Below are 72089 nucleotides of genomic sequence, written 5' to 3'. Positions count from 1 at the left end.
TTATATAGTATCCTGTTTCTAACCGTTACTTTTTATATAGTATCCTGTTTCTAACCATTACTTTTATATAGTATCCTGTTTCTAACCGTTACTTTTATGTAGTATCCTGTTTCTAACCATTGCTTTTTATATAGTATCCTGTTTCTAACCTTTACTTTTATATAGTATCCTGTTTCTAACCGTTACTTTTATATAGTATCCTGTTTCTAACCGTTACTTTTATGTAGTATCCTGTTTCTAACCGTTACTTTTTTATATAGTATTCTGTGTCTAACCCTTACTTTTTTATATAGTATCCTGTTTCTAACCCTTACTTTTATATAGTATCCTGTTTCTAACCCTTACTTTTTTATATAGTATCCTGTTTCTAACCGTTACTTTTATATAGTATCCTGTTTCTAACCGTTACTTTTATATAGTATCCTGTTTCTAACCGTTACTTTTTATGTAGTATCCTGTTTCTAACCATTGCTTTTTATATAGTATCCTGTTTCTAACCGTTACTTTTTATATAGTATCCTGTTTCTAACCATTGCTTTTATATAGTATCCTGTTTCTAACCGTTACTTTTTATGTAGTATCCTGTTTCTAACCATTGCTTTTTATATAGTATCCTGTTTCTAACCTTTACTTTTATATAGTATCCTGTTTCTAACCGTTACTTTTATATAGTATCCTGTTTCTAACCGTTACTTTTTTATATAGTATCCTGTTTCTAACCGTTACTTTTTATGTAGTATCCTGTTTCTAACCGTTACTTTTTATGTAGTATCCTGTTTCTAACCATTGCTTTTTATATAGTATCCTGTTTCTAACCTTTACTTTTTATATAGTATCCTGTTTCTAACCGTTACTTTTATATAGTATCCTGTTTCTAACCGTTACTTTTATATAGTATCCTGTTTCTAACCGTTACTTTTTTATGTAGTATCCTGTTTCTAACCATTGCTTTTTATATAGTATCCTGTTTCTAACCTTTACTTTTTATATAGTATCCTGTTTCTAACCGTTACTTTTTTATATAGTATCCTGTTTCTAACCGTTGGTTTTTTATGTAGTATCCTGTTTCTAACCCTTACTTTTATATAGTATTCTGTGTCTAACCCTTACTTTTTATATAGTATCCTGTTTCTAACCCTTACTTTTTATATAGTATCCTGTTTCTAACCTTTACTTTTTATATAGTATCCTGTTTCTAACCGTTACTTTTTATATAGTATCCTGTTTCTAACCATTACTTTTTATATAGTATCCTGTTTCTAACCGTTACTTTTTATGTAGTATCCTGTTTCTAACCATTGCTTTTTATATAGTATCCTGTTTCTAACCGTTACTTTTTATATAGTATCCTGTTTCTAACCATTGCTTTTTATATAGTATCCTGTTTCTAACCGTTACTTTTTATGTAGTATCCTGTTTCTAACCATTGCTTTTTATATAGTATCCTGTTTCTAACCTTTACTTTTTATATAGTATCCTGTTTCTAACCGTTACTTTTTATATAGTATCCTGTTTCTAACCGTTACTTTTTATATAGTATCCTGTTTCTAACCGTTACTTTTTATGTAGTATCCTGTTTCTAACCGTTACTTTTTATGTAGTATCCTGTTTCTAACCATTGCTTTTTATATAGTATCCTGTTTCTAACCTTTACTTTTTATATAGTATCCTGTTTCTAACCGTTACTTTTTATATAGTATCCTGTTTCTAACCGTTACTTTTTATGTAGTATCCTGTTTCTAACCATTGCTTTTTATATAGTATCCTGTTTCTAACCGTTACTTTTTATATAGTATCCTGTTTCTAACCATTGCTTTTTACACCTTTGAATCTAATATTCTGTGATTTTGTTTATTTTTCATCATCAATATTAACTGCATATCAGTTCTTATCATATTTTTCTGTAGCATAAATTGCCACTGTATCATTTTCCTATATGCCTGTCTTTATTATCAGCTTCGTAAATGTGGTGTATACGTAGTTCTTCAACACTCATTTGCGAAAACATTCTGGCTAATCATAGCTTGTTAACTATGGTAGTATATATGTGAGGAGTTGGCGGGTTACACCTTTGACAATACTACTCTGACGTCATGGTCTCCTGTCATGGCGTCGCAGCAACTCTACATTCAGGTTATATAGTATAACCTTTTTCACTCAGTTTCTCAGTTTTCACTTTGCCATAAACAGATGTACTTATGAGACGTAACCTAATTCGTCGGGTATTAAAATATAACAACAAAGGGCGTCGCTCTAGCAGATCTGATGGCGCCCTGCGCGCATTTCGTTATAAGGAGCTTATCACCGTGTCGGGGGCGTTTGTACGCTGCCCTTATTAATACTTACTATAAGATGCTATTGCGTTATATAAAAGCTCCTGTTATCTCACTTTCGTGTATGCTTGGCCCTAGCCGTACATTGCTGTATTACTTAGGCGATTATTGAAGAGGGACAACTGAATATCTGTACACCGTATATAATCAAGTTTCAGTACACGTTATACACAGTGGGAGTATTTACGTAAAACTTTGTAGCAACACGTGTGTTAGAAACTAAACATTATTCAAAGAAATTGACTTGTTTCTTTCGTTTAACTTCCCGCTGCGTCCACCATGGGGAATTAAAACCAGGAGTTTACTATTGTAAGTCTCCTACAGGGGACAATGCGAACAAATAATTCAAGCATCCAAAATGGCATAATCTCTTTAAAAAGTGCTTCATTTGACTTGGATGATAAACTATAGTACATATAATACATTTCAGTTCGCAGTTTTCTAATTAGTTGCACAATTTTGAGCTACTAGTGTTACACTAATAAGCATTTCGGGAAATAATTAACAATGGTTAATTACATTCAACCAGTGTCTCCACAGTCGTTTATATTGATTGTTTTAATAGCGTGGGTTTGCTTAAACTTTCTATGTGTATCAATGACGTTCACACGTTTTCTTTTTCGACGTCATCGGTGACAAAGCTATTTCTTACGTAAAACAATAATGGTATGCATAAACAGTAAAATATTTGTTAAAATCAACTTAATGTATATCAATTTTTATAGGTTTTTATTGGTTTTAGCACCATTTGTTTTCGTTAAGTGGCTTCATCACTATTTATTTTGTGTTTAAATGGTTTTATCACTATTTGTTTTCTTGTCTAGTGGTTTCAGCAGTTTTCTTTGTTTAGTGGTTTCAACACCATTTGTTTTGTTTTAGTGGTTTCAACACCAATTGTTTTGTTTTAGTGGTTTCGTCACTATTTGTTTTGTTTTTTTTTGTATAGTGGTTTCAGCAGTTTTCTTTGTTTAGTGGTTTCAACACCAATTGTTTTGTTTTAGTGGTTTCGTCACTATTTGTTTTGTTTTTTTGTATAGTGGTTTCAGCACTATTTGTTATTTTTTGTGTGTAGTGGTTTCAACACCATCTGTTCTGTTTTAGTGGTTTCGTTACTATTTGTTTTTTGTGTAGTGGTTTCAGCACCATCTGACCTGTTTACTTTGACGGAACCCATAATTGTTGCACGTTTACATAACAATGACGTCACTTACCGAATGCTCTATCCAAACTGAAAATAAATAACATTTAAAATTAACTATCTTTACATTGAACATCATAGTTACAAGAATAACAAATAGAAAATCAATTCGATTTCTAACAAATTCAAAAACCTTCGTTCAGAAAAGGCTCTTCCACTAGACGCCGCCATTTTAATTGTAGTTCGGTAATTATCAGCAATATATTCAATTTTCATTCAAATGCAAAAAGAGTAAGCGATGTATATCCTTTTGATTTTCCCAGTGAACAAAGTGTTTTATTTTTATTGTAATAATTTTATATAAATTATATCTTAAAAAATAGAAAAGCAAAAACAGATCTGGTTCCTTAGTTATTCAGCGCATGCGTAATATACCAGAATGTTTTATCCAACTGTCGTCTGCGATTTTCAACTAAGGCGCCACCTATATCATATTAACAGCTATTTATTTAGTTTTGAGTGATTAAACTGGGTAATCCAATCTATCAGTCATGTGATAAAGAGAAATAGATAAAAGCATTAACTTATTTTAAGAACAGATTAGAATGATCAGACACTGACAATAATGGCCTCGAAATTTCCTTGACCTGCAGTTGACTGGAGCCAAGATACAATCGACACTTCGGTTTTTGTCGATAAAGGCCTCAAAACAGTTTGTTTTGAATTTCGTGCAAAGCCACTCGAGGGCTATCTGCACTAGTCGTCCCTAATTCAGCAGTGTAAGACTAGAGGGAAGGCAGCTAGTCATCACCACTCACCGCCAACTCTTGGGCTACTCTTTTACCAATGATTAGTGGGATTGACCGTCACATTATATCGCCCCCACGGCTGAAAGGGTGAGCATGTTTGGTGCGACCGGAATTCGAGCCCGCGACCCTCGGATTACGAGTCGAACGCCTTAACACGTTTGGCCATACCGGGCCCGCCTCAAAACAGAAATAAAGTTGTTGTCCACTTCCAGACTCAAAATAGTTGTCAACAAGGGAATATTCAACGTCAGCTTAACTGCGTTCTGCCTAATAGCGCCATTTTTCAGAAGGTTTTTACAGTTGATAATGATATGTTAAGTAAACAAAAAACAACAACAATTTGTAACTAGTTTTATGAACTCAAACAACACTATAAAGATTTGTTTAAAATTTAATCGCCTGTTGTTGTTGTTTGCATTTATTTTACTGTTTCTTTTGAGTTATAAAAATCCCACTGTGTGTGTTATCTGAAATCTCTAAAGGATCTTCATTTTTATTCATAATTCAATAATCAAGAAACGTTTAATGAAAGTAAATATTAATATGTGAAATTAATGTTAGTAAAAATGAAAGTAATAGTGAACATTTAGAAGGCAAAACTTCCATAAAAGAATAACAGTGACACGACTGCATCTTATTGGCCAAAATTAAGAGAAAGCATCCAACCAGGAATCACTTACAACATTCAACCTTCAACATGTGAACATCGATAAGGTCTCAAATATCTAGAAACATCAAATAGCAAATCTCTTAGTTTTCTACAATAATAATATTCATGTAAAATTCTCCCGTATGTCGGTCTGACGAAAATATTTAATTGGAGTCACAATGTAACCCAAAACTAACTTAAAAAAAAAAAAGGCTAGACTTTAAGTCGTTAAGAAGCGTCGACCTTACAGTCGTAAACGTTTGATGTTAGTAACTTTATCTACTCGCATAAATCGTAGTCTTAAGGGGATAAAAAAAATGATTGACAGCAACAGCCTAACACTGGTTTATGAAGATAACTAAGGTTTTGGTTTTGTTTGTTCTTGAATTTCGCGCAAAGCTACACCAGGGCTATCTGCGTTAGTTGTCCCTAATTTAGCAGTGTAAGACTAGAAGGAAGGCTTTGTTTGTTTGTTTTTGAATTTCGCACAAAGCTACTCGAGGGTTATCTGTGCTAGCCGTCCCTAATTTAGCAGTGTAAGACTAGAGGGAAGGCAGCTAGTCATTACCACCCACCGCCAACTCTTCGGCTACTCTTTTACCAACGAATAGTGGGATTGACCGTCACTTATAACGCCCCCACGGCTGGGAGGGCGAGCATGTTTGGCACGACGGGAATGCGAACCCGCGACCCTCAGATTACGAGTCGCACGCCTTAACACACTTGGCCATGCCGGGCCTGGAAGGAAGGCAACTAGTCATCACTGCCTACCTCCAACGCATGGGCTACTCTTTTAAAAACGTATAGTGGGATTGACCGTCACATTATAACGCCCCTACGGTTGAAAGAGCGAGCATGTTTGGTATGACGGGGCACCCTTCATAATAACCAGCGGAAATGTGTTTCCATGACGTAAAGATAATCCCACGTGTGTTTGTTTTACGTCAGAATTATTACACGATATTTCGATTCTTATTTCAGCTGCTGAACACTTTTTAAACTGATAATTTTATAAACAAACTTCGATATTTCTCAAGTTGTTCGTATGTTTGCTTATTTTTTTATACGTTTTAGCATGGTCTACGTCCAATAATATTCAAAATCATTTCCAACACATTTTCTACCTGTAAAAACATTAATACAATAAAAGATATAAAACACCACCTTTGAAACAGCGAAACGTAGGTTTTATGAAAATCAGTTTACCTTAAAATTAGCAAAGCCCGTATTTCATGATTAATATTGCGAATAATAATCAAAAGATGAATTAAATTATATAAATAATTCTTAATACAGATCCAGTTTCCAGTTTCCATAAAGTCTCAACTTTCCGGATTTGATTTAGAAACAGCACTGGTATTGAAACGTTGTATGTGGTCATATATATTGTGTTGCTTTACCTTTCCAATAAGGACCATATACAATATTGAAAACTAATATGAAACACATGTGTGTTTTTCTTATAGCAAAGCCAAATCGGGCTATCAGCTGTGTCCACCAAAGGGATTCGAAATCCTGATTTTAGCGGGTGAATCAAAACGTTTTATTGGTCATATACTTGTTTGTTGTAAATTGAAAAACTGGAGAAAGTTCCTTATAAAGTAAACGCCCTCTGAGACAACGGTAAGTTTTAGGATTTATAACGCTAAAATTGGGGGTTCGATTCTCCTCGGTGAACACATCAGACAGCCCATTGTGGCTTTGTTGTAATAAAACACACAACTCAGAAAGCAAACAGAGATTTTATAAATCTGATTTGAAATATTACTTCGATTTATTTAGAATTAACAAAAAAAATGTAAAATTAAATAGTGTTTATCCACACTTCAATGATTCAGTTAATATTAAAATGTTTTTTAACTGTGATTAAATACAGAGGTCAAGTCTTGTGGATAGTTTAGTGTTATAATAAGTAGAAAAGCGAGATCTAGAAACTTTGAATCGATGGACCCCTGACTTGTGATGAAGATGATGTCTTTATAAATAATTTTCTTAAACGTTGACTTTGTTACAGGTATAGTGACACATTAATGTGTCCACTCGAACATTAAATCTGGCTTTGCTACAGATGTAGTGACACATTAAGATCTCCAATCGCATATTGAATATGCCTTTGATATAAATATTATAGTGGTGCATTAATATCTCAACTCGGACATTGAAATGACTTTGCTACAGGTATTATAATGATACATTAAAGTCTCTATTCATACACTGAATCTGGCTTTGCTACAAATATTATAGTGGCACATTAAAGTCTCTCCTCGGACACTGAATCTGGCTTTGTTATAGGTATTATTGTGACACATTAAAGTCTCCACTCGGACATTGAATCTGGCTTTGCTATAGATATAACAGTGACACATTAAAGTCTCCACTCGGACACTAAATCTGGCTTTGCTACAGATATAGTGACACATTAAAGTCTCTATTCAGACATTGAATCTGGCTTTGCTACCGGTATTATAGTAACACATTAAATTATCCATTCAGACACTGAATCCGGCTTTGCTACAAATATTATAGGGACGCATTAAAGTCTTCCCTCGGACACTGAATCTGGCTTTGTTACAGGCATTATAGTGACATATTAAAGTCTGTACTGGAAAATTAAATCTACCCCCACATTGATTATTTTGTATCCGACAGATGTATTGAAATGTTTTCGACCTTAGAATTACCGGCACAGACCTTACCTGTCTTTTGAAGTACATTTATTTACTTTTTGTACGTGTACTAGATTGTTCTATGATTCTTTGTTGGTCACACAAAACGTTTAACAAAAACATTTAAAAATGTATAAATATAAAATAATTAAATAATCCTACTAATTACTGATGTTGTCATAAATATAAAATAATTAAATAATTCTACTAATTACTGATGTTGTCACTTTTGTATAAAACATTGAGGAAAGTAACTTTATACAAAGTTTGTCACTTATTTACACTGAGTTGTGCTTTAACAGGTGAAATCATAAAATGAAATTACTCAATATTGTGCATTGAAATAACAATCCCAGTGAAGAAAGGCATTATTTAAGAAGTAAGGTGCACATGCGCCGTACTAAGGTATACAACGAAGTGAAAGATGTTAACAGAAAACATAAACCTTTCCTAGAATATCTGAAGAAAAAAAAGAAAAAAAAAAAAGAGCACTTTGCAAATGTGATTTAAAAGTCTGTCAAAAGATGGCGATATAAGTTAAAATATTTTGTATATCGTTACACAGTTTTTGAAGACAGAGGCAGTGAATATGAAATAGCCACTTTTTGTTTGTTGGTGTATTGAAATAGGGCACGAGCCTCTGTTTCCAGTGTTGAATCCTTATATTCGAAAATAAGGGAAAGACAGTCGTAACAGAAACTCTTGCTGGCATACACATATCTCAAATGTGTTAATGTAAGACAGACATCCTTATGCGAAAGACCAAAAACAAAACAGAAGAAGTGGTATTTATCATGTAAATTTCCATCAAGTACCAGTAGGGCAAAATTCCAAGCAGAGAGCCCACATCAACTTACGGGTAGGAACAATTATAAAGAAAAGAGAAGTCGATTTGGCCACTTTTAGTATAAAGATATTGAGAATCAGAAAAACATTCGGAGTTGTTGAATAGTCTTAAAAAACTACAACTGAAGTACTACAGGACCAGCAAGAACTGAAATAATGAGTGAATGTGCCATTCAACCAAAATATGGAGCATAATTGTCCAAAGGGAAGACGTAGAAAGACAAGAACTCTTCTTGGTGGGTTCAAAATTCAAAGGTTATTGTTCAGAAGTTAATCAAAAAGAATTATCGTAGTAAACAAATAAATATATATATATACACAAGAGTGGTTAAATCATATATGTCAGCGAAAAGCCATAATGAAGAAATAGAAGAAACGTACAAAAGGTAATGGAAAATATATGACAGTGATGCGATAGTTTAATGCAGAGAATGATGTGTAGTGAAAAGGAAAGGAAACAGTCCCATGTAACATAAACCCTGAGACTCGAAACAACAAAGGAAAACGGCTGATTCAATTTGTCTTACAGAATATGTTTAGCATAGGTAAACTAAGAATCAAATAGACTTTATCTTCTGCAATCAAAGGGAACTTAGTAGTGGAGAATTGTGACGTCATCTTTAAAGAGATCACAAGTTTGTTAAACTGTAAATAAACAACAGCTTGTAAGAATCAAGATGATTTTAAAGAAAATGGTTTGAAATAGCATTAAAAGTCGATTCCAGGCTCTGGAAAGAGGAAATATTGAAGACGAGAGTTAGAAACTAAAAGCTATTGGGAGGAAAATAAAACCTTAGAAAACGAACTTTAGAGAAAAGTTAACAAAATCATGCCAGAAGTAAATAAAAGATAAATACCCAAAAATAACCCAAATAGAATATGTAGAGGTGGTGAAAGTAATTAGAAATAAATGAAGATAATTACATAGGAATAGAAATTAATTTACTTAATTAATTTACAAAAATGTTAGAAAAAGTGAGAGAACGGAAACATTTAGTTACCAGCTATGATAATGTACCTAGAAAACAGATGGACAACAGCTGACAGAATAGAGACCCTAGACATCTCTGTCGCTTTCTATTAAAATTCATATGCCACAGAAAAGATAGCGTCAGAAACAGAAGGTAACAAGAAATTTCAAAAATTCTACCACAAGAGGTAGAAAGTACTTTAGGGAACATGAAAACAACATGGTTTGAGGATTGGATGAAATCACGAGACACATAATGAGACAAGGGAGACAAAAATTCTTACCCAGTTTATGGCTATCTTTTCCAAAATATTGCAGAAAAGAAGCATACCATTTACAAAGACCTTAAAAGGCTGCACTAAGGAGAATAGGCATCGTAGAATGATATATTCATATCCTGGAGTTTATATATACAGATGCAGCGTAACAAATATGGATAACAAATTGTCTTAGGTATTCAAAATGGAATGAGAAGTTGGAGGAGGAGACTGACTGTCGTACCAGTCACGTCTTCATTGGTTCTAGTACCTAACTATGCTTTCTTTGCCTGTTATTTTAAGAAACAATTCAATCAATAAAACCTTGATGATCTTATCAAGCAGTTGCCATCTCTCATCTTGGAAAACGTCTTTGGACACAATGCGCTTTAAAGTGGTAGAGATACTGATGAAAATGGTCGATCTGTGAAGTGTTTGGTCTCAGATGACAACTTTTTCTTCAATAATAATGAATATACTTACTTCCATGCCTTGATGCAAACACTTATTGTGTATATCTATTTATCCGTATCTATCATTTATACTTCCACCATTATCTTGTAAGATGGTCAATGACTCATGAGGAAATAATCATGTTGCCATAAATCTGTAGAAAATTAGACACAAATGATGTCATATGACTTGCATACAATGATGGAGTCTGGAAAAGACCAACTAACTGTGTGGATCCAGTAACTGATCATTTGGTATTATAAGCAAAAAAATTACTTCAAAAAAGGTTTCGTGCCATCCTTGTCTAGGGTGGAAACAAAATATCACAGCGCTATTAAACAAACCTAGGACGTGAATATCACAGCACTACTAAACAAACCTGGGACGTGAATATCACAGCGCTACTAAACAAACCTAAGACGTGAATACCACAGCATTACTAAACAAACCTGGGACATGAATATCACAGCGCTATTAAACAAACCAAGGACGTGAATATCATAACGTTATTAAACAAACCTGGGACGTGAATATCATAGCGCTATTAAACAAACCTGGGACGTGAATATCATAGCGCTATTAAACAAACCTAGGACGTGAATACCACAGCGCTATTAAACAAGCCTGGGACGTGAATATCATAACGCTATTAAACAAACCTGGGAGGTGAATATCACAGCGCTATTAAACAAACCTGGGACGTAAATATCATAGCGCTATTAAACAAACCTGGGACGTGAATATCATACCGCTATTAAACAAACCTAGGACGTGAATATCACAGCGCTATTAAACAAACCTGGGACGTAAATATCATATGGCTATTAAACAAACCTAGTACGTGAATATCACAGCGCTATTAAACAAACCTAGGACGTGAATATCATAGCGCTATTAAACAAACCTGGGACGTGAATATCATACCGCTATTAAACAAACCTAGGACGTGAATATCATAGCGCTATTAAACAAACCTGGGACGTGAATATCATAGGGCTATTAAACAAACCTGGGACGTAAATATCATAGGGCTATTAAACAAACCTAGGACGTGAATATCACAGCGCTATTAAACAAACCTGGGACGTGAATATCACAGCGCTATTAAACAAACCTAGGACGTGAATATCACAGCGCTATTAAACAAACCTTGGACGTAAATATCATATGGCTATTAAACAAACCTAGTACGTGAATATCACAGCGCTATTAAACAAACCTAGGACATGAATATCATAGCGCTATTAAACAAACCTGGGACGTGAATATCATACCGCTATTAAACAAACCTGGGACGTGAATATCATAGCGCTATTAAACAAACCTGGGACGTGAATATCATAGGGCTATTAAACAAACCTGGGACGTGAATATCACAGCGCTATTAAACAAACCTGAAACGTAAATATCACAGCGCTATTAAACAAACCTGGGACGTGATATCATAGCGCTATTAAACAAACCTGGGACGTGAATATCATAGCGCTATTAAACAAACCTGGGACGTGAATATCACAGCGCTACTAAACAAACCTGGGACGTTTGTTATAGATCAGATATCTAAGCAAAGAGAATTCTAAAATTTAATTCACCTCCAGCAGCTCTTCTATTACCAGTTTGAAGGTCACTTGAAACGAGAATCTAAAATTGCATAAGAAGTATACAACCCATTATTTTGAATGTTTCAACCCAATAGGGAAAATCTTGTTGATTTATAAAATTTTACTAACACTCTCAGAGAGTGCACTCCTATTGTTCATGTATCTACTTTTGTCATCCTATCTTCTTGTTCTTCAAGGCATAAGCTAAAATAATCGTATCTTCTCTTTTAATACAATTGTCCTTTGGTTTTGGTGGAACTTAAATTTGTTTTACATTGATCCAGTGATTCATTGTGGGATTAGATGGTATTCATTATAAGATACTCTGTCATCTTTCTCCTGAATTTCTAGTTTTGATTCTCTTCAACCAGATTTCACTGAATAAGGAGATTTGAAATTTTTGGTGCTGGGCAATTATCCCTCTTTTTAACCCAAAGAGAGAAAACTCAATTTTTTTTAAATTATAAAGCTACTATTTTGACTAATTATCTGTGTAAAGACTTGGAGATGACAGTTAACCCTGATTTTGTTTAGTTCATAGAATCAACAACCTCTCTTCCAAAATCCAGTGTAGTTTCTACAGACATAAATCCATGTGGACAGCCTTAATTCACTTGGAGAGTCAGTGAGGAAAACCATCTTTTATAGATGAACAAATAAAGCTGAAATAGGCACCACTTGTTTAGTTCAGAGCGACACTTGAGGCAAAGTATTAAAAAAGTATCATAAAAGCCTCTTCCAAGAGTGAACATCTTGTTGCAATACTTTTTTAAATCTTTAAAAGTCTTATGACACTAAAAGGCGTTTTGCTATTTTTAAAGGACCTCCGTTATCTTTGGCTGAATGGCCATTTATCTATTTTCATCCATAGTGTTTTAATAGAGAGGTCATTAGTGATCCAATTAATATAAACATTATTTTGATCTTTCTTGTAAGAACACTAATTATCATTGAGATCAGTACCATAGCTCAAAACTTTCTTACTCCAACAGTTGTAAAATACAGATGATGTTTGATCAAACTTCCTGTCAGTCATCAATCATGAAGTATATTGAGTGGCAGCTTTAAACTGCCTTCAATAAGTTAAATGGTTGGATGAATGCAAACAGTTTCAAATGTTTATTGTTTAAAATCATTTGCATGTATTTTTGTCACCAATGTGGACTGCAACTTAATCCCAAACCCAATCAATCTAGAAGATGTGTAAACACCACTGTTATCATTTTCTTTAGTTTTGGTCAGTGCATTGGTCAAAAATGTTGAACTCTGTGCATAATCATGAGCTTTCTGCACTTCTACTGTTCGGATTTTGAGTAAAAAGTGCTATAAACCTTTAATTTATTGCAAATTTCTTTTCAGTATGGTGCAAAGCTTCAGACACCACCATGATATCCCACTGAACAATGTATCTTCATGTTTATCTTTGCACATGGATGGTTTCTTATCACAATATCAGGCTCTCATGTACAGACAAAGTTGACTGAGAAATGTCGGACATTGGTTGACCCTGTCGAAACTTACGATCAGTTAATTTATACAAGGTCTGTTGTTATTCTACACCATAGTTTTTCATTAAGTCCGCGAACATTCGTTTTCTTCATTGACAGATGACAGATGCCAACATTCAAAAGAAAGAGAACTGTACTTAATGAGAGTTTGCAATGTTAAAGCGTAAAAATGGTGAGAAATTGTTATGGACATTGTGTTATGTAAGCTAACTCATATTTTAGATTTCCAAACACATGCATTTTTATTAACAAACAAACTCTGAGCAACTTGTTACAGCAGATGATCAACAAATACTTGGCAAATACGAAAATGTTGTCAGAGTAAAAAAAACCTAGATATAAGACTCGGTATGGCCAGGTAGTTAAGGCACTTGACTCGTAATCTGAGGGTCTCGGGTTCGAATCCCCGTCACATCAAACATACTCGCCCTTTCAACCGTGGGGGCGTTATAATGTGACGGATAATCCTATTCTTTTGACCGTGGGTGATGGTGACTAGCTGACTTCCGTCTAGTCTTACATTGCTAAATTAGGGACGGCTAGCACAGATAGCTCTCGTGTAGCTTTGCGCGAAACTAAAAAACAAACCAAACCTAGATGTAAACATGACATCACTAATGTAATTGACAAGAAGTTGTCAGAGATCTTATTTTAATATTTGGTTATGTCTTCTCTGACCTTGATAACTGCTTGACATCGTCTTGGCATAGAGCACACGTGGGGCAGAATGCAGGCTGTGGTGGGTTCAACGATACCACATGTGGTTTAGGGCATCCTGTAATTTCAAAGTGCTTCTCAGTCTTTTCTCTTGTGCTTTGTCACCATTACTTTTCAGCAATTTTTGATATGGTAAAGATCTGAGCTGTTGTCTGGCCAGCGAAAAGTCTTGATCCTTTCTCTTTAATGAAATAAAAAAATGCCTTTCGAGGCACATAGATTGACATCTTATCTTTATTTCACGTTTACAGTAAAGAGCGAATGGATATTATCAGCATTTGTAGCCCTGTGATACGGAGCAGAGTCATTCTGAAATGTTCAGTGGTCAGCTCCAGGAACGTGATTCTGAACTGTTGGGTTTTATCGGGACTCGAACATCTCAATGTACTTGTCGCCATGACTTTCATAAAATATAAGTGTTCCACACCCTAGCCAAAGATGCATCTACGTGTCACCCTGGGGTACTTCAGAGTTGCATTGAAACACGCTGGATGAAGCTCTCCTTAAGAACAACATTATACATCCATCAGACCCATGCAGCACAGTCAACATTCTCTTCGGCCAAACCAAGCCTCATCTTCTTGGTAAGGAGGGGGGTTTCTTTTTAGCCATCTTGCTGGATGATCAGTTAAACATTCGAGAGATCCAACGGTACACACAGTAGCAATGGCTTCTGAGGTTTCTTTCCATGTTCTTTTGAAATCTGTGTATGACAGTTAACTGTTCTGCAGGTTCATATATACAATTATCTACCGAATGTTCCTTTTACCCCTGTGTTTCTGATGCTCCACACAGTTAGTCTTTCTGTATTTCTGTAACAAGTAGTTCACAGTAGACTTGATGACTTTAATTCTTCTGGCAATTTACGTCATCCAAAGTCCCTTTTTGCTCAAAGAATCTATGACTGTTTCTTTTTTCTGTAACTACATCTCACGACCTTTGGCCTTGAAAGCATCACATGCACGTTGTAGCATACAGCCTTCTAAAGCGACTTTCAATAAAAACCTCTGTTTGTAACGAAAACACGTCTCATACAATACTCAGACAGACTTTTAAATGGCTGATGTAATACTTATACAGTACTGATTATACAAGAAACACATTTGCACCTACACGTGCCTCTAAGTGGCACAGCGGCACTTCTGTGGACGTACAGTACAAGAAACCTAGTTTCGATACCCGTGGTGGGTAGGGCACAGATAGCCCATTGTGCAGCTGGTTCTTTAGTTCCAAATAAAGCACCTAAACGCATTATTTCGAAACGGACAATGATTTCGAAGTGAAGTGTGTAAACAATGGGACGCTGAGATAAATGTTTCCACCACTGTAAATATATACGTAAGTAAAAAGGTTAAACTTAACATATTTCTCCATAAGCTCATTCCCATGAAGCTTAAGATGAATGCAACTCAATGTACAGCCCAGCCAGTCAGCCAGAACATATCTTAATATAATGTTGATGTGTCATCAATATTCAGTATTGTATTCATTGTATTGTATTAATAAGTAGAAAAAACATTTTCACCTTCTTAAATCATCTTCAGGTTAACAAAGAGCTACTTACTAAAACACTTCCACCACCACCACATGATACTTACTAAAACACTCCTACCACCACCACACGCTACTTACTAAAACACTCCTACCACCACACGCTACTTACTAAAACACTCCTTCCACCACACACTACTTACTAAAACACTCCTGCCACCACACGCTACTTACTAAAACACTCCTTCCGCCGCACTCCTTCCATCTTCCGCCGCACTCCTTCCTCATACTTACACGCTACTTTACTTAAAACATCATTCCACCACACGCTACATCATTATACGTTTACTAAAACACTCCTATTCCGCCGCCGATATTGCGCCTAAGACACGCTACTTACTAAAATTCCGCCGCCGCACTCCTTCCACAGCTCATTACACGCTACTTACTAGGAAACTCCGCCGCCGCGCGGCACAGCGCTGGACATCTCTGCTGCGCCGCGGCTGTACTATGGGACAATCATAGCCGCCGCGCGTAGCGCTCAGACATCATAGCGCCGCGCGTGGCATCCTCGCCTCGCGTGGCGAATCAGGATATCATTCCGCCGCCGCGCGGATCAGCATCGGGCTGAAGACGTTCATCGCTGGAAAACATCGCCGCCGCGCGCGCTCAGGATATCATTCTGGACCGCCGTGGTACGCCTTTCTAGACAACCGCCGCCGCGCTATAGCTACTCAGGACCATCATTCCGCCGCGCGCTTTCAGGACGCGACACCATATCATTCCGCCGCCGCGTGGTTAGCCTTCATCCTCGCCGCTCGTATCAGGACATCATTCACTTCGCCGCGCACAGCAACTATCCGCTTTCGCGACGCTGGACATCATTCCGCCGTTCCGCGTGGGTTCAGCGCTCGAGACGAGGGCCGATCATTCCGCCGCCGTGGATCGCCCGCATCACTCGCCGCCAAGCCTTTCAGACATCATTCCGCCGCCGCGCGACAGCTTTCAGGACGGCTGTTCCGCCGCCGCGCGGTTCAGCGCTCAGGACATCATTCCGCCGCGCGTTATAGCCGCTCAGGAACAATCACTCTTGCCGCGCGTACAGCGCTGGGGACATCATTCCGCCGCGTACAGCGCTGGACATCATTCCGCCGCCCGTGGGTTGGCGCTCAGGACATCCTGCGCCGCCGCCGTCGCAGCTATTTCAGGACATCATCTTTCGCCGCGGCTGTACGCTCAGACATCATGTGCCGCGCGGCGACTGGCCTTCAGGCAATCATAGCCCGCGCGGCTAAGCGCTCAAGACATCATTCCGCCGCCGCGCGTTCAGCGCTCAGAACCATCATTCCGCCGCGTGGAACTTTCAGCTGGACATCCTCTGCCGCCGCGCTTACAGCTAAGACCATCATTCCGCCGCCGCACGGTTAGCCTCGGAACATCATTCCGCCGCCGCACGGTCAGCGCTTGGACATCATTTTCCGCCGCCACGTTAATAGCGCTCGAAGACATCCTGCCGCCGCGCGCTATGCTAAAGGGCATCATTCACGCCGCGGCTGCGCCTTTCAAGACAATCATTCCGCCGCCGCGGCGGCTCAACGCTGGGACATCATTCCGCCGCCGCGGTTCAGCTATGGACATCATTCCGCCGCCGCGTTAATGGCTAACGCTAAGACATATCCTCTCTGCGCCGCGTATACGCTGGCTTAAAGACATCATTCCGCCGCGCGTGGCGCTGGATAATCATTCGCCGCCGCGTTTCGGCGCTCGGACCATCATTCCGCCGCCGCGCGGTTCAACGCCTCAGGGCCATCATTCCGCCGCCGTTAGTGGCCGCTCAAGATATCCTCTGCCGCCGCGCATTTTACGCCCCGCTCGTTATCATGGATTCGCCCGTGGGTCAGCGCTCGGACAATCTGCCGCCGCCGCCGCGTACCCCGCTCAGGACCATCACTCTATCGCCGCGCGGCCAGCGCTCTGGACATCATGTCCGCCACCGCGACAGCCTTCAGGACATCATAGCGCCCGCTGGCACAGCGCTCAGGATATCATTCCGCCGCCGCGGATAAGCACAACTCAAAGATATCCTCGCCGCGCGCGTGCAGCCTCAGGGCGCATCATTTCCGCCGCGCATAGCCCCTTTCAGATATCATTCACCGCGCGCTGGCCGCAATATCAGGGACTATCATTCCGCCGCCGCGTGGTTAAGCGCTGGGGAACCATCTCATTCGCGCGTCTTGCGCTCAGGACGATCATTCCGCCGCCACGTGATTGGCCGCTCAGATATCCTCGCCGCCACGCATTTACGCCGCTGGACTTATCATTCCAGCGCCGCGCGCAGCGCGCTCAGAGATGGCTGTTCCGCCGCCGCGCGGTTAATACTGAGATATCATTCGCCGCCGCGTTATAGCCTTTACCAGACATCATAACCGCCGCTGCGGCTACTTCACTGGGCCATCATTCCGCCGCGTGGCAGCGCTGGACCATCCATTCCGCTCTGCGCATGGATCACGCTCAAGACATCTCGCCGCCGCCGCGCTACTGACTCAAGACTATCCTCTTACCGCCGCGCCCTCAGCTTCTAGACACATCGCCAGCCGCCGCGTCTGGCCAGCGCTCGGACCATCATAGGCCGCTAAACAGCAGCTGGACCATCATTCCGCCGCCGCGGATTGCGCTTAAGACATCATTCCGCCGCCGTGGGTTCAACGCTAAAGACTATCACTGCCGCCGCGCGCACTAGCGCTCAGGGCAACAAATTTCCGCCGCGCGCTCTTACGCACAAGACAATCATTCCGCCGCCGCGTGGATTTACGCTCAAGACATCATTCCCGCCACGCGTGGCCTACTGGGCCGATCATTCCGCCGCCGCGTGGATTAAGCCTTCGGACATCCTCGCCGCGCATTTCAGCCCTCGGGACATCGACTCGCCGCATTCGGTTAACTCAGACTGGCTGTTCCGCCGCGCGCGTTCAGCTGATTGAGACATCATTCCGCCGCCGCGTTATGGCTGCGCAGGAGACCATCCGCCGCCGCGCGCACTAACCCGCTCGAGATATCGCCGCGCCGCGTGGCCCTCAGGGTATCATTCCGCCGCCGCGCGGCTCAGGCTCTGGACCATCATTCCGCCGCGCGTGGATTCGCGCTAAGACATCATTCCGCCGCGCGTAGCTACTTTACAGCACGATCATTCCGCCGCCGCCGTAGCGCTTTCAAGACCTATCCACGCGCTAGCGCTCAGGACATCGCTCGCCGCGCAGTTAACTCAGAGACGGCTGTTCCGCCGCCGCGCGCTGGCGTTAAGACATCATTCCGCCGCCGCGTTATATTGCCGCTAGAGACATCCTGCCGCCGCGCTGTAGCGCTGGACATCACCGCCGCGCGGCATACCTTCAGCACGCTCGGAACATCGGCCGCCGCGCGCTTTACGCTGGATATCATTCCGCCGCCGCGTGGATTAGCGCTCAGGGCCATCATTCCGCGCGCGCTGGCCGCTGGGCGAAATCATTCCGCCGCCGCGTGGATTAGCCCTTCAAGAATATCCTGCTGCGCCGCGGCTTCAGCCGCTCGGACATCGACTTTTCGCCGCGCGCTGAGTTAACTAAGACAGGCTGTTCCGCCGCCGCGCTACTTATTAAACACATCATTCCGCCGCCACGTTATAGCCTTTACTAAAGACATCCTGCCACCACACACTTACTTACTAAAACACTCCTGCCGCCGCGGCACGCTACTTACTAAAACACTCCTTGTAACCGCGGCTGCTACTTACTAAAACACTCCTTCCACCACCACATGATACTTACTAAAACACTCCTTCCACCACACACGCTACTTACTAAAACACTCCTTCCACCACACGCTACTTACTAAAACACTCCTTCCACCACCACATGATACTTACTAAAACACTCCTTCTACCACCACACGCTACTTACTAAAACACTCCTTCCACCACCACACGCTACTTACTAAAACACTCCTTCCACCACCACACGCTACTTACTAAAACACTCCTTCCACCACCACTAGCTACCTACTAAAAGGTAGTCTTCATTAGAACGTCAAACTACTTATTAGCAAACGCTCTGTTCACCTTAATGCTGCTAAGAGATACTCCGTATGCCACCCCATACACAAGTATCCTTGTTACCATCGTTAAACAAATTACCACTACCACGAGTTATTTTTAATAAATAATTATTATAGTGACAAGCCAGTTGCTTCCCGTTATATATAGTTGTTGATGGTATCATAAGTAACCTATTAACAACCACTTCACGCTGATTATTAAGAAGCACTCTCTGTCACCACCACAAGCTGGTTACAAATTAGTCGTTTTTTGCTATACTCTCAAGTTGATTATACAATGATACCCCTTGCTAGCATCACATACTGCTTATTAACGCTCCTTATTATACAATGATACCCCTTGCTAGCATCACGTACTGCTTATTAACACTCCTTATTATACAATGATGCCCGTTGCTAGCATCACGTACTGCTTATTAACACTCCTTATTATGGAATGATACCTCTTGCTAGCATCACGTACTACTTATTAACACTCCTTATTATACAATGATAACCGTTTCTAGCATCACATACTGCTTATTAACACTCCTTATTATACAATGATGCCCGTTGCTAGCATCACGTACTACTTATTATCACTCCTTATTATGGAATGATACCTCTTGCTAGCATCACGTACTGCTTATTAATACTCCTTATTATACAATGATGCCCGTTGCTAGCATCACGTACTGCTTATTAACACTCCTTATTATACAATGATACCCCTTGCTAGCATCACGTACTGCTTATTAACACTCCTTATTATACAATGATACCCGTTTCTAGCATCACATACTGCTTATTAACACTCCTTATTATACAATGATACCCCTTGCTAGCATCACGTACTACTTATTAACACTCCTTATTATACAATGATACCCGTTGCTAGCATCACGTACTGCTTATTAACACTCCTTATTATACAATGATGCCCGTTGCTAGCATCACGTACTGCTTATTAACACTCCTTATTATACAATGATACCCCTTGCTAGCATCACGTACTGCTTATTAACACTCCTTATTATACAATGATACCCGTTTCTAGCATCACATACTGCTTATTAAAACTCCTTATTATACAATGATACCCCTTGCTAGCATCACGTACTACTTATTAACACTCCTTATTATACAATGATACCCGTTGCTAGCATCACGTACTGCTTATTAACACTCCTTATTATACAATGATGCCCGTTGCTAGCATCACGTACCGCTTATTAACACTCCTTGTTATACAATGATACCCCTTGCTAGCATCACGTACTGCTTATTAACACTCCTTATTATACAATGATACCCGTTTCTAGCATCACATACTGCTTATTAACACTCCTTATTATACAATGATACCCCTTTCTAGCATCACGTACTACTTATTATCACTCCTTATTATGGAATGATACCCCTTGCTAGCATCACGTACTACTTATTAACACTCCTTATTATACAATGATACCTCTTGCTAGCATCACGTACTGCTTATTAACACTCCTTATTATACAATGATACCCGTTGCTAGCATCACGTACTGCTTATTAACACTCCTTATTATACAATGATACCCCTTGCTAGCATCACGTACTGCTTATTAACACTCCTTATTATACAATGATACCCGTTGCTAGAATCACGTACTGCTTATTAACACTCCTTATTATGGAATGATACCTCTTGCTAGCATCACGTACTGCTTATTAACACTCCTTATTATACAATGATATTCCTTGCTAGCATCACGTACTGCTTATTAACACTCCTTATTATACAATGATACCCCTTGCTAGCATCACGTACTGCTTATTAACACTCCTTATTATACAATGATACCCGTTGCTAGCATCACGTACTGCTTATTAACACTCCTTATTATAGAATGATACCCCTTGCTAGCATCACGTACTGCTTATTAACACTCCTTATTATACAATGATACCCCTTGCTAGCATCACGTACTGCTTATTAACACTCCTTATTATACAATGATACCCCTTGCTAGCATCACATACTACTTATTAACACTCCTTATTATACAATGATACCCGTTGCTAGCATCACGTTCTGCTTATTAACACTCCTTATTATACAATGATGCCCGTTGCTAGCATCACGTACTGCTTATTAACACTCCTTATTATACAATGATACCTCTTGCTAGCATCACGTACTGCTTATTAACACTCCTTATTATACAACGATACCCCTTGCTAGCATCACGTACTGCTTATTAACACTCCTTATTATACAATGATACCCGTTGCTAGAATCACGTACTGCTTATTAACACTCCTTATTATACAATGATACCCCTTGCTAGCATCACGTACTGCTTATTAACACTCCTTATTATACAATGATACCCCTTGCTAGCATCACGTACTGCTTATTAACACTCCTTATTATAGAATGATACCTCTTGCTAGCATCACGTACTGCTTATTAACACTCCTTATTATACAATGATACCCCTTGCTAGCATCACGTACTGCTTATTAACACTCCTTATTATACAATGATACCCCTTGCTAGAATCACGTACTGCTTATTAACACTCCTTATTATACAATGATACCCGTTGCTAGCATCACGTACTACTTATTAACAGTTCTTATTATAGAATGATACCCGTTGCTAGCATCACGTGCTGCTTATTATCACTCCTTATTAGCATTATAAGTATTTATTTCTACTAAAACTAGTGCTTGATGCCATTTTCTTACTACGTTCACTGCTATCAACCATCACAATGCATATTAAATTGCTAATAAACATTCCTTGCTACTAATAAATACTTCTATAATCAGTAACAAACACTAAAACTGTTTGTTAAAAAATTACTATTGCTAATACATAAACTAGTTACTATTAGACACTATTTCTTCTGCTACTGATTCTTACAAAAATCACTTATTAACAAAATATGCTCTTTATTGATAAATAAATTAATGTCACAAATTACTGCTAACAAACATTTCTTACTATATATACAACCCGCTTACAAACTAACGTTTCTTGTCACAAAATTAAGCTGCATAATAACAAACACTCCTAGTTAGTACCACAAACCACTTATTCCTAATATCCGTTATCAAAACTTTTTAGAACCACAAATCATTTAACCCTAATATTCATAGTTATTAACAATAACTTCTTGCTTCCTTGTCCTACTGTTTACTGTTGATCGCTTTCGTTTTTCTAACAGTGTGTACAACTTCCCTCTTTTCATTAGCCTGATACACTGTTTACTATTGACTACCTTTCGTTAGCTTCACACACTATTTACTACCGACCATTTTTCGTGACTGTGACACTCCGTTTACTTATTTGTTTGTTTGGAATTTCGCGCAAAGCTACTCGAGGGCTATCTGCGCTAGCCGTCCCTAATTTAACAGTGTAAGTCTAGAGGGAAGGTAGCTAGTCTTCACCACCCACCGCCAGCTCTTGGGCTATTTTTTTACCAACGAATAGTGGGATTGACCGTAACATTATAACGCCCGCACGGCTGAAAGAGCGAGCATGTTTGATAAGACAGGGATTCGAACCCGCGACCCTCAAATTCCGAGTTGAACGCCTTAACCCACCTGACCATGCCGGGCCGCACCGTTTACTATTAACCACTGTTAGCTTAACACACTGTTCACTATTGGTCATTCATTGACAATTTGACACATTACTTGTTAACAATCACAGACACATTTGCTTACTAAAACATGGAAACTAGAATAGTCAGAGACAAATACGATTTGTTGTTTCAAATAGTTAATAAAATCAGTTTAACTTTGATATTGTTATTGTAAGTTGCGATACTCACATAACGTAATAAACTTCGTATGAGATGCAGTATACAAAGTTTAATACGTTATATTAAAACAATTTTAAATACGCAGATCAGTAAGTCACGTGACAATTATAATTGATATAAAGTTACAGTGAAACGGCATGTATCAAAACTACCTTTTGGCATTGTTTAGCTTTCCGTAGGTGTTGTGGTGCCGCTGAAAGTTTAACGCTTTGTGAAGGATATGTAACACCACTTGCCAATCTTTTCAGAGATTTTAAACTCGGAAGTTTTTCAGCAAAGATCGTTGTACAAGCCGTACAGAAGCTTTATTCTGAACAATAAGTTGCTAGACGGTATGCCCCCTTCCGTCGTGGAGTAGCGGTAGAGCTGAACGCTTATAACGCTAAATACCGAAGTTTGATACCCGTAGTGGGCAAGCACAGATTGCCCATTATGTAGTTTTGTGCTTAAATCCTAACAAAGAAACAAATATTCGACTATCATTACATTTTGAGAAGCAAAATATGAAATAACTGCAAGTGTCTAACAGATTGTAAACACTAAATAATGTTTACAAGCCAAATATACGACTTCATAGTATCACGCGCAAGTAGGCCCCATTTTCCAAAAAAGCTGATTGGGCAACTTTTGTTTCTCTTGTCTGTCATAGTTTTTTAAAACTTACTACCTGCTCGGCTGCAGCTCACACGCCAATCACGCGTTAGGCATTTATCAGGTAACTGGATCAACAGAACCTAAGGCTTAGACTAACGCAGTTAAAACTGTATTGCTGTTTGCATGATATTAACTTGACTCGGTGGTCGAACACGGTGGACTAACAGATCTACCTGTTACATGTTAGGGGATTTCATTAGCTCCCGTCCACTAAAAATATTGTTCAGTCGTTCTAGTATTGTTTAATAAAATCCTAAAGAAAATATGGGTCAGAGCAACGACAAGTTCTATTGTGAGTGTCGTCCGAAAAAAGATAAAAATAAGAATGATCCAGAGACGAATAAATTGTTGACGAAAACTAACGAATACCTCAAGAATCCACGTGTTTGTAGAGTAAGTCTAACCTAACGATATTTGTACATACGTAAGTAGACGTTATAATGGTTTATGTTTCATTTTTTGCCTTGATTATGAACTTTAAAAGTGTTTTTTTCTTGTATTATTTGGAGGTCAAGTATATCCCCCATACAAATTTTGTCACAAAATGAGTTACATTTTTTTTTTTTAATTAATGAAGTTCCTAATACCTCATAATTCGAAATATATATCTCTAATATGGTTGTTAGCGAGCATGTTTTGGGCTACGAAGGAAATAAATAGCTCAATAATTGTAATTTGACGTTTAAAATTGTAACAGTAAGCACGAAACTAAAAGTCTTAATATTTGTAAGTTTACACTTAAAACGTTAATATTAAATATGAATTGTTTTTTGAACTGTATAGAAGCAACGTTAGAGGTAGGTTTTAGACTCTCCTCATGAACTGGCTCGCTTCTGTATCAAACGAAACGTTTCGTAGACTTAATTTGTGCCAGAAAAGTATTTGTTTGTTCGTTTTTAGTGCAAGGTCTCGTTGGACTGTCTGTAGTGTCGACCGCAGGGCATCTTACTTTGGATTTTATCCGCAATCCGTAGATCTGCCTTTGTCCTGACCGGGAACAGCAGACAAACCATCACTGACATGAAATCCATAGAACACTAACTTAAAAAAGGAAGGTTCTGAACTAACATGTCTATTTCTTTATTACAAGTATTACAACTGTTGCTTGCTTCTGTTTACTTGTAGAGACACATTTACTCTAGAACTATTCAGCCCTAAGAACTACACAATATGTCTAACTTGTATATTTACTTTATGTTTTTATTCCTGTGGAGGTAAGTGTATTGTCGGCAAGATTTCTCGAAAACGACTGAATGGACTTCAATGAAAAAGTTGGTATTCACTTGAACTATGACCCAATTTAAAAGTGATTAGTTTTGGAGGGCGAAGCTCAAAGATCAAGGTCACAAAGATACAAAAAGCCCGTATCTATCAACACGGTGATCAATTTCTTCACCATATCTTTGCTCTATAACTCAGTCAAATGATCGAATTTTGGATGAAACTTGGTGGATATATGTACAGTATTACCCATCATTGTTCTGCCAAGCTAAAAGTGGTCCGTGTCTGTAGAAAATATCGGACACATTTACGTATTTTTTGAAAGCTGAATATTATCAACACTACGTGGCGGAGCTCCAGTGAATGCCCCTGTACTTTCCCTGTGCCTTTTACGTAGTGTGTGCCCGTGAGGTTTACTGTTGTCCTCCAAACAACTTTGTTACTCACCCAAAGTTCTAAAGTTTTCATTCATTTTTTTTTTTTTTTTTTTTTTTACGATTCAACCTGTAAAATTGGTCAAGGGAATGTTTTGTTCTCCCCTCCCTGGGGGAACAGCCTTACTCAAACTAACGATCGTTACGGTTCAGGGAAATCTCTAGTAACAAATGACAATTAGCGCATGACGTACCTTTGATGCACGTGTGAATGAGGGAACACTCCTGACATCTGGGAAAACAAGAGGCCAATTTTTCGCACTAGAGAAAAATAATAAAATTGAACACACACACTCATTTTATTAAGCCTGATTCTAGCGTTTTCATTTTCGAATTATTCTCTACTTTCGAGAAGTTGAATTCTACAGCAGGAAACGTATGGTTTAAAAACTCGTACGTAAATTTCTAATCTGGGAAAAACTTGTTTACATCCAGGGTAAGTCTGTAATTTTTTTTCCCCAAATCCTTGGATTCGAATTTGTAGTAGGACAGGCTCATTGAGTACGAAATTACTGGTTCGAGTCCACTATAAACTCTGTTGTCATTAAATACATCATGAGCTCGAATCCAGAAAAGTTCTTGTCTTTTAACCAAAAATACAAATCTTTGAACAAAAGATATGGACTTGAATGCACGGTAGATGTCGGTTTCGAACACAAGGCAAGAACATTAATCTTGAATGGGTATAGTTCATTAATTAAAGAATCGTGGACTTAAAGTTAAGTACACTTCTTAGAACTTGGATTTTATTTCAAGTCATAAGTTAGGTTCGTTAGACCAGAAATCACTAAATCAAACCTAAGATTTGCGTGATTTTTTTAAATTGGAAATTATGTGTTGAAATTCACCACGTGATTGAGAATTATGGGTTAAAATGAAGTGTATGTCCACTTGTTTAAAACAGTAATCTAGTAGATCACGTTCTGTGAGACCAGAGTAAAGCTGGTTCTAGAAATACAAAAATAAAAAGCAACAGAAAAATGACATGGAAAATACACTCTCAGCTTTTCTTGAAGTACATATTTGGAAGCAGGTATAGTCATATATGCAAAAACGGCTCGTTTGGGTTGAGAAAATATTTTACATAGAAGAACGAACAACGTTTCAACCTTCTTCAGTCATCGTAAGGTTCACAAAGAAAGAGGTAACTGACCGGAAGCTGACCACATGTTTGGAAGGGGTTGTGTAACTGAGTGTCGGAATTTCTCGACATCACTGAGGTATAGTCATGTTTCTTTTAGATATCAAAAAAACATAACAGATTACAGATTTAGAAAGTCTGAACACGAGAAGTAATCAATAATCTCAAATAATAGGGAATGACAAGCAACTTCCAATATTTCTGAAACATGAGGTACTTGGACTCGTAACTACTACAATACTTGTCATAAAAATGTAGTTCACTACATCTCAAGTACGTGATTGGAAGATTATCATTCTTCTACTTACCTAAAACGTCGCTTAATATCAGAAATCAGAGGTTAATTGCCCGACAAGTACTTTGTTTTTGTTTTATTTATTTGAAATGTTAATGATATGCTGTAGATCAACGTCTCTGTGTTTACGTGACACGAGTCTGTTAGTACGTTGTTCAATGAAACTGTTCCAAGCCTCTCAAAAATACCCAAACAAGAAACGTACATCTGCTAAGGCTCTGATGCATGTAATGAGATTCTGTGTCTACCTGTACAAGTTTCCTAACATCTAGACATATGTGTCTATAAAACACCTACTTCTAGCTTGTTCAAGCTTTCCGACTTAGCCAGTCAGCGTTACTTTTGAGACTGTATCCGGGAAAATGCTGAGCTACAACCGTCAGGGGAACCCCAATTGTCATCATTTTACCAGTGATTGTACGATAAGTTCGTGACTGTCAGAGCTATAGAAGCATTCGATTGACTGAATGAACGAAACTAAATGTTTAGTGAAGTGTCAGTTTGTTTACAATCTTTACATGAAGTACATTTCATGTATAATAGACATTGGTGGCTTATATTACAGGACTTGCTCTAACCTTGACTTCTGTTTTGGTTTATATTACAGCCATCGCTGTAATGTTGTCTTTTATTTTTTATTGAAATCTATAAAGGAAAACAAACACGAAAACTGAGAAGACATATTGGGTCTACTCTTTACATCTGTGTTTATTAATGTCACGTTAACATGTACTGAAAACCATGAAAACTGAGGGAACATATCAGGGCTACTCTTTACATCTGTGTTTATTAATGTCACGTTAACATGTACTGAAAACCATGAAAACTGAGGGAACATATCAGGGCTACTCTTTACATCTGTGTTTATTAATGTCACGTTAACATGTACTGAAAACCATGAAAACTGAGGGAACATATCAGGGCTACTCTTTACATCTGTGTTTATTAATGTCACGTTAACATGTACTGAAAACCATGAAAACTGAGGGAACATATCAGGGCTACTCTTTACATCTGTGTTTATTAATGTCACGTTAACATGTACTGAAAACCATGAAAACTGAGGGAACATATCAGGGCTACTCTTTACATCTGTGTTTATTAATGTCACGTTAACATGTACTGAAAACCATGAAAACTGAGGGAACATATCAGGGCTACTCTTTACATCTGTGTTTATTAATGTCACGTTAACATGTACTGAAAACCATGAAAACTGAGGGAACATATCAGGGCTACTCTTTACATCTGTGTTTATTAATGTCACGTTAACATGTACTGAAAACCATGAAAACTGAGGGAACATATCAGGGCTACTCTTTACATCTGTGTTTATTAATGTCACGTTAACATGTACTGAAAACCATGAAAACTGAGGGAACATATCAGGGCTACTCTTTACATCTGTGTTTATTAATGTCACGTTAACATGTACTGAAAACCATGAAAACTGAGGGAACATATCAGGGCTACTCTTTACATCTGTGTTTATTAATGTCACGTTAACATGTACTGAAAACCATGAAAACTGAGGGAACATATCAGGGCTACTCTTTACATCTGTGTTTATTAATGTCACGTTAACATGTACTGAAAACCATGAAAACTGAGGGAAACATATCAGGGCTACTCTTTACATCTGTGTTTATTAATGTCACGTTAACATATATTTGCAAAAATGCATACTTTTTTTCACGTCAGTGGTCCTCAAACTTTTTGATCTCGGACCACACGAGTTTTATTATTTTTTATCTTGTTCATACACTACGCTACCACTTATTTTCTGTAATTATCTAGCCTTTTTCAAGAATACCTGAAGCAGGACCGTGAAACGTTTATGAAAGTAATAATTCGATATTTTGGCATACAAAAATTGTCTTCTTAATAAACTTTTCTAAAGTGTAGATAAGACATTACTCGAGATCTCCGTCAAAGTGAAGCCACATTCACAGTTTGACTAAAGTGTAGGTAAGACATTACTCGAGATCTCCATCAAAGTGAAGCCACATTCACAGTTTGACTAAAGTGTAGATAAGACATTACTCGAGATCTCCGTCAAAGTGAAGCCACATTCACAGTTTGTCTAAAGTGTAAATAAGACATTACTCGAGATCTTCATCAAAGTGAAGCCACATTCACAGTTTGATTAAACTAAAGTGTAGATAAGACATTACTCGAGATCTCCGTCAAAGTGAAGCCACATTCACAGTTTGACTAAAGTGTAGATAAGACATTACTCGAGATCTCCGTCAAAGTGAAGCCACATTCACAGTTTGACTAAAGTGTAGATAAGACATTACTCGAGATCTTCATCAAAGTGAAGCCACATTCACAGTTTGACTAAAGTGTAGATAAGACATTACTCGAGATCTCCATCAAAGTGAAGCCACATTCACAGTTTGACTAAAGTGTAGGTAAGACATTACTCGAGATTTCCGTCAAAGTGAAGCCACATTTACAGTTTGACTAAAGTGTAGATAAGACATTACTCGAGATCTCCGTCAAAGTGAAGCCACATTCACAGTTTGACTAAAGTATAGGTAAGACATTACTAGATATCTCCGTCAAAGTGAAGCCACATTCACAGTTTGACTAAAGTGTAGATAAGACATTACTCGAGATCTCCGTCAAAGTGAAGCCACATTCACAGTTTGTCTAAAGTGTAAATAAGACGTTACTCGAGATCTCCGTCAAAGTGAAGCCACATTCACAGTTTGACTAAAGTGTAGGTAAGACATTACTAGATATCTCCGTCAAAGGGAAGCCACATTCACAGTTTGACTAAAGTGTAGATAATACATTACTCGAGATTTCCGTCAAAGTGAAGCCACATTCACAGTTTGACTAAAGTGTAGGTAAGACATTACTCGAGATTTCCGTCAAAGTGAAGCCACATTCACAGTTTGACTAAAGTGTAGGTAAGACATCACTCGAGATTTCCCTCAAAGTAAAGCCACATTCACAGTTTGACTAAAGTGTAGATAATACATTACTCGAGATTTCCGTCAAAGTGAAGCCACATTCACAGTTTGACTAAAGTGTAGATAAGACATTACTCGAGATCTCCGTCAAAGTGAAGCCACATTCACAGTTTGACTAAAGTGTAGGTAAGACATTACTCGAGATTTCCGTCAAAGTGAAGCCACATTCACAGTTTGAATGAAGTGTAGGTAAGACATTACTCGAAATCTCCATCAAAGTGAAGCCACATTCACAGTTTGACTAAAGTGTAGGTAAGACATTACTAGATATCTCCGTCAAAGTGAAGCCACATTCACAGTTTGACTAAAGTGTAGATAAGACATTACTCGAGATCTCCGTCAAAGTGAAGCCACATTCACAGTTTGACTAAAGTGTAGGTAAGACATTACTCGAGATTTCCGTCAAAGTGAAGCCACATTCACAGTTTGAATGAAGTGTAGGTAAGACATTACTCGAAATCTCCATCAAAGTGAAGCCACATTCACAGTTTGACTAAAGTGTAGGTAAGACATTACTCGAGATTTCCGTCAAAGTGAAGCCACATTCACAGTTTCACTGTCAAACAGGTAAGTCTGCATGTATATGATAATGAAAGTAGTTCATGGGTTGTAACAAGATTGTAACAGGTAACAACTCGTACGAGACCTACCATAAAATGGGTCAATGTGGAATGAGTGCACATGCTTTTTCAGTAGCCATTTTGTTTTTGTTGTTATGCCAACAATGTCTGTAACGGATAGGAATTGGCGTGTTTAAAATTGAAAACATTTTTTTTAACTAAAAGTACATAATAGTATAGTTTTATGAAGCTGAAATAGGTTCAAAATGTTTTTAAAGAAATTTTTTGTATGAGAATAAGAAAAACGATATACAAAAATCTGTTGCCTTGTCGGTTAAACACAGTTCTACCAGTAATTTGTCACGAAACTTTTCGAAATGTTTATTTACAGATTAATCCATAATTATACCTGACTTTCGTCAACCTATATACATGTTTTTTGAGATAAATTTTATAATATTTGTTTTTAACACCCTGTTTAAAATGCCCCTCAGGGACTTAGCGGTAAATCTAATTGTGCCTCCACCCCATTGCCACAGCGGTATATCTACGGACTTACAACGTTAGAAAACGAGTTTCGATACCATGGTGGGAAAAGCACAGGTGTCTCATTGTGTAGCTTTGCGCTTACTAATAAGCAAACTGGAATTATTTAAACAATGTTAGTTTGTTGTTGAGCTGAAACGTACTCAATGAGCTATCTGTACTAAGTTTGCCGCAGGATAAAAAGGAAAATATAATTCCTCAAGGTTACAGCTGATCCTCCAAGGGTATGTTGAAATACGAACTTAATTTCGATAATAGTATATATATATTCTTTCGCTTATGAACCTACGAAACTGTAGCGTAACTAGTAAACAATTTTAAGCGTCTGTCCAATTTTCTCTATTATTTTAGGGCAACAGTAGTTTAGATATTCTAAAATTAAATACTCGTAATCCATTAAGGGATTCAAAGGCCTCTTAGGGCACTCATGATTCATTGATTGTCCCAGTGTATCAGTCAAGTTCCTCTGTTATCCCTAATTACTAGTATAGCTAACACAAAATGGACCATGTCTATAAACATACCTCGTCAGGAACCAGCCCTGTGTTACGTGGAAACGCGTGTCGATTGGTCCTCCTATCTTATGTTAAAACTGAATCAGTGTTTCATAAGGAGCACCTTTTCCTCTTTCCTTCTTTCCTCTTGTCACTGATGTTCAGATAATACACACCTTTAATTTTCATTATTCTCTGTGGTTAACGTTTCTGTCAACTGGCAGATGTCTTACGTTAACAAGTCATTGGCGTGGAAGTATTATCTCAGAGGGACCAGGAACACCCTTTCTGTTTATAGTGGTGGATGTATGTTACACGTACGACGTTCTAAGTTTTGTTTTACGTACCACAGTGAACCTATCAATTTGAACAGGATTTGAAACACACGTTACAACTATGTCACTATAATATTCTTATAAATTACCCAGCACACTAGCTGTTTAATACAGTAAAAAATAAATAAGTTTCAGTGTTGTGTAGTGTATGATAAAGTTCACTAAGTGTTTAAATCTAGAACAACAACCACAACACCAGGTTTTACAGTTTTATGTTGTATATGATGAATTTAACCAATTAATCAAATGACTATCTCCAGAAAAATACACTAAAAACATCGTTAAGCAAGAGATCTGACTTTGATCTTTTTTCTGTCCACGTTTTCCAATGACTCGTGTTGGAAAAAGAAAATGAATGTTTACAAATAAATTTTGTTATGTTCTAGGGACATAACTAGTAGCGATACTGAACTTGTCTAATTAGTGCAGAGGGGTCATATTTGTATTTGACAATTGACATATACATACACACACACACACACTCACAGGATAAATAAAATATTGGTAAGTTAAAAACCTGCAAATAAGGATAATAAAAAAAGTAAAGAATGAATTATTTACTCAAACTATAAACTTCCATTTTGTTTCCATGCAATTACATTTGATGTATATTATTATATATTATTATTATTATTATAATAAATATAATAATATATTATTATATTTGATGGAGTCAAAATAGAAATTTCTAGTTCGAGTAAATAATGTCAGGAGTATTTCTAAAGAATTACTTGATATGGTAGTTAACTTAGTACGTTGTAATGATAATAAACATAGCCAGTAGCTAGTAGATATGGCTCATGATGATTTAATGTAAATGTTGACTATTTGATCACATTAATTCGAGATGTGAACTGTTAAGTTGCAGTGGAGATTGCCATGGAGATTTGTTTGAGAATACAGTGAACATTTATAGTTTCTGGGTAACATAAATATCTACATGTGAGGCGTAGCAATGAGAAAGTATGTGCTTAGGCTAAAATATAACCTTCACTAAGCGCAAAAAAATTACCAGTGGAAAAGCAGCCTTTTCAAATAAAGCATATACGTATGAAACATTGCTCTAATTAATTTAAAATGTCTTTAATTAATTATTCTCTGAATGTCTGCATATAATATGTGTATTACTTTGTTTCTCCTTTACTTCATACATAATATAGGAGTTGGTTGTCTAAAGACATCGATTGTATAGTGTACAAAACATTGAATATTCGGAATATTACAGTAATCTAATGTTCATCTATGATTGGCCTGTAACTCGTGTTTCACCCTGTATTTAAGCTTTACAAAGGAATATCGTGTATTAGTCAAAAGCTACCTTCAAGGGGTAATGATAACATTGTTTACACCAGAATAATGGTGATGCTTATCTTATGTAAAGAGCAGAAGAAACGAATCGACTTTTCAATAGTACTACGTACCTTATTTAGTACCTTACGACAGGTTTAGATGCAGTATATCAAACAGATTTTATTTTAGGCTAGAGAGATAATAACAATAATTAAAAACGGGCCGTTTTGATAAGATTTTCTTCAGCTTGTAAGTCTAACATGAGTATTTTTTGTGCATTTTCATATGTGTACAGGCTTAGCAGTCAACAGTAAAGGATTTAAAATATTGTTTGAACTGAATCTTTACTGTTTAAGGTGTTTTTTTTTGTCCGAACGTTCCATTAGGGTTTTGTACTATTCCTATTATGACCAGCTATTGTGGTTCGTGATATATATGACTGAACTTGTTTGTTTTTTTATCAAAGGAAACTTAATTTTAGTGATAATTTTGTTTACCCAGATCTTAGAAACGGGTTAATTGTTTAGGGTTATGTAAAAATGTTATGTTTTGTTTAGTTTACTACTGTATTATTAAATGTGTAACGTATATATGTATGTATTGGATAATTATATGTGTTAACTATAATTGTTAAATAGTAAATTAAGTTTGTAATAACTGTTTAAAAGCTCCTTCGTTAAGCCTTTCAAAAGGTTACGTATCCTAGGGAAAAGAATGCCAGTTTTACTTTATCGTAATCGTCAAAATTTTAAATGCTTTTTTTCTTTTTGGTATTTGGTTCCTCAATACGGTAAATACGTGGCCTTACGTATATATATATATAAAACCAAGAGAACAAAACCTGTGCTATTTAAATTGAAAATTAACCGTACGAGTTTACATTCTTTCTTCAAATTAAGGTTTATTTACTTAAGATATTCTGTGTTTATTGTTAGGGTTTGGCGGCTTCTACGCGGGAAAGGGAAGAAAAGAAGTTGCGTGGAATCTTACCTCCAGCCGTCAGATGTCGCAACCTGCAAGTAAAAGTTGTGATCCAAAATCTGGAAAGATTCGAAGACAATTTAAGTAGATATATTTATCTTAGGAATTTACAGGTATACCTTTTTGATGAAAGGGTTTATTTGAAAGCTAAACGTTACGAGTCTAAAGGTGTTTGAGATTATTAACAATAGGGGTCCGAAAATTGTGTTAGCACATTTATTAGCCTCGTTTCTATATGTATTCAGATTACTGTCGGGACAGTACCATTCTGCTGTGATACCTCACACATGTGCTTCAGTAAGCAAGTGGAATTCCATGTCGGTAGTTTGAAGCTGTCCGGCATGACCACGTGGTCAGGAAGCTCGACTCGCAATCTGATGGTCGCGGTTTCTACTACGCGTCCCACCAAACATGCTCACCCTGTCAATCGTGAAGGCGTTATAATGTAACGATTAATCCCATCATTCGTTGGTAAAAGAGTAGCCCAAGGGATGGCGGTGGGTGGAGATGACTAGCCGCCTTCCCTTTACTCTTATACTTCTAAATAAGAGACAGCTAATGCAGACGGCCCTCATGCGGCTTTGCACGAAATTCAAACGAAGCCAATTTGAAGACACGTGTTTCTTATACAAAAGTAATCAATTTCTGAACATCTTGTATGTAAGTACTTTTACATAATGTTGATGTGAGGAACACCCCGTATGTAAGTACTTTCATATAATGTTTATGTGAGGAACACCCTGTATGTAAGTACTTTTACATAATGTTACATAATGTTGATGTGAGGAACACCCTGTATGTAAGCACTTTCATATAACGTTCGTGTGAGGAACACACTGTATGTAAGTACTTTTACATAATGTTGATGTGAGGAACACCCTGTATGTAAGTACTTTTACATAATGTTGATGTGAGGAACACCCTGTATGTAAGTACTTTTACATAATGTTGATGTGAGGAACACCCTGTATGTAAGTACTTTTACATAATGTTGATGTGAGGAACACCCTGTATGTAAGTACTTTTACATAATGTTTATGTGAGGAACACCCTGTATGTAAGTACTTTTACATAATGTTCATGTGAGGAACACTCTATATGTAAGTACTTTCATATAATGTTCATTGTAATATTTAGTTATACTTCCACGTAAAACGTTTAAATCTTGTATGAGTCAAAGTTACGTTTACACATATAGATTAAAGTAGTGATTTAAAGAAAAGGGTATCATATCTTTTTTCCCGAGCGAAACAGCCGGTAAAGATTCGTGTGTTTACATCACTGGAAGGTGTTTTGTTTTACCTCTTTTAAATATTACCTCATTCATACGCTCGGGATTGACCAGTCTGTGAATCGTGGAAAATGTTTGAATTATATAGTTTAAAACACATCACATCGCCTTACTGGTATTGTGTACAGGGGTGTTGTCGGGGGCGAGGGTCGAGTTCAATGGTCCCCATATAAAAGATAAACATCTCTGGAATCCTGTTCTGTAATTCTGCTCTTAACAAATAAATTCAGAAGCTCACCAGTCGCAAATGTTATTCTCCATGTTATAAATAACCTAAGAATTAAGCCTGACTTATTATACGAAAGGTCCCCTAACAAACACCTCCAAGTGGCTGGAGCACGAACACACCATTGTGTAGCTTTGTTTGTAATCGTAAACCAAAACTCTCTAAAACGCGATAATTGAACTTGTTAAACCAGCTAAAATATCTTAAAACCGTGTTAGCACATTTTAAAACTGCTAAAATAGATTCACATTATAATAGAATATTCTAAACGAGTTAAAATCGATCTGCACTACAATAGACCATTTTAAATCAACTAAATTCGATTCAAAGTATAATAAAACATTTTAAATTAACTAAAGTAGATACACACTAGAACAGAACATTTTAAACTAGTTAAAAGAGTTCTACAGTACAATAGAACATTCTAAACCATCTAAAATAAACCCACACTGTAATAAAACATTTTAAACCAGTTAAAAGAGTTCCACACTATAACAAAACGTTTTAAGCCATCTAAAATAGATATACGCTATATTAGAACATTCTAAACCATGTAAAATGGATCCACACTATAATAGAACATTTTAAACCAGCTAAAAGAGTTCCACACTATAATAGAACATTTTAAATGATTTGGTTATCCAGAAATAAATGTCGAAATTCTCACGGTGACCTTTAGAAGCTGAATATTGAATAACTTATCATTGGTTGGTTGGTTTAATCGAACGTTCGTCCCTTACAAGATGTCTTAATTATCTGCTGTTTCAACTCTACTCAGAGTAAGTTTCGCAATCCCCAAGGCAGCATGGACAAGAAGGACTGTCGTCTGATTTTTCTCTACAAATTCAAACTTGGACGAAAAGCTACGGAAACTACACGGAACATCAACCAGGCATTCGTCCTTGGATCTGTTACTGAACATACAGTTCGGCGTTGGTTCCAAAGGTTTCGACATGGAGATGAAAGACTCGAAGACCACGAAGGTCGTGAAAAGAAGCCATCCTTAGATGAAAACATATTAAAGGAAACAGTTGAGAAAGACCCTCCCACAACAGCAGTGAGCTTTCAGAAAAGCTAGGTACAAAGAAATCAATCATTGCCAACCACTTGAGTACAACTGGAAAGACAAAAAGAGTTGGATAAGTGGGTTCTGCATGATCTGACTGAAGACCAACAAAATTGGTGTTATGAGACCTGCAGTATGCTGTTATTGCAGAACTGAAATGACCCATTTATTGAACGGATAATGGCATGCGATAAAAAGTGGATTCTCTGCGCCAATCGGAAATGTAGCTCTTCCCATTCAACTATATAAATTAACTATTGCAGTATGTGACTCTTTCCATTCAACTATATAAATTAAATATTGCAGTATGTGGCTCTTTCCATTCAACTATATAAATTAAATATTGCAGTATGTGGCTCTTCCCATTTAACTATATAAATTAAATATTACAGTATGTGGCTCTTTCCATTCAACTATATAAATTAAATATTGCAGTATGTGGCTCTTTCCATTCAACTATATAAATTAAGAGTGATCAATTTTGAGCTGCTCATCCAACTTTCCATGTAAATACATCCAATGGTTTTCATTTTTAATTAATCAGCATATGACCTACAGCGAAAAAATGGCAAGAATAAATAGACTGAAATGTTTTGATTTCTGTGACTTAGAGTAAAGCCACGTTGGACTAGCTGCTGTGTCAACCGAGGAAAACCGAACCCCATATTTTAGCATTGTGTGTCTGTAGAATTTTTGTTGACTCACTAAAAGACGAATAGTTTTGAATAATAATTTCATTTTTAATGATCTGTGAGTCTTTTTCTTCAAGACAACTTGGCACCGACTGTTTCTTCTATAACTCCTATCAGCCCTATCGTTAATAGAAGCACTGGAATCCAAGCCATAAAGTAACCTAATGAAATCATTCGATTGTATCTTACACAAAAAATGAGATTTAAAAGATCTTGTCCTCCACTTCTCGGTAGAAACTGTTTTAAAATAAGACTCAAACTACGTGCAAACCAACTAGTTTGAGGTGTTTATTATCAAAGACTTCATTTTAGTTTCGCTGAGAGACAACTAACGAATTCATTACAATTTTAATGTTATCTTAACTCACCAGTGCAAAGCATAAAATATCTGCTTGTCTTTCTGCACTAACTCCTACCTGGCATTGCACAATGAAACAGGTCTGTGTTTTCGCTATGAGTGACTTCTCCGCTGAATTATACCTAGCAGTGAACCATGGGAGTGGCCCTTTTCCTAATTATGAGTGTCCGGTCCTCAATCTTGTAATATAATTGTTGTTTGTTTGTTTTTGTTCTTGAATTTCGCGCAAAGCTACTCGAGGGCTATCTGCGCTAGCCGTCCCTAATTTAGCAGTGTAAAACTAGAGGGAAGGCAGCTAGTTATCACCACCCACCGCCAACTCTTGGACTACTCTTTTACCAACGAATAGTGGGATTGACCGTAACATTATAACGCCCCCACGGCTGGAAGGGCGAGCATGTTTGGTATGAAGGGGATGTAATTGTTGTGTTATTCTTTGTTGAAAAATAACATTTTTTTTCAAATGCTATAGAAGGATTTTGTCAGATGCACATAAAATTTTTATAATAAATATTGTAAGATTAATGTACATGTGTGGTCTCTGTATAGTTAGAAGGATCAAATTGGTAATATCTGAGACAATAACGTAGAATTTCATTAAATATTTAGTCTAAACTAAACAAGGGTTGTTGTAGCTTCTGCCGAGAAATAAAATCTTTGAACATTTTTTATAAGTAGTTTCTTGTAATGTTCAGTGATTTTATAATGATATTTCATTCTACACAATGAGTGAGTTTTTAGTTCTGGAATATTATCATATGGAATTTCTAAATTGTAACAAAAATTATCAAAACAACTTAATTTAAATAACTATTTAAGGACTTCGATGAAGAGCTTTTCTTCAAGGTGATGATGGAACATACAGAAGAACTAATGCCGATAGTGTACACTCCAACAGTAGGCCTAGCTTGTATTACATACAGTACTATCTTTCATCGCCCAAGGTAATATATATTAATAACGCGTGAAATTTATATACATATTACCATATCCAGTTTTCTTAAATATCATACATTCAAAGCAGTCAAGTATAAATTATTACGTATCATTCACAAATTCTGATAAGTTTAGAGTTCTGTGAAATATAAATAACGCGTCGTAACTACAACTGACTGCGTTCGAAGTTGGTACGTATTTGTTATAAGTTGTAAAATATGGTGATTATTTTCAAACTAATGGGCTTTCTCTTGTAAACCCAGTTTCTATGTATTTAATTAATTGTTCAAAGTGTACAAAATCCTGGTATGTTTATGTATCTGCTTGTACATGTGACTTGTGTTCAAAAGTAGCGTTTTATAATCTATAGAAAGACAGCAAACAATTCATAAAAACGAGATGAACGTTTCTTTTACAAAAAAATAAGTCTACTAATTACTTGTCGCTTTCTGTATTTGACATTTCAAATAGCAAGTTCGTTTATTTTTTTAGAGGAATTTTCTTGACGGTTCACGATGGTGGAAGAGTTTATCATATTTTAGGAAACTGGCCAGAAAGAAATGTCAAGGTCAGTTAAAATTGATTAATCATCCATCTTTATCTAGTGGTTGTTTTTAATATTAGCGTCAAGTCTTTATTTACTAGTTTTAAAAAATCAAAAAAATCAAATCCATTACTGCCACAAGACAGAAAGCTGTACCATTACAACGTATTTTAGTATTTAAAATATTTCCCACCTGTGACCTGTGGAATGAGTATATAAATTAAGTAAAAGATTAAAAACTAAAGGTCATAAACGTTATTTCTCGAGAAGATGTATATATATATATATAGTTATATAATAATATCTTTATGTTAAAGATCACTGACAAATTTTTCACAAGGATTTCAACTATAAAATCAAAACAGAGTAAAAATTAGATCTATAAATATTTCTTAATGTGAAGAAATGTTAAATCAGTAGTTGTTCTTACATGGAAGTTACAAGTGTGTGAATGTGGTAATCTAGAGCTCGTATTAAAAAAAATATTTGGTTGTGGTTCATCGAGATATTTATTAAACCACCTACTGATTATTACTGAGAATGTGTTATTAACTGTTATGTCCTCAAAGTTTATTTTATCTTCAAGTTTCTAACGTCCGAGGTATAATACAAGCTTTATTAGGGTCATCATTATCATTAAGACCTTAAGAGTGAGAGAAAGCCTATGGTTAGAATAACTGTTTCTTCTTGATTTATAATACTAAACTTAGGAGTTCGATTGCCCCGGTTGACAAAGCAGATAAACTGATGTGGTTTTGCTACGTAAAACGCATAAACATTTCGAGAATAATTTTAGTTTCATGCTGGATACGGTGCGTCTTTGTCGAGCAGCCTGAGGCCACGTAAAACAAGTGTTACAATTCGACTTTACGCTTAAAAATATATGGACAACACGCATGATGTAGAAAACAACTAGTAGTTTTAAACTGCTATGTCGTACCTCTGTTTCATACTTACAATATGTGGACGACATGCATCATGGGACAGGAACCAACTCGTGGTTTCAGACTTCTATGTACTATTTCTGTTTCATATTTACAATTTATGGAAAACATGTGTGACGTGGAAAAAACAAATAGTTGTAAACTTCTGTGTGGTAAGTACTTCTCTTTTACATTTCTAATAAGTGTGATGTTCCCGAATGAACTAATGGTCTTAATCTTTGGGTGGAACCTGTCTTTATATTTTCTATATGTGGACAATTTGATGGAGAACTGACTAGCGACTTAATAAAGTGTGAAAAAAAAAACATGCGCAGGAAAACAGAATTAGTGACAACTTATACTAATGTGTCTGTTTTATATTTAACGACATATACCCGATAAACTTGTGTGAAAACAACTTGTAATTTTCATCTGGAGTGTAGTGATTCCGTTTGTTGTTAATAGTACATTGAAAACGTGTGGTGGAAAACCAATTGTTGTTTATCGGTTCCTGTTTAGTGCATTTTGTTTATATGTAAACAACAAGTGTGGCATAGAACAAATTACTAGCTTTTCAACTTCTGTGTGAAATGTTTATTTTACGTTTGACAATGTGCGAAACGTGTGACAGAGAACCATTTGTTGAGATCCTGTGTAGTACCACCCGTATAATTTGAGTGAAATAAATAGCTAATAACTTACTAACTGAAAATTAATTTCAATATAATTTAGTCTGTAACAAAGAGTTTGAAGGATTTCTTTGCTTTCTCTTTCTTTCAATAGGCTATAGTTGTGACTGACGGCGAGCGTATCTTAGGTCTGGGAGACCTGGGCGCTAATGGCATGGGTATTCCTGTTGGAAAGCTATCCTTATACACTGCACTTGCTGGAATTCCCCCCAGAATTAACTCTCCCTGTCACCATAGACGTCGGCACTAATAATCAGGTAGTCTGAACGTTATGATTATCCAGTACTCAGCATTTTTTGTCTGTCATTCGTAACGTGAATTTTCCACTTAAATTTTGTGGCGCCACCAAAGGGAATATTCAATGAATGAGTACAGTTATTATCCAATCACGATGAGCAGGTTGCTAAAATAAGAAGGTTTTGTCTCGTCCCTAAGGGACGTGTCCGGCAACAGTCAGTTGTAAACTCTCTCTTTGTTAACCTGAAGACGATTTATGAAGGTCGAAACGTTGCTCTCTGCTTTATTATGGTAAAAGTGTTAATACCAATAACAGCCGCAATGAGATACATTTTTTAACGTAGATTCTGAAATTCGAAATTTCAAACACACAGAACTGAACAAGAAATACAGTTGTTTCGAGAAGCGAGTTATTGGAAACTGAAACGCTATGAGGACATTCAGATTTGATAAGGTGTTTAGGAAGCTAGTAAAAAACAAGAGGTTAAATTTAAAATTGGACATCAGGACAAAATCTCGCAACCATATATATAGTTTCTAAAAATTGAAATGTGATAAACAACTTTAAAAATCTAAACTCCTCTTCTGATTGGCTTCATCTGTTGCCAAGTAACAATATCGTAATAGTTAGTTTGATTTATTTTGCTAATTTCGCTTTTGTAATAAGCGATTTTTGGACCACACATGCCCAAGGTTGTAAGTTGGAAAACAACGTGAATGTATTTTAAAACTCATAGATGGGATGGAAGATAATATTACGAAAAGCTGTACTCTAATTATTTATTCTATGATTATGAATACAATATCAACTAAAACGTTGCTTACATAGATCATTTTAATTAATAAAGTTTGTTCTGAACAAGAGATATTTATGTTTGGTTTGTTTTGAATTTCGCGCAAAGCTACACGAGGGCTATTTGAGCTAGCTGTTCCTAATTTAGCAGTGGAAGACAGGAGAGAAGGTAGCTAGTTATTACCACCCACCGCCAATTCTTGGGTTACTCATTTACCAACATATAATGAGATTGACCGTCGCATTATAACGCCCTCACGGCTGAAAGGGCGAAATATGTTTGGTGTGAAGGGGATTCAAACCCGCGACCCTCAGATTACGAATCGAGTGCCTTAACCACCTGGCCATGCCAGGGCCCTAAAATAAAGGAGAGAATGCCGTCCTATAAATAGTTTTTTTAATTGTATTAGGAAAACATTTTTACAAGGTAGAAAGAAAGCAAATTTTGAAACCAACGACTTCGTACAGTCGACACCACACCTTAAAACAGATCATTTCTCTCACAAAGTTATCTTTGTTAGCTTTTAAAGAAAATATAAAACGGACTACATAGTTTATTTGAACCAAATCCCACCCATAGTTTGCCAGCATATGGAAATTGTTTGTTTGTTTTTAATTCTGTATTGTTAGAATATCTGAACTTTAGTAAAACCAGGTATTGTGTTGTATTGCAACATCGAAGCTTTCTTGTAGCGCTGAATACCACTCTCCTCTTGTCTCGATCTAGACACCTTTACCAATATGTTAAGTTGCCCTTGAGAAAGGCGTAAACTGAAAGTTCGACAATGCATAAAATTAACCTAGTTTTTAAGTGGTCGCCGACTTTAATAGTCGTGATTGTCTTGCATTTCAATTTCAAATTCCGACTTCTTGAAAATGTGATTCGGCAATTCAGTGTATTGTTGTTGTACTTTTATGTTTTACAGTGGAAACGTACAGTGGCTTTTTCTGCGATATATTCTATTGTATATTTGTCAATTTTATCAAAGATTCGATTATTTCTAAACGATTCATCGACGACTTGCGTGTTTTACGTTGGCTTTCGAGTAAAAAACAAACAAACAAAAACATCAGTTTTTCTTGTTTTTGGTAGATACCTGATAGCCGGACCCGGCATGGCTCGGTGGTTAGGGTGCTTGACTCGTAATCTGAGGATCACGTATTCGACTCCCTGTCACAACCAGCATGTCCGCCCTTACAGCTGTGGGGGCGTTATAATGTAACGGTCAATCCCATTATTCGTTGGTAAAAAGAATAGCCCAAGAGTTGGCGGTGGGTGGTGATGACTAGCTGCCTTCCCTCTAGTCTTACACTGCTAAATTAGGGACGGCTAGTGCATGTAGCCCTCGCGTAGCTTTGCGCGAAATTCGAAACAAGCCAAACAAAACCTGATTGTCTTTGTACAGTAATTACGCTTAACAACTTATAAATAAATTAATGTTATTATTATTTACAAAAGCAGTCTTATCGATTCGATACTAATAACATGTTGGAATATTGACTTATTACTTAGTGTCCAACTGGAAGAATTGATTATAAAATATATTTCCGGTTTCAATATATGTTTCTCTATGTTTGACAAAGAAATTGCTTGAAGATCCCTTCTACATTGGACTTCGACAGAAGAGAGTGAAAGGCCCTGAGTACAACGACTTAATAGATGAATTTATGGAGGCCGTTGTACAAAGGTAAAGTGGATATTGTAAATAATGACAAATGTTTTAGCATCATTAAATAATTGAGATCAGTATTGTCTTTAAACCCCTTCTACACATCAACCTGCAGTAACGGCTGAAATAAAATTGTAGTAACAAGACGTACGTATCTCGTCGTGGTAGCCAATACATTACGTATCTCGTCGTGGTAGCCAATACATTACGTATCTGGATAAAGTTCAAGCAACGGTTTGTTATAAAGCTTGACAGTGTTGTGTGCAATTTATTAGTGTTCGGAAAGTCACTGTGCAATTTTCTAATCATATTTTATTCACTCTATATATTTCAAGCCAGCAACTGATAGCGATGTTTAGAAACAAAATAAGAAGGATCCAGGCCTGTATTGATGCCAACGGGGGTCACTTTCAACATTGTTTATAATTGTCATTCATATTTACCTCCTGTATTCTATATTGAAACATATCTGTTGATAAATATATAAGTGCACAGTGACTTTCGGAACACCCTGTATACTACTAACATTGCCTTATTTAAGTATTTCACACTTTACCATGATTTTTTTCAAATTCTCAGATTTGATGAAGTAAAATAAAAATTAAAGTTACAATTTGTTTGATCATTGTTAATTTATGTTACTTTACGTGTAATGTTTTTGATAAAATAAATGAAGACAACATTTATTATTCAATACTTATTTTCCTTTCCTTCAATCATTAATTTTTCGCGAGAGTACTTTATTAGAAATCCTATGTTTTTTTCGCTACAAAAGTCTTATAATGTTTACTGAAAGCTTGCCAAGTATTGTGAAGATACATAAACTGTATCACTACACTTTTAGTAATAACTTCTTCACGATAGAATAGTGTTTCTTGTTACTTACAATGGTGGCTTGGTATGACCACGTTGTTAGGGCGCTCGACTCGTAATCCTCGTCACACCAACTTGTTCACCCTTTCAGCCATGAGGGCGTTATAATGTCACTGTTAATACTGCTTTTGTGAAAGCAATATTAATGATGTTCCATAACTCTTTTGGGTCCGGCATTGATAGATGAGTTAAGGCGTTCGACTTGTAATCTGAGGGTTGCGGGTTCGAATCCCCGTCGCACCAAACGTGCTCGCCCTTTTAGACGTGGGGGCGTTATAAAGTGATGGTCAATCCCATCGTTCTAATGAGGTACAGTAGTAACAGTTCTTCACAATATATGTACAGTCTTTCTCATAATATTCTATACTAGCTTTTATCAGGAGGGTCTGCAGTAACATTTCTTCACAATGTACTGTAATAACCCTTCTTCCTAACACACTGCAGTAATTTTCTCACACATTTTATAGTTGTCTATGAAATGAGGTACTTTAGTACCTTTTTTACACGTTATACTGTAGTCACCCTTCTTTACCCTACACGGTATTAATTTCTATAATAGCATATTATAGTGGCCTTTAGCCTAAAGTGCTACAATGACTTTATCTCATAATACACTGTAAAAATATTTTTCATAAACAACTGTGATAACCATTTTTCGCCTTATATCAGGTAAACCTTTTACAGTACACACTGGAGATACTTTTACACTAAATTACAGTAATATTTATCAAAAGAAACTAATATTCTAATAAACGTTTACTGTACTGACTTTCTATACAATGTTTTTATTTTTATAGTTTAACATTGTTACCGTTTTTAACACTTTACGTGTTGAAATGTTTCTGTTACTTTGGCTCAATTTGCATCGATAAAAGTTTATTATCTGAAAATGCCACGAGTCTAGTTTGGATATTACTATATCACAGGTGAGTAACGAACGTTTATTTCTGAGTTAATCTTGTGGTGTTATTGATTGTAGTTTTTACTCAACTCAACGGTTACTCAGCGTTTACATTTGAATAATTGTTTTTTTACAGGTATGGGAGATCTTGTTTGATCCAGTTCGAAGACTTTGGGAATCACAATGCTTTTAGGCTCTTAGAGAAATACAAGCCAAATTACTGCACTTTCAACGATGACATCCAAGGTAAACCGTGTGCTAGTCAGTTATAGTAGGAAAGGTGAGACATTTATATAAATAAGCTCACGTTTGACTGTCCGGAACTTTACCTGCACATTTCTCAGTCGAACTCCACAAATTTTATGTTGTTAGAAAGAACTTTGTCCGAGAAATCTGGACTGGATATTGGCTTTTCCATTCAGAATCACCCTCCCTGTTTTTTATTTAGTCAAACGTTTTAATGCAACGATTGTGGTACACAATTATTTGCTCTCACGTGACGACTGACTTCGATTTCAACTTTAGTTGTTGTTTTTTTATTTGCAAAGGATTTCATACAAACAACACCCGTTAAATCAAGCGTAATTTCCTAGAGAAAATGACCATTGCACTAAATACAATTTCTATAGCTTTGTCCACTCATTTAAGTTTAAAATAAGCTTGCGCAGTTCTTTCAAAATCATATAATTATCACTTTATGAACACGCATTCAGTAGTTTCTGCATATTCAGCTAAATTTGCCTTCATTACAACTTTACATTTACTTTAATTTGTATTAATTTAGCTATAGTTTGTTTTATATAGTGTTATAAATACATTTTAGTCAGTTACGCTTTTCCTTAGTAACGGGTTCTATTCTTCGTAATCCTCAGTGGCACAACGGTGTGTCTGCGGACTTACAATTCTAGAATCTGGGTTTTGATACCCATGGTGGGCAGTGGACAAATAGCCCATTGTATAGCTTTGTGCTTAATTACAAATAAAATTATTCTCGGTTTTATGATTTTCTTTGTTTCAAATCGTAAAACCGTGTAAAACTTTGTACACTATTAATCTATTGTTTATTTTACATGTAGTTTTATTAAATAAAATTACTTCTGCGTGGGTTTATTTGTCTGGTCGCATAATATGTTTTCAAATAAACCAGGGTATATCGATCGAACACGCAATTCCTGTAAGAAAACGCAGCTTAAATAATGTGCGTGGAAATGATATAATAAGAAGAATTCAAGTGAATTCATGAAAACGATCGCAAGCCTCACAGCTAGTATCTATATGATAAAATTCAATGTATCTCTGTGTGTCACGTAACTCTTCTTGAACCGCTGGTCGCATCAGCTTTTAAGGAATACCAAACGAATCGTTTCGTCGATGTCCAGATTTAATAATATCTATATTATTAAACAAAAAGGAAATAAAACCTATCGATATCCATATTATTGGACAAGAAAGAAATACAACCTATGGATATCCATATTATTAAACAAGAAGGAAATAAAACATATCGATATCCATATTATTGGACAAGAAGGAAATAAAACATATCAATATCCATATTATTGAACGAGAAGGAAATAAAACCTATCAATATCCATATTATTGGAGAAGAAATAAATAAAACCTATCGATATCCATATTATTGGACAAGAAGGAAATAAAACCTATCGATATCCATATCATTAAACAAGAAGGAAATAAAACCTATTGATATCCATGTTATTGAACAAGAAGGAAATAAAACCTATCGATATCCATATTATTGGACAAGAAGGAAATAAAACATATCGATATCCATATTATTGGGCAAGAAAAAAATAAAACCTATCAATATCCATATTATTGGAAAAGAAGGAAATAAAACATATCGATATCCATATTATTGGACAAGAAGGAAATAAAACCTATCGATATCCATATTATTGGAAAAGAAGGAAATAAAACATATAGATATCCATATTATTGGACAAGAAGGAAATAAAACCCATCAATATTCATATTATTGAACGAGAAGGAAATAAAACCTATCGATATCCATATTATTGGACAAGAAATAAATAAAACCTATCGATATCCATATTATTGGACAAGAAGGAAATAAAACCTATCGATATCCATATTATTAAACAAGAAGGAAATAAAACCTATCGATATCCATATTATTAAACAAGAAGGAAATAAAACCTATCGATATCCATATTATTGAACAAGAAGGAAATAAAACCTGTCGATATCCATATTATTGGACAAGAAGGAAATAAAACCTATCGATATTCATATTATTGGATAAGAAGGAAATAAAACCTATGAATATCCATATTATTGGACTTTATCTGTGATATTGAGTGACCAATTTTTGTGTTCTTTAACAAAAAAGAAAGTTTAAACTATTTAGTTTTCTGGCCATTGTTCTTCCAACCACTGTCATTTGTCAACTCTCCTTGCGATGTGTAAAAGCACACACAATATAACACATTATTATTTATAACGATGATAAAGTTTTGTGCGTGTACATCATTCATATTTATTTGTCTTATCTAAGCATCGATATTTCTAGTGATAATATTATACGGCATTATAATGTGTATATTGTATACGTATTTCACCATCAGGTACCGCATCTGTAGCTCTGGCTGGAATTCTGGCTAGTTTGAAAATCACGGGATTGAAATTAGCTCAGAATATTTTTTTATTTCAAGGAGCAGGAGAGGTAAGGCAGTTAGATTAGAATTATACAATATTCAATGAAAAGTAATCGTAGTTATACTTAACAACTATCAGCAGATATGAAAAGATTGGCTATGTTTTAATTTTTTGTTAATCAGGTTAAAAACTGAACAATTTTTCAGTATTTTTAGGCCAGGCATGGCCTGGTGGTTAAGGCACTCGACTCGTAATTCGCGGGTTTGAATCCCCGTCGCACCAAACATGCTCGCCCTTTCAGCCTTGGGGGCGTTATAATGTGATGGTCAATCCCACTATTCGTTGGTAAAAGAGTAGCCCCAGAGTTGGCGGTGGGTGGTGATGACTAGCTGCCTTCCCTCTGGTCTTACACTGTTAATTTATGGACGGTTAACGCAGGTAGCCCTCGTGTAGCCTGCGCGAAATTCAAAAGACAAACAAACAGTATTTTTATTTCACTTATTCCGATAATTGTTCTCAAAATTATAAATTATTTTGAAATTTTTGTGTTCGAGCAAAGACCATATGCACAAACTCCTTTTATAACTGTTGATTATTGGTTATATTATAACTTAGGTCTAATGACATTTGAAATAACTTATATATACCACAACCACCTGATAATTGTTACGCTATTGAAATAAAAACGTACCTTTATTAAGCAGCAACTGCCATCTGTCCAAGAAAAGTAACTTCAAAGGGTTCAATTATTTACTTAAAAATAGTGACGTTAGAAGGTAAGCCCTCTCTGGTGGTGTTAAATAAATGCTTTTCTTATAAATACTTCCATTTATTATATATGACTTACGGATAATGCGTTTTTATTTTTACAAACTAATTATTTTTCGCTTTAAGAAATGGAATATGTTTATTTCTCTTTAATAAAATTTTCACGTATTATGCACGTAAGTTTTAATTTAAACTGAAACCTTTCCTACATTGATAAGTTATAGTTAATAAACAACTCAAATCCTCAAACGTTTGAATCAATCTGTAAATTAATTTTATATTTTATCAATTTGAATTTCGTATTTATTATGCAGAATTAGACGTGAAATACAAATATGATATTAGTTTATATGTGTTTTCTCTTTTGGTTTTTAGCAATTCAATGTTACAAAAAGGTGTAGAAAAATTTAATCCAAGGTTAAAGTCTAGTACAAGACGATAATATATTTTTCTCTTGTAACAAGTTTATAATTTCACTAGGCGGCTCTCGGGACAGCCAATCTTCTAGTTATGGCCATGGAGCAAGATGGTGTCCAGAGTGACGAAGCTGTGAAAAAAATATGGTTAATTGATTCAAAAGGCCTAATAGTTAAGGTACTTTTCTCCATTTTTCTTTATAACTCTTATATTGAAGGTAATTCTCTTCATTTGTTTAACACATTATGAATCTTAAGTTGGTTTCGTGGGGCCTTTAGTTAATTTTAACCATATGTTTATTTAGTGGATTTTATTTTTAAGGTAATTATACCACATATTGTTTATAATATTCGTTGTACAGCTAAGGTAATTCTCTTCGTCTGTTTACTTTGTCTATCTTACAATTAAGGTAATTTTCTATATTTGCTTAATTCACGGACCGTACAGTTTAGGTAAATGTTTCTATTTGTCTGCTTTATCAGAATGTTGCAAGCGGCTTGTTTTACACTAAGCCTTAAATTTTCAGTTTAAACCATATTTATTTAATTATACTACTATAAGCATACACGTTCCTTATTAAGACAGGCTGTTGTACGATGGTTGCGTGTGTTATTTTTAAAATGCAAGAACATGCCTTCTTGAATATCTCGTCCAAAAACAGTCAAACTAATCAGCACAAGGTTACAGGTTAGGCTACATTTGGGGTATTGTTTCAATTTTGGGCTCCTTACCTTAGGAAAGACAACGAATTGTTGGAAAGGATTCAGAGGAGGGTTACTAAAATGGTGCCTGGGATGGAGGGGTTATCATAGGAGAGATTAAAATCCTTAGAATTGTGTTTTATTGAAAAAATATGAGTTGGAGAAAAACTGGTTAATTGTTTAAAACTGTAGGAAGAACTGATAATGTCGAGGCATTGACAATTTTCATATTTAACAGCGAGAATTCTAGAACTAGGGGAATAGATATAGACTTGTGGAAAGTAGAAACCTTCTTCAGCTAAGACAGTTTTATTTTTCAATTAGGGTAGTTGGCCTGTGGAATGAATTGCCTTTGTATATTGTGAAGGTGATAAACTTGAGTGAGTTTGATAGGTGTATGAATGATGAGGGCTTTAGTTTGAGGATGAGACAACAGAGATAGACCAGCAGGTCTCTTGTTGTCCCTAAGCAGTATATTATATACATTAAAAGCAACTGTTATCTCTAAGACAACATGGTAATCTTGTACATAATAGCCTACTGTTGAGGGTAGAATGAATGCAGACAGAATTCGTTGATGTAAACGTTACCTAAAACTCATATTCTGCTCACCACACAACAGTGTTTCTGAATGAAAATATCGTAAAAAGAAACAGAATTAATAAAATCACATTAAATACCTTTGAAATACAAAAGTATCTAAGCTCAAGTTTTGATATGAGGTAAGACATTAACTTTCTGCACACCTTCAATGGTATAGCGGTATGTCTGTGGACTTACATCTCTAGAAACCGGCTTTCGATACTCGGGGTAGGCAGAGCTCCCATCGTGTAGTTTTGTGCTTAATTCCAAACATTGTAACTTTGTCTCTTTTTATTGTAGAAGATCTTTGGTGATGTTCGAAAACAACAGTTGAATATACGTTTGTCCAAATATATAATTATCTTCAAAGTACAAAGACGATGACCTAATTTGTAGAAATGTTTTTTATGACGTGTATCATTTATTGTAGCGAAATGAGAAAGAAGTAAAGGTGATCTCCAAAATCACCTTTGTTTGTTTGTGTTATATTATAATGCGTAGATTCGTGCTACTAGCTTGCTTGTGTGTGTTGTTCTCAAGATACAGTGGTTCGTATTTATAGTTTTTTGAAAAGAACGTTGAATAGTACTCATAAAAATAACATTGCTAACAAGAGAGAGAAAAGTTAACTATCAATGAAAGAAAGAGACCTAACAGGAGAGATACCTGGTGTTTGTAAAGTAGTAAAATAAACTTTTCTTTATAGGAAAGTAAATTATGTTTTTAATATTACTAATATCCTTTTTCTGGAAGTTTTCAGTAGTTCAACCTTGTAAAATATTTCTACACAAAATCACGATAAAACTGGAACAGATATTTGTATTCCATTACGTTTTACTTAATATAGTACACTTACTAGCCCTAACTGTCTACATTTTCAAAGTATTTCTTGTGCATGTAATAAATATGAAGAAGTTTCGATATTCGCACCACTGGATTTTATAACTGTTTATCACTTTTATCTTATAATGTAATGAATACCCATAATTCACAATGTATTCCGTATCATAAGTTAGGCATAGCGAGACTTTTTACTTGCCCTTATTTAGTTTTTAATTTTTTGATGTTTTAACAGCGTAAGATAAAAATATATTTATATAAATATTAAACTATTATTGGTCACTGTTTTATTATCTTTCAGAATCGGCCAACAGGTGGCATTACTGAGCAAAAAAGCCCGATTCGCCAAAGATTATCAAAACGTCACATCACTTGAAGAAATTGTAAAATCCATTAAGCCTACAATTTTGATAGGTGATTCTAGAACTTTCTTTTCTTCGCACGTACACACATAATGTTGATAAATGACTGTATGAACTTCCTACTACTTTTCAAAACAAAAATAGCTATAAATTCTATATATTATTTTCAGTAGGTTTTGTAATAAAAGTATAAAAATATTATTGAAACATAAAATATTCAAGGAGTAAAAAATTATATAACAATATTTTTATTTGTTGTTTTATTTATGATTTCACATACTTCAAAAATACTTTCTATAACACGATCAGCCAGAAAACAGTATATAAATTACATAATTATATTTACAGTAATGTAAATTTCCAAAAACAGTAATAATAATTTTTACATCTGGATCAACACAACCATTCGAGTATTAAAATTGTTATTAGCTGATACAGCCTAATTTCATTAAGCTAAGTAAATGGGAAGAATTTAATTATCAATATCATTCATTTAGAAGTGAACACATGAGAATTTCGGTTAATTTAAATTTTTAATAATCAGGTAACGGGCCCGGCATGGCCAAGCGTGTTAAGGCGTTCGACTCGTAATCCGCGGATCGTGGGTTCGAATCCCGGTCGCACCAAACATGCCCGCCCTTTCAGCCGTGGGGGCGTTATAATGTGGTGGTCAATCCCCCCATTCGTTGGTAAAAGAATAGCCCAAGAGTTGGCGGGGGGTGGTGATGACTACCCGCCTTCCCTCTAGTCTTACACTGCTAAATTAGAGACGTCTAGCACAGATAGCTCTCGAGTAGCTTTGCGCGAAATTCAAAACAAACAAATCCTCGCGTGTTAAATTTATTGTTATTATTATTCAGAATTACAAAAAGTGATATTTACTTCGTTCAAACGAAATGTTAGTGTGTTTGTTGACATCATATATATTATTTATTTTACTAGGAGCATCTGCACAAAGGGGTGTTTTCACTCAAGATGTTCTGAAAACTATGGCAAACAATCACAAGCAGCCGGTAATATTTGCTTTAAGCAACCCAACAGATAAAGCTGAATGCACTGCCAGTGATGCCTACACACATACTGAGGTAAACTTAGTTCGGATTTTACAGACACTATTCTGAAAACTATGGCAAACGATCACTCAACAAGTGATACTGACTTTGAGTAAGGTAATATATGAATTCGAGTGAAACGCTATTAACATCTGCATCCTATACTGAGGTAAACTGAGATTTAGATAAAAATACTTAACTGTAGACTATATTGATAAATAGTTTGAGGAAGATAATGATTTATACCATGAGCATGTAAGACTCTTGCGTATGAACGTCTCAGTATTTTAACTAATAATTTGATATTGTTGTATTTTATACTATGCATTTACCCTTTAACTGTTGAAATGTCTTATAGCCAGATGTCATAGCAATGTTGTGACATAATCCAAACGTCAGGTGCTTTGGTTAAGTTATTATCAGATCAAGATGTATTATCCTCTTGGTGTCGTGATAAACTATGACGTAGCTAAGGTAGCTACAAACTTCGATCATTTCATAATTACTATAGAATGCATAATTAGGTATGTTAAGATTTTTGTGATTTTTTTTCCATATTTTCACACAGTTTTGTTTGTAGTTACGACATTCTTGTGTTGATTGTATGTCGCTAGATAAAGGTAACATGCTACCACTTAAATATAAAGTTTACATTTACACATTTCTTTGTATTATGGTAACTGACTCGAACAGGTGGCACAGAAACCTGTACAAACTGGCTTGTTTTTGTGAGAAAAAACCTGCAAATAAAATTAACCTAGCAGGTCGAACTAGTTTTTAAAACAATTATCAATAAATTGTCTTAAGACTATTCTAGCCTAGAAATAGAACTCCACAGATGCTTAGTTTAAGGTGAGATGGAGGAAGGTTAAAAGACACTTCTCTCTCTCTCTCTGGAGGGACCTTCTGTAAATCTGCGTATGCAGGAGATGACGGAAATATGGTACTTCAGATACATAGAAACTGGAGGGAAAAGTGTTCTTTTAAAATAATTAAGTATTCTGTGACCTTGGTCGGTCGTCGGGATAGGTCACACACAAGACAAATATGGTACTGATAATTATTTATGCTATTTGACCCTAGATTTTCATTTCACGGAATGGAAGGCCAAAGTATCGAAGGTCTTACAAATTTTCCACTATAGTGGCTTACTTGTTTCCTTAAGACAGTTGTTACGTAGGTCTTTCTTCTTCCTAGCTAACAAGATAGAACGGAAAAATTGTAAATAGTAAAACATTTAACACTTACAGATTAATAGCATGATTATTATTGTTGTCTTTTGGTTTCTTTTTCTCTTGGTATTGATTTCTTCTATTCTCTGTAGACATTTCGACTTCTTTGGACTTCAGCTGTCTTTTAAAAACAATATTTCTCTAATCTTTGTTTATCGGATACTTTAGATTTATTTGTCGGATATATGTGTACATGAATACTCTGTTTACACATTGCAAAGTGTGAAATGTGCATATCTTTTATTCTGTGTTTATAAGAATACCCAGTTTTAGGTTTCGGTGCTGAATACGCTCTTGTTGATATAGTTATTCTTACAACCACCAGGGACGGTGTGTTTTTGCCAGTGGCAGCCCTTTTGAACCAGTAAAATTCAATGAAAAGACCTATTATCCAGGCCAGGGTAACAATGCATACATCTTTCCAGGAGTAGCCCTGGCCATCATGGCTTGTGGTGTGCATTATGTTCCTGACGAAGTTTTTCTTGTTTCTGCAAAGGTGAGTTAACGATGTTATATCTCAGAAACGAACCACTGATATCACTGGACAAAATAATTCAGTTTTAGTAGCAAAAACCAAGGGAACGATTTTACGTCTGACCCTCACAAAAAAAAAAAACAAATTCGGCCAAGAGGTTGTGACCTCAATCAGAGAAATGCTTATTCTGGCACCGCGTTCTTCATTGGTTACAATTAAATTTTAAAAATAATTCGATTCAACAACTATGTTGCACCTTCCAGTACAGTTGGAGCGGTTCTCCATTACATTTTTTCAGATTGGTTGGGTATCTTGTGAAAGAATTTATGTAATCTCGTGAGCAGTAAACAATGTTAGAAGTTTTCAAATGTGTTGTTTTCTTTTTTTTTATTCAAAAAAACAAGTGTCAGAACCTGTATACAAGCTCAAGGTTTCAGTGATTTACATTCCATATAATGTAAATGGACATAATCAAGGTAGCTCCCTTAGTTTATTACTTACGTTATGAACAATACCTGGGTGGTTAGGTCGTTTGACTTTTAATCTACAACCAGTAATATTTGCTTTAAGCAACCCAACTGATAAAGCCGAATGCACTGCCAGTGATGCCTACTGTGGTGAACTTAATTCGGTTTTACAGACACTGTTCTAAAAAACCACAGGAAACAGTTATACTCTATTATTAATCTTTGCTTTAAGTGACCCAGCAGATAAATTTGACTGTACAGCCAGTGACTTCCACTTTTAATTTTACTAAAACTGCTCTGAAAGCTGTGGCAAACAGGTCTCTGACATGGCTATTTATCCCATGTGTCACGTAAGGCTTAATTTACATTTGAAATATCTGTTTCAAATACTTTAACCATAGCAATATGTTTTGAATAATTCGATCGTATTTTCTTTGTTTCACTTAAACAGTCAATGTACAATTTACGTTATCTGTGATGTTTGGAACTAAAAACGAGTGTGGTGTTTCTAGGCTTTAGCTGACCAGGTTAGGAAGGAACACTTAGCCGAGGGTCGAGTATATCCTCCACTTAAGAAGATTCACGACGTATCCTTTAGCATTGCCATCAAACTGACTCAGTATTTCTACGCTGAAGACTTAGCCACTCGTCGACCAGAGCCTCACGACAAGATAGCCTTCTTACGGTCCAAACAGTATGGTCCAGATTGTTGTTAGCGTGGTGGAAATGAAATCTCCTAGCCCAAGATTATAATTTTGTTTTTTTATTATCAAGTAATTATACCTTCAGTGCACGTTCAACGTTACCCTCACTGAAAATCGTATAAGGATGAGATATTTTAATTAAACATGGTAAAATGAAATAAGGAAATAAATCTTACATACCTTGTGGATATTGTACTTTAATCACAATCGAATCCATTTTTTTCTCCAGGTTTCTACACGTGATTTCTCCACCCATATGTCAGAGGCCTGCTGTTTTATCACAGAATTGTGAGGGTTTACTTGTATATTAATCTATGAGCAAAAATACAATAACCTTTTTCTTGTTTTATTAATACATTAAATGGCTAAAACAATAGCATATAATGATTAGGAATTTATTGGAATAGCTGGCTAGGAACAAGGATTTCTGGTAATTTATAAACAAACAAAACTATTCACTTGAGAAAATTCAATATAAGAACAGCAAAAAATGTTGAACAAATTTTAATAACGGAAATCAGAATAATTCTTTCTCAAATTTTTAAATTTCATTTGTAATTTTTGTCGTAACGAGTCAGTAGGTCGCATGTTTCTCATGGCAATACTTTAATAAGACTTGGTGAATAAAAAAAAACTGTATATATTTCTCACAATATTAAATCATGCCAGGTTAAGTAACATTTATTCATTAGTCGTTGGAATGCCTGTTCATAGACGGGTGAAATGAAACTCGATTGTAACAAAGGATAAGAAACCGTTCTTCAGTTGTAGTTTTTCTCTTATCAAACTGAACATTAAAAGTGTAATAAAATACGTAAAGGTAGAAGTGCTGAAAAGAAAGACAGACTGTTTCCATCCTGTACCAGCCCGGCACGGCCAGGTGGGTTAAGGCGTCCGACTCGTAATCTAAAGGTCGTGGATTCGAATCCCCGTCACACCAATGTGTGTGTTTTTCGTTTTGCAAAGCCACAAAGGGTTATCTGCTCAGCCCACCGAGGGGAATCGAACCCCTGATTTTAGCGTTGTAAATCCGGAGACACCGTCACACCAAACATGCTTGCCCTTACAGTCGTAGGGGCGTTATAGTCTGACGGTAAATCCAACTATTCGTTGGTAAAAAAAGTAGCCCAAGAATTGGCGGGGAGGTGGGGTGGTGGTGGTGATGACTATCTGCCTTCCCTCTAGTGTTACACTGCAAAATTAGGGACAGCTAGCGCAGGTAGCCCTCGTATAGCTTTGTGCAAAATTCAAAAACAAACAAACGATACACCCATTTTCAAAAAAGGCCATATGTTATCTTTAAATAAACTAATACGGTTCCTACGGGACTATAAAACTTCACCAATTGTACCACGTATGTTACGTGTATTAGCTGATATAAACTTGAATTTTCTGTGCGATTTTTTGACCATTTGAAAAATAACACCTGTTTCCTTCATGCCATTAACATAACTAAACTACACACAATATGTTACCTACTTCTTTGTTTTCAAAGAAGGCTTAAGTAATACTATAACAATTTTTAAATTATAACTATGTATTATCAACAGTTGAAAATAGAATATAATCTCTCGTCCTTTTTCAACCAAATAAATAAATGGACTATTTAAAAGAAAACATTGTGGAGTTTGATAATTAGAATTAGTGGTGAAGAGAGGATACAAGCACCAGCACATTTGTTAAGTTTGAATGATTGAGTTCAATACTCGTCCAATTCTCGTGTCCACCAAATCATCCAATCATTACTTTTCACACTGAACAGAATCAGTAGTCCATTACCTCACTTTCCTTAACAAGATCACCAAATAGTAACGTAAATTCGTGAAAAGAATCACCAATACATTACTTTAAATTTTTTAACAGGATCACTAATCCATACTGTATTGATATGCACTGATATTTCGATAGTACGAAAAATTCTAGTTGATAATGAAAATTTACATTTAATTTAAAAAAAACAACAACACCCTAACCGTTGGATAAACTGGGAAGTTCAAAATTATGATTACAGGCCCGGCATAACCAGGTGGGTTAAGGCACTCGACTCGTAATCTAAGGGTAGCGGGTTCGAAACCCCGTCGCACCAAACATGCCTACCCTTTCAGCCGTGGGGGCGTTATAACGTGACGGTCAATTCACTATTCGTTAGTAAAAGAGTAGCCCAAGAGTTGGCGGTGGGTGATAATGAGAAGATACCTTCCCTCTAGTCTTAGAATGCAAAATTAGAGACGGTTAGAGCAGATAGCCCTCGAGTAGCTTTGTGCGAAATTCCAGAAAAACAAACAAACAAACAAAATGTTTCTGGTTAATATCTAAAGTTAGCGATTAATAAACACTAATCACAGTTGTAGCTTTCGAGGTTTATAGTATGCCAAACATAGCAAACCAGTGATATAAATTGTCTCTTGGCGTGTCGCGTTGGTTACAATTTGTTAGAGTGATGCGAGTTTCTTTCAGCTTGCACCGCAACACTGACATTACGTTAGAGCTTTTGTACACACGTATATTGTTGATTCTTATATTCGAGAATCTACAAGTTTAGTGAATAGGCGGGAATTTTGCAATGCACATTTAACAGTATAAGTTACACGATTTCTAAATATTAATTTAACTTATAGAAGCATCGATATTAAAATAAATATATAATAGTAAATCCGTCGCAAAGAACATGTAAGAGCTAAACCCTTGGAATATTTTGTTATTTAATTGGATCAAGCTAATCATCAGATTATGTCAGACTCCTGCCAATGAAACTGGGGCGCCATTAATGCTACTGTGCCACGCCTTTCTAACATGGCTCAGCATGGCCATGGGTGATTAAGCCACTCGACTCGTAATCTGAGGGTCGCGGGTTCGAATTCCAGTCACAAACATGCTCGCCCTTTCAGCCGTGGGGGTGTTATACTGTGACCATCAATCCCACTATTCGTTTGTAAAAGAGTAGCCCAAGAGTTGACGGTGTGTGGTGATGACTAGTTGCCTTCGTTCTAGTCAGTCTTACACTGCTAAATTAGGAACGGCTAATGCAAATAGACCTCGCGTAGCTTTGCGCGAAATTCAAACCAAATCACCCCCTGAGAGGAACGCTAAAGTACATCAGTGTCCATCTTGAAAGGTTTTTGTGTCGTTACAGGTTTTTTTGAATACAGTTACTACCCGCATGAATGTTTTGTTTGATTTTTATTAATAACAACGATGTTGTGTTCACTACGGGTATCGAAACTCGAGTTTTAGCTTCGTAAGCGCAGAGACTTACCGTTGGTTCAGTAGGATGGGGAGGTTTTATAAAAACGAACGAAGAATAATAAGAAAGCAGACAGTTCGTGCCATACTGTACAATAGTCCAACGATAACACGATCATCTTTAAGCGTCTCGTAATGGCATAGCGGTATGTGTGCGGACGTACAGTGCTTGAAATCAGGTTTCAATACCCATGATAGATAGAGCATATATAGACAATTATTTAGCATTTCGCTTAACTACAAACAAATAATCACTCTTAAGAAACATGGAAATAGTGATTTTAAAATAGGGCATTCAGCTTTTGAATTAACATCTCTTTCTGCCCTAACAGACATAACTTTTTCTAAATTTAATAAAAACGGTTAACGAATATAATGAACTTCACGTATGTGCACTTCCTTCCTTATATTAACAGCAAGGTAGCGAAGCGTTTAAAATGTGTGGTTAAAAACTAATCTTAATATTAAAATATTTCAACGGAAAAACTTTCAAAATGTCCTAATTTTGTCTGCGTATTCAAAATAATAACGCACGTAGCGCAAGAAAATATCCAATTGCATAACTAGAGATATAACAATACAATGAATTCATAATATAAGGTAACAACAATGTATGTTAAGTTCATAATCCAAGGTAACAACAATGTATGTTAAGTTTATAATCCAAGGTTACAACAATGTATGTTAAGTTCATAAACCAAGGTAACAACAATGTATGTTAAGGTCATAAACCAAGGTAATAACAATGTATGTTAAGTTTATAATCCAAGGTTACAACAATGTATGTTAAGGTCATAATATAAGGTAATAACAATGTATATTAAGGTCATAAATCAAGGTAACAACAATGTATGTTAAGTTCATAAACCAAGGTAATAACAATGTATGTTAAGGTCATAATCCAAGGTAACAACATGGTATGTTAAGTTCATAATCCAAGGTAACAACAATGTATGTTAAGTTCATAATCCAAGGTTACAACAATGTATGTTAAGTTCATAAACCAAGGTTACAACAATGTATGTTAAGTTCATAAACCAAGGTAATAACAATGTATGTTAAGTTTATAATCCAAGGTTACAACAATGTATGTTAAGGTCATAAACCAAGGTAACAACAATGTATGTTAAGGTCATAAACCAAGGTAACAACAATGTATGTTAAGTTCATAATCCAAGGTTACAACAATGTATGTTAAGTTCATAAACCAAGGTTACAACAATGTATGTTAAGTTCATAAACCAAGGTAATAACAATGTATGTTAAGTTTATAATCCAAGGTTACAACAATGTATGTTAAGGTCATAATATAAGGTAATAACAATGTATGTTAAGGTCATAAACCAAGGTAACAACAATGTATGTTAAGGTCATAAACCAGGGTAACAACAATGTATGTTAAGTTCATAATCCAAGGTAACAACAATGTATGTTAAGTTCATAATCCAAGGTTACAACAATGTATGTTAAGTTCATAAACCAAGGTTACAACAATGTATGTTAAGTTCATAAACCAAGGTAATAACAATGTATGTTAAGTTTATAATCCAAGGTTACAACAATGTATGTTAAGGTCATAATATGAGGTAATAACAATGTATGTTAAGGTCATAAACCAAGGTTACAACAATGTATGTTAAGTTCATAAACCAAGGTAACAACAATGTATGTTAAGTTCATAATCCAAGGTTACAACAATGTATGTTAAGTTCATAATCCAAGGTTACAACAATGTATGTTAAGGTTGTAAACCAAGGTAACAACAATGTATGTTAAGGTTGTAAACCAAGGTAACAACAATGTATGTTAAGGTCAGAAACCAAGGTAACAACAATGTATGTTAAGGTCATTAACAAAGGTAACAACAATGTATGTTAAGGTCAGAAACCAAGGTAACAACAATGTATGTTAAGTTCATAAGCCAAGGTTACAACAATGTATGTTAAGGTTGTAAACCAAGGTAACAACAATGTATGTTAAGGTTGTAAACCAAGGTAACAACAATGTATGTTAAGGTCATAAACCAAGGTAACAACAATGTATGTTAAGGTTGTAAACCAAGGTAACAACAATGTATGTTAAGGTCATAAACCAAGGTAACAACAATGTATGTTAAGGTCATAAACCAAGGTAACAACAATGTATGTTAAGTTCATAAACCAATGTATGTTAAGTTCATAATCCAAGGTTACAACAATGTATGTTAAGGTTGTAAACTAAGGTAACAACAATGTATGTTAAGGTCATAAACCAAGGTAACAACAATGTATATTAAGGTCATAAACCAAGGTAACAACAATGTATGTTAAGTTCATAAACCAATGTATGTTAAGTTCATAATCCAAGGTTACAACAATGTATGTTAAGGTTGTAAACCAAGGTAACAACAATGTATGTTAAGGTCATAAACCAAGGTAACAACAATGTATGTTAAGGTCATAAACCAAGGTAACAACAATGTATGTTAAGTTCATAATCCAAGGTTACAACAATGTATGTTAAGTTCATAAACCAAGGTTACAACAATGTATGTTAAGTTCATAAACCAAGGTAATAACAATGTATGTTAAGTTTATAATCAAAGGTTACAACAATGTATGTTAAGGTCATAATATAAGGTAATAACAATGTATGTTAAGGTCATAAACCAAGGTAACAACAATGTATGTTAAGGTCATAAACCAAGGTAACAACAATGTATGTTAAGTTCATAATCCAAGGTAACAACAATGTATGTTAAGTTCATAATCCAAGGTTACAACAATGTATGTTAAGTTCATAAACCAAGGTTACAACAATGTATGTTAAGTTCATAAACCAAGGTAATAACAATGTATGTTAAGTTTATAATCCAAGGTTACAACAATGTATGTTAAGGTCATAATATGAGGTAATAACAATGTATGTTAAGGTCATAAACCAAGGTTACAACAATGTATGTTAAGTTCATAAACCAAGGTAACAACAATGTATGTTAAGTTCATAATCCAAGGTTACAACAATGTATGTTAAGTTCATAATCCAAGGTTACAACAATGTATGTTAAGGTTGTAAACCAAGGTAACAACAATGTATGTTAAGGTTGTAAACCAAGGTAACAACAATGTATGTTAAGATCAGAAACCAAGGTAACAACAATGTATGTTAAGGTCAGAAACCAAGGTAACAACAATGTATGTTAAGGTCAGAAACCAAGGTAACAACAATGTATGTTAAGTTCATAATCCAAGGTTACAACAATGTATGTTAAGGTTGTAAACCAAGGTAACAACAATGTATGTTAAGGTTGTAAACCAAGGTAACAACAATGTATGTTAAGGTTGTAAACCAAGGTAACAACAATGTATGTTAAGGTCATTAACAAAGGTAACAACAATGTATGTTAAGGTCAGAAACCAAGGTAACAACAATGTATGTTAAGTTCATAAGCCAAGGTTACAACAATGTATGTTAAGGTTGTAAACCAAGGTAACAACAATGTATGTTAAGGTTGTAAACCAAGGTAACAACAATGTATGTTAAGGTCATAAACCAAGGTAACAACAATGTATGTTAAGGTTGTAAACCAAGGTAACAACAATGTATGTTAAGGTCATAAACCAAGGTAACAACAATGTATGTTAAGGTCATAAACCAAGGTAACAACAATGTATGTTAAGTTCATAAACCAATGTATGTTAAGGTCATAAACCAAGGTAACAACAATGTATATTAAGGTCATAAACCAAGGTAACAACAATGTATGTTAAGTTCATAAACCAATGTATGTTAAGTTCATAATCCAAGGTTACAACAATGTATGTTAAGGTTGTAAACCAAGGTAACAACAATGTATGTTAAGGTCATAAACCAAGGTAACAACAATGTATGTTAAGGTCATAAACCAAGGTAACAACAATGTATGTTAAGTTCATAAACCAATGTATGTTAAGTTCATAATCCAAGGTAATAACAATGTATGTTAAGTTCATAATCCAAGGTAATAACAATGTATGTTAAGTTCATAAACCAAGGTAATAACAATGTATGTTAAGTTCATAAACCAAGGTAATAACAATGTATGTTAAGTTTATAAACCAAGGTAATAACAATGTATGTTAAGTTCATAAACCAAGGTAATAATAATGTATGTTAAGTTCATAAACCAAGGTAATAACAATGTACGTTAAGTTTATAAACCAAGGTAACAAAAATGCCTTGTATTTTGTTTAAACATTATTTGATCAAAAATAACTTTAGTTAGAGGTAATTATGAACTAATTATTAGAAACACTCTGATGTTTTATTTTAAAGTTTCACACTAGATTTTATCGGTTGTACAGTATAACACTTTTGTTTATTTATTTTGGTTACATTTCGTGGTTGCAGGTAAATCTGGTGAAACGTTGTGAATACAGTAAATAAACGAGAGTTTTACTCTGTGTAACCGGCAAAACCTTCTGTGAGAATTAATTACGAAAAACGTGCTGAGAAGGACAAATACATTCCTGGACAGAAAATATACAGAATCCACCAATTAATCTAAATCAAGCTCAAAAACCCCACTGTATAAGCTCTGTGCTCAACTGCAAACAAACCATCAAAACAGGGTTAGTTTATTTAATATTTATATTATTATTACTACAACGCAAACATTTCCCTAATTTCGAATTACTGCGATATCGTTTTGTGGTTCTCATCTCTATAACTTGATATTATTCTTATAACTACTGCTTTAGACTTTATAATTGAAAAAACATAATACTACGCTCACGCAGTTATTGATCTAAAGTTGGTCATTTGTTTATTTATTTATTTTAAATTTTCCAAAAGAGATTTTTTTATTCTTGAAGATATTAATATACCCACCGTTTTATTTTATTAACTACAATTTTCTTATATATTGTTTTCCGTTAACCTACAAAATTAACATTCTTTGCTCTTTCCACCGCAGGTACTGAAACCCAATTTTTAACGTTAGAAACTAGCAGACTTACCGTTGAGCCACCAGAGGGCCGTTGACGTATATGGCAATTCAAAATAGCATTACTAACTTTAATGGTGAATTTAATGTCTATTGTTCGTATGAAAATTGACCATTCGTGGCCTTTTAGCGTCCATGGACTTGAGTATGAGGGGCCCGGCATGGCCAAGCGTGTTAAAGCATTCGACTTGTAATCCGAGGGTCGCGGGTTCGAATCCCAGTTGCACCAAACATGCCCGCCCTTTCAGCCGTGGGGGCGTTATAATATGACGGTCAATCCCACTATTCGTTGGTAAAAAAAGTAGCCCAAGAGTTGGCGGTGCGTGGTGATGACTAGCTGCCTTCCCTCTAGTCTTACACTGCTAAAGTAGGGACGGCTAGCGCAGATAGCCCTCGAGTAGCTTTGCGCGAAATTCATAAACAAACAAACCAGAGTATGAAAGTTCATGGTCCGCGACACATGCCGCAAAAGACGTTCTTCATTTTGAAGCCGTTTCAACACGAAAACAGTGTTTGTTTGTTGGTTTTGTTGATTAGCCGTCCATAATTTTGAAGCTGTAAACCAGAGGGAAAACAACTAATAAAAACTACACAACAACAATTCTTGGGACTCTCTTTACCAACGAACACTAGAATTGCTCATTACATTATGACACCCCTACTGTTGAAATGGTGAGAGTTTCGGTCTCGCGACCCATAGATTGCAAATCGAGTGCTTCAACCGACAAACCATGACAAGCCTATGCTATGTAAGAAAATTTAACAGAGTCCTCTTGTCTATCAGCTCGTAACTTGGGACAGCTAAACTGTGTATTGGTTGCCCTTGAGCCTTTGTATAGCTTCGCGCGAAGTTTCAAGAGAAATAATCATTATGACTTTATATCTTAGGAGGAAGAGGGTCATACCTGACCCTCCAGGGTATGAACTTTTCTTACCCAAACACCGGCAGACATTCATTTATACCTTATACCAGTAGTCAGTGCACAAAGTTTTATCAGTGAGATTCTTAAAATATGTAATAATTTTAATAGTTTCTCAAGTACTTAAGAAAACAGAAGTACATAAATATAGAGTATCCAAAGAGCTTACGATGGATGTTATTGACTCAGTGCTCATTTTCTGCACTGTGTTTTAGGTCGTTCAGGACCTGGAAGGGTTAGGTACATTTCCAGCTTTCTTCTCTATCATCAAGTAATGATATAAGAACTTTCAAATTTTACTGATAATATTCTAACACAAAACGGTGATTCAATTCAACTTCTTCGCCTTTATAGGGCCGTGTCCTTGAAAATAATACTAGTAACATTTAGTGTAATTTTTAATTATTCGCTTTATTTGATCACAAACAATTCCGAAATTAAATTACGTTTGTTCACAAAACATAATCACCATCGCGCATTTATACATACAATACATTTTTACGAGGTTTCTACTTTTAGCTAAGCGTTTGTTAGCAGTTATATTTGCTTTTGGCTTTTGTTTCCTTATTTTTTTGTATCTAATTGTAGTTCTTTGTATGAACCAGGTATTCCTTCTATTATAATGGCATGTTTCCGTCTCGTATTTTGCTCTTCTATGTTTCATTTTTTCCAAGGATGAGTCCTTCTTCATCATGTTACGTAGTGTTTATATCCAACGTGAGTTTATCCAAGGTGGTTTCATTTTCATTTACTTGTTCATTTGATTTTACAGTTTCGATGGACTATTTTTCTTCACTTAAAACAGTGTTGATAGAGCTTTGGTTGTCCGCAGAAAGCCTGGTTCTTTTTCGTTTTTGTTATTTTACTCAGCTGTAATTTAGCAAAACTATTTATATTATCTAGGTCTAAATTAGTAGCGATGTTCGTATACATTAGTAGCACCCACATTAGACTGGTTGTCTTTCTTTTAGTCTATGTAGTTCCAAATGAAGAGCCAGTATGCGCTGACGCCCCCTTGTGTAACTTTGTGCAAAAATTATTAAATAAAAAAAATCTTGAGACCATCAAGTACTTAAGAGTTTTCAAAAATCTAAAATCCAACTACTTACCATAAGAAATATATATAATATTTAACTTCCAGTTTCGTTGGGTGAGTCTTCATAAATTATGTTTAGTGATAAAAAGCAAAGTCCAGTCCACACACCCATGCATACATATATATATATATAAAATGAACAAATTGGTTTATTTCTTCCTTAAAGTCTACTAGAAATTATTTGTACTTGTATGCAGTTGTAGTAGGCCTTAGTTCACAAATAACGTTTTCACTTCAAAATAAACATACTTGTACAGTTTCACAGCTAATCGATGAAGTAACTGAATATTCGTAACAACGAACAATTATTTTAAAAAATTACTAATTTCTCGGTGGACTCAGCAGACAGCCCGATGTGGATTTGCTATAGGAACATACACACACACTAGTTTCTCAATCACTGAACAAACTGAAGCTGGACTCAATGCTTCACTGATTCTTTTATTTATGAGTTATTATTGTTTCTAGATACTTTGCAGAATTTCTCGTTCATTAACATTTACTAATATTCTTGGTACTCCAGAACTATTTTTATAAAATTTTTAAATCTAGTGTTTTCACCATGTTAACAGCTGATTCTAACAAACATCTAAAGTAAAAAGAAAATATAGCTTCCAACAAATACATATATTTGAAAGAAACATAATAAGGACTTCATTTCAGTTACAGATACTTTAATACGTGTACCTTAGTCAACTACTAGATATTATAATTCATTTCATTACACTTAAAGGCGTGTTCTTCACACCACAATAACAATATTGTAAGTTACATTTTTAGTGCTGTCATTTATTTATAGGAAGGTATGATTTGTTGATGGTGTAATGGAAGTTCCGATCGTGTTAGTTCTACAGATAACTAGAACAAGGGTGGATTATAAGTACGACGTTCCATAAGTCGTTTTGACTTTTGTTTTAAGAATATAGTAAAATTAATCAGGTATGGTGTTTCGGTTTTGTATGTCTTGGCTATCACGCTACTTTATCCAAGTGAGCAAACTGGTTGTACTGTTAGTCCTTTTATTGCAACGTTCAATTTCGAAATTGTAGAAACGTTAAAAGAGGAAATAAACCGATTTATTTTCACTAAATGGACTATACAGACGTTCGACACCAGGAGGTCAGATACAGTTTCGACCTCTTCTTTCCTTCTGAATTAATTATACCTTCTGTGGCTGGAGCGCTCTTTCGAGCAGCTAGGGGCCAGTTGTCTTCTGGGATCTTTTCTGCACGTGCATTTTCTTGTAGTTTGGTTGGTGCCTGGCATAATTTAACTTTTCAGTCTAATCTGTACCGTACTGTACGACTTCTGTGCTCAAAATTATCTTCTGCACAGATGTTCTTCATCTCGTTATTGGGATGTTGGTCTTGTAGACCAGGAAGGATCAAATTCCCTTGGACTTCTTCCTCCTGTATGGACGTTAAGTTATTTTTATCAGATAGTTTAAAAGAATCCGCCAATGAAACAACAACGTTACATGTTTTAAAGTTTTTGTTGTAGACGGATTTTTTGGTAAAAATAATGCCAAATTCATCCCACGTAACAATAACAAATTAATTTATTTCTCCAATAATGTTTGTACACCTATTTTTACATCTAAGCTTAATTTTAAATACATTGCTTTAACGGAAACTCTGAAACTAATGTAGACTTAACTTAAATCGATAAAGAAGCATATAACTCAGAAACTCTTTGCTAAGCCTACTAAATGTCTAGCAGTGAATTAATTGAGCTGACTCGTTGAATACCGAATAATTCATTAGATGATTAGTCACAACTTCATGATTCACCGCTTTGTTTTAATCCCATTTATTCTGTATTCGGCCTTTAGTTACTACACAAACTTTATACCAATAACATGATGCGCTCTGTTGAAAAATCTAAATTACAACATTAAAAGTAAAGCTTGCAACAGTATCAACGTTTTATTTCAAACAACTTGCTTTTGTTTACGTTCCTCGATTTCTTTTTATCTATCTATTCTATTAGTCAGTTATATTTGTATACGTTGTTTGTAGCTTCTTTGTTTTGTTTATAAGCCTAACGAAGCGTAATGGAAATAAAATAATTTTTATTAAACGTGTGTCGTTAACCTTGTCCAATAGCTGTTTTATCTCCTGAGTTTGACAATATTTAATTATTTTCAGCATGGTTGTAGGGATTTTACTTTACGAATATATTACTGATTGTCTTTTCTCCATTATATAGATAATTAAAAACATTATAGCACGCTTTCGATGCGCACCTAATTAAAATATTCAAACTAGCCTTTAAAATATTGAAAATTAAAAGATGTGAAAACTCTTTTTTAACATAAGAACCCATCCAGAACACTGTCTAGACTCCAGAGTGTCCACACGTCCAAATCAACCTTCACGAAGTTCTTTATGTTTCTGTAGTTAGTTATACCTATAAAAAAAAAAATCTACATCTTTCCAGAAACGTTGAAGATAGTTAAAATTAGAACACAAGTAACATAATCAAGCGCATTGTTCCAAGAGTTTGTAACTCTAACGAAGAAGTATGTTTACGAAGGTTAAAGGTTGACCTTTGTGGCTTACATCTATTACTCCTAATATTCGAGCTCGAATTTTCAAACTTACTATTTCACTTTTTCACCAATTAGAAGGTTGTAATGACCCATAACAATCTTGAATTGAGATTTCCAAGTTATTCTCTTTTCTACATAAAACAAGTTCAAAACGTCCAGTTCTCCTTACAGCCTAAGTTTCATATGCTATGAGAATGTTTTCATTACTGTATCTCTTTTAAACACGTCAGTGCGTTTGTTCTAGTAAGTGAATCGAAACTGCTCAATGTACTTCAAATGAGACTTCAGCAGAGTCTGGACTGGTGTAATAATAATTTTCCTGCTCTTCTACTGAAAAGTATTATAAATAAACCCGACATTCTATATAAATTATTTTTAAGTATAGAATACGTTAAACGTAAAACTTCAGATTTTTTAACAACAAACCACCTTCACATGTAAGTCATTTTGTCCAAGTTTTTTCAAGCTTCTAGCAAATTTAGAACCATAACTGTGGAAAACCTATCCAGATCATTAACATAAATAACAAACAATGAAGATCCAATTACGGATACTTGAGAGACTCAATCAGTATCATTTATCATAATGTGAAAATAATTAGTTGTCGCTAATCTATGCTTTATACCACCACGACTGGTTTTCCGTTTCATATATTTCATAAGTATAAAACATACTGATTAATCTCTTTTTGTGACTTGTCCAAAACTCTCTAAAAAGTGAGCTTCACAACATCAGCAGTGGTGGTTTTCTCCCAAAACAATAAAATCCTTATAAAACGTATATAAAGAAATTCCGAAAAAAACTATAGTGAGGCATGTTATTATTTTATAAAATACGAAATGTTTCTTTAAATGGTCCTCGATTTTTATTTCCAACATCCTCCTAAAATATTATGAATTTCATCTAATTTATTCCATCTCAATTTATTGGGATTTTCTTCTTTTTTTTTTAAGACCAGGAGAATATTGTTGAGTTTGCAGTTATCAGGAATTTTCTTACGGTGTCTGAAAAATATTTAAAACAAAATACTATATATTCAATTTGCTAGACTACTTCAAAATTTTAAGATGTCTTTCTCACCAGGGTGTATTACTCTTGGAAAAAATTTTCGAGATTTTCTCAATCAAACTTACTTAGGCCCGGCATGGCCAAGCGTGTTAAGACGTTCGACTCGTAATCCGAGGGTCGCGGGTTCGAATCCCGGTCGCACCAAACATGCTCGTCCTTTCAGCCGTGAAGGCGTTATAATGTGACGGTCAATCCCACTATTCGTTGGTAAAAGAGTAGCCCACGAGTTGGCGGTGGGTGGTGATGACTAGCTGTCTTACACTGCTAAATTAGGAACGGCTAGCACAGATAGCCCTCGAGTAGCTTTGTGCGAAATTCAAAAAACAAAACACACAAAGAGACTTTCTTGCAAAAATATATAAATAAGAAAGTTAGAAAAGTTTTATTAAATGTTCAAATAAATCAACCATCTCAGAGATCTCGATTTTAATTTCAGACAAAAAGTACAATGTTTAAAAGGCTGTTTCAACTCTTCATAGTGTTATGTTCCTCCATAATAAGTTTTTATTGGGGGTGACGAGAGGTTACCACTTTACCAGCCAAATTTTCACCACACATAATCTCTGCAATGAATACATTTCACATAAAAAAATATTACTTATGCCATTGTTCTTCCATTCCTATGGCTTGGTGACAAATCTGATGGTTAATAACGCTGAAAATAGGGACAAAACAGGTAACACATCGTGTAGCTTTGCGCTTAACAACAAACAAATAACCTTAATCAGTTGATGCAGAATAACATTTTCAAATGATCGTGACCTAATGAATCAGAGCACCAGCTTTGGGACACTCATCGTTTGAGACAAGGAAAGTATTACCACAAGGTAGGGTTATGAATTGTGTTGCCCATTAGATGGTATGGTTGTTAGTTTTAGTTAGAAACGTCTTAATAAACATTTGCTGATATTTATAGAGGGACATCATCTATAATAGGTTGATCAAGTTTCAACAGAATACTCTCGTCTTCGAATGTACTGTTTTAGGTTGTTCTCAATTCTTGAAATCTATTGTTTCAATCTGGCTGCAAAAATAAAAATGTGGTGTTATTCCAGGAATATGGATTTCGAAGCCTGTGTAATTGTTTATAAAGGTGGTGACGACATGAAGTATCCTGCTAGAAACTTACTAAAAATAATAGGAATTCGTATAATCATAAGCAAGGCGATAGTTATGACCCATTTTCTTAAGCATTTTGTAGTTGAATGCAGGCAGACGAGTTAAAATACTTTGTTGGTGTTTAAGAAGAATTTGAAGAAACTGCCCAAGGAGACTTCATCTTTTCGAGATTATACAGCTGAAGTACTTTTCTTTGACCAAAATTTTAGAAGTTTCCAGAAGAAAAAATGTTTGACACAGACTATTTCTGTTTTTTGATCTCACTATCACGATCAGTCTATGTCCCTAAAATCTCAGGTTCTTGATGTCCATATTTATAGGCCCGGCATGGCCAAGTGTGTTAAGGCGTTCGACTTGTAATCGGAGGGACGCGGGTTCGAATCCCCTTCGCACCAAACATGTTCGTCCTTTCAGCCGTGGGAGCGTTATAATGTTACGGTCAATCCCATTATTCGTTGGCAAAAGAGTAGCCCAAGAGTTAGCGGTGGGTGGTGATGACTAGCTGCCTTCCCTCTAGTATTATACTACTAAATTAGGGACGGCTAGAAAAGATAGCCCTCGAGTAGCTTTGCGCGAAATTCAAAACAAACAAACAAACCATATTTATATATGGGCGAATTTGGAGTATCAAAACAGGATTGATTCCCAAGCCTTTGTGGACATATTACACTTTGTTTTTTTTTTAATGTCAAAAATAAATCTTTATCAGCTATCAATAAATGACATTCTAAAGATTGGAAACCACTTTTTCTTTTGTATTTGGGCCTAGACATCCGCACTATGATTAACAGATGTAATCTTAAAATACAATCAGCTGTGGCCAGGTAATTGGTATAGAGATCTGGCTAGCTACTTCTATCTGTGAGCAACTTGAGAAGAAAGGCTTAGTATGTACTGCAATTCTGCAAAAGGGTCTTATATAGCTTTGACCAAAATCTTCCACTACAACACCTCATGAATCTTTTCATATTACTGTTCTCAGTATATTACATTTATCAACTGCTATACGCTGTGTTATTTGAAGAGAGCCTCCTCTAGAACAGCGGTAAGTCTACGGATTTACAAAGCTAAAATCAGAGGTTCGATTTCTCTTGGTGGGCTCAGCAGATAGCTCGATGTGGCTTTGTTATAAGAAAACACACACTATTTGAAGAGATCAATTACAATATCGCCGACTCTAACTAAAAAAAGTCTTGCCTATGGATATTTAGTACAATTTCATTAATATATTAACGTTATACCGAAATATAAGGCGAAGTATGCTTTCAATTTTTAAAAATAATAAATTTTTTTTCTAAAATATTAACACCACAAAGGGCTTATCTTTGACTATATGGAGGATCACAGCTATAACATTAAGTGATATCTCTTCTAATATTTTTTGGTACATCCTCAGAGTATACTATGCCAAATATGATGCTGTGTTCCAGCACATCAC

At 35.8% G+C, this 72089-nt stretch overlaps 1 pseudogene across 1 annotated transcript; it reads left to right on the top strand.

The window, feature by feature from the left end:
* Positions 1-24076: 24076 nt before the first annotated feature.
* LOC143223619 (NADP-dependent malic enzyme-like) lies at positions 24077-55877 on the top strand (annotated as a pseudogene). Its single transcript, XR_013012982.1, has 13 exons — positions 24077-24367; positions 34207-34365; positions 38705-38829; positions 39314-39389; positions 41072-41234; positions 43592-43695; positions 45588-45697; positions 48061-48158; positions 49340-49453; positions 51701-51813; positions 52704-52846; positions 54371-54541; positions 55500-55877. The product of XR_013012982.1 is annotated as an NADP-dependent malic enzyme-like (transcript).
* Positions 55878-72089: the final 16212 nt, after the last annotated feature.

This window comes from Tachypleus tridentatus, chromosome 8 (genome assembly GCF_004210375.1).
Source record: "Tachypleus tridentatus isolate NWPU-2018 chromosome 8, ASM421037v1, whole genome shotgun sequence".
In the NCBI taxonomy this organism is placed as follows: Eukaryota; Metazoa; Arthropoda; class Merostomata; order Xiphosura; family Limulidae; genus Tachypleus; species Tachypleus tridentatus.
The sequence above is the reverse complement of the archived record's forward strand: the minus strand, read 5'-3'. Positions and strand labels throughout refer to the sequence as shown.